The 71,552-nt window shown below is 41.2% G+C and overlaps 6 protein-coding genes across 6 annotated transcripts in view; all 6 read right to left on the bottom strand.

The window, feature by feature from the left end:
- Window positions 1-1,760, bottom strand: part of LOC311503715 (sialic acid-binding Ig-like lectin 13) — a gene marked incomplete at its 5' end in the record, with an annotated part of 13,323 nt that extends 11,563 nt beyond the window's left edge. The window contains 3 exons of the mRNA XM_084566586.1: window positions 1-58; window positions 308-694; window positions 1,523-1,760. The exon at window positions 1-58 is cut by the window's left edge and continues 248 nt beyond it. Of these exons, the coding sequence (XP_084422712.1) occupies window positions 1-58; window positions 308-694; window positions 1,523-1,760 (683 nt within the window). The remainder of the gene's footprint in view (window positions 59-307; window positions 695-1,522) is intronic.
- Window positions 1,761-12,546: 10,786 nt separating this feature from the next.
- LOC311503714 (cell adhesion molecule 3-like) lies at window positions 12,547-17,140 on the bottom strand (the record flags this gene model as incomplete). Its single annotated transcript, XM_084566585.1, has 7 exons — window positions 12,547-12,792; window positions 12,972-13,011; window positions 13,178-13,253; window positions 13,602-13,862; window positions 13,968-14,273; window positions 14,539-14,895; window positions 17,053-17,140. The coding sequence occupies 7 exons, from the start codon at window positions 17,138-17,140 to the stop codon at window positions 12,547-12,549; spliced, it is 1,374 nt and encodes a 457-aa protein (XP_084422711.1).
- An 8,848-nt stretch (window positions 17,141-25,988) lies between these two features.
- On the bottom strand, window positions 25,989-30,452 carry LOC311503713 (myeloid cell surface antigen CD33-like; the record flags this gene model as incomplete). Its single annotated transcript, XM_084566584.1, has 4 exons — window positions 25,989-26,604; window positions 26,710-27,015; window positions 27,180-27,563; window positions 30,365-30,452. The coding sequence occupies 4 exons, from the start codon at window positions 30,450-30,452 to the stop codon at window positions 26,237-26,239; spliced, it is 1,146 nt and encodes a 381-aa protein (XP_084422710.1). The 3' UTR covers window positions 25,989-26,236.
- Window positions 30,453-36,799: 6,347 nt separating this feature from the next.
- On the bottom strand, window positions 36,800-49,873 carry LOC311503712 (uncharacterized protein; the record flags this gene model as incomplete). Its single annotated transcript, XM_084566583.1, has 13 exons — window positions 49,503-49,873; window positions 49,019-49,333; window positions 48,653-48,913; window positions 47,888-47,963; window positions 47,682-47,721; window positions 47,351-47,502; window positions 45,875-46,055; window positions 38,565-38,961; window positions 38,133-38,438; window positions 37,767-38,027; window positions 37,431-37,506; window positions 37,225-37,264; window positions 36,800-37,045 (listed from the first exon to the last, which is right to left on the bottom strand). The coding sequence occupies exons 1-13, from the start codon at window positions 49,828-49,830 to the stop codon at window positions 36,800-36,802; spliced, it is 2,679 nt and encodes an 892-aa protein (XP_084422709.1). The 5' UTR covers window positions 49,831-49,873.
- A 9,687-nt stretch (window positions 49,874-59,560) lies between these two features.
- On the bottom strand, window positions 59,561-60,831 carry LOC311503867 (sialic acid-binding Ig-like lectin 7). Its single transcript, XM_084566765.1, has 3 exons — window positions 60,799-60,831; window positions 60,221-60,604; window positions 59,561-60,093 (listed from the first exon to the last, which is right to left on the bottom strand). The coding sequence occupies exons 1-3, from the start codon at window positions 60,824-60,826 to the stop codon at window positions 59,630-59,632; spliced, it is 876 nt and encodes a 291-aa protein (XP_084422891.1). The 5' UTR covers window positions 60,827-60,831; the 3' UTR covers window positions 59,561-59,629.
- Window positions 60,832-66,470: 5,639 nt separating this feature from the next.
- LOC311503866 (sialic acid-binding Ig-like lectin 7) lies at window positions 66,471-69,680 on the bottom strand. Its single transcript, XM_084566764.1, has 4 exons — window positions 69,038-69,680; window positions 68,460-68,843; window positions 67,965-68,270; window positions 66,471-67,859 (listed from the first exon to the last, which is right to left on the bottom strand). The coding sequence occupies exons 1-4, from the start codon at window positions 69,099-69,101 to the stop codon at window positions 67,582-67,584; spliced, it is 1,032 nt and encodes a 343-aa protein (XP_084422890.1). The 5' UTR covers window positions 69,102-69,680; the 3' UTR covers window positions 66,471-67,581.
- Window positions 69,681-71,552: the final 1,872 nt, after the last annotated feature.

Below are 71,552 nucleotides of genomic sequence, written 5' to 3'. Positions count from 1 at the left end.
ACAGACTCCTTCTCCTTCACATCACCTGAGATATTAATTCTTGGTCTCCAAGGAGAATCTGTGGTTTCACATCAAACACACATTATTTGATTGAATTATTGTTGTGACAAAAATTACTATTGTTAGTACAGCTCTGCTTTTTACAGTTTTATTGAATCTTTCCACTTTTATGTGATGTAGATAACATGTTTTTCAGAGAAGGTTACTGTTGGAGAGTTGGTTTACTGAATCTGAAACGAACTTCACATTTAAATAATCTGAAAAAAATTAAATGAATAAAAATAACAAATAATAAAACCTGTCTTACCTTTAACTGTTATTTGAAGAGGATCACAAGAAGCTGTTGCCATCAACGGCCAGTTCTCAATTCTGAAGTAGTATGTGTCTGAATGACTTGTATTTAAATCAGAAAACAAAGTGGTGCAGTTTTTCTGACTCAGGTCTCCATTAATATTCATTGGATAGATGTTAACTGACTTACTACTGTTGAAGACTACATTATTTGGATTTGGGCCAAATTCTGGGTTAGTTTTAATCCACACTCCAAAGGTTTCTCTGCTGCTGTCAAACCTGTCTCCTGGTTCCTCTCTATAGTTACATTTGATTTTCAAACAAGATCCACTCAGTGCTTCCATCTTCTTTGGAGGTGTAGTAATGAAGAGGGCTGGTGTCTTATCACAATCAGCCCAAACACCTGTAAAACCAGACTAATGATGAACATCATGTGGATGAAAATCTGCCTGAAGAGAAAGTTGATGAGACACAAACTCCAGTTCATCTGCAGCATGTTACATGTAGACCCTTTGAACAATGTCAGTAGAAAATATTTCAGACTAGAAATGATTCAAGTAATGTCTCCAAATAAAAGAGACTGAACAAACAGCTGACCTGAAAGAAAGAAGACACTCAGTAACATGTTGACTGTCACCACGTTCACACAGAGGGCTGCCATGCCACTCATCTCCTCGACTGGAAACAAAGACAAAAACTAACATATGTTGCTTTTACATATTTGAATCAAAACAGCCTTTTTAATAATGCATACTTTTTTAAAGCGCCACTTGCGGTAGGGCTGGAGCCTATCCCAGCTCTCATCGGGCGAGAGGCAGGGGTACACCCCGGACAGGTCTCCACTATATCACAGGGCAAACACAGAGAGACAGACAACCATTCACACTCACACCTACGGCCAATTTAGAATCACCAATTAACCCAATGAGCATGTCTTTGGATGGAGGGAGGAGGCTGGAGTACCCTTAGAGAATCCACGCAGACACTGGGAGAACATGCAAGCTCCACAAAGAAAGGCCCATAGATTTGAACCTGGAACCTTCTTGCTGTGAGGCAGTAGTGCTAACCACCACATCACTTTGAAAACATGTTAAAGATAAAATCTAAATAATCCAACAAGACTTCATGTTCAAAATGTTGCTGAAGCAACTTCTCATTTCTTTGTGACTGATTTCATCAAAACCAACTAATAAAACATGTCATGTGTTTTCTCTGAGGTTAAAAAGTTAACCCCCCCTGCTGGGGGCTGTGGGGGCCTGCGGTTGGGCCCCCCTGTTGGCTGTGGCGGGCACGCTGCTGGTGGGGCCGTGATCGGGACGGTCATCGGCCTTGACTGGGGGGCCGGGCTGACCTGGGCGGGGCGGGGGGGGGGCCTTGGGCCCCGTGGTTCGGGGGTGGCTCCCCTTCCCTCCCTGGGCGGGGGGCTTGGCCGGCGCTTGGGGGGCGGGGCTGGCCCGGACGTGCGGCATCCGGGGTGGGCCGGCGCACGCCCGTGTGTCCGGTCGCTGCCCCGGGGCCCAGACCGCACCCAGAAGGGTGGGGATTAGAGAAGGGGGGGGTTGGGGGGAGGAAGGCGGGTGGGGGGGGGGGGGGGGGGGGGTACATGGGGATTGGTGTGCGAGAGTTGTGTGTACGGGTGTGTGTATGTGTGTGTGTTTGGGGGGGGCGGGGGGTGTATGAGGTGCATGCGGATTGGTGTGCGAGAGCTATGTGTGCGTGTGGGTGCGTGTGTGTTTGGGGGGGCTGTATGAGGTGTATGCGGATAGGTGGGCGAGAGCAAGGTTGTGTGGGCGGGTGTGTGGGTGTGTTTGGGTGGGGGCTGTGTGAGGCGCAGGTGGGTTGGTGTGCATGGGGGGAGCGTGTGTTTAGGGAGGTATGGTGTGTGTGCTTCGGGGGGGGGGGGCGCTGCCCTGTCCCGCTGGTGCCGGTCGGGTGGGCGACGGGGGCTCCTCTGGTCCTAGCTGGGCCCCGTGCCCCGATCCTCCTCCGGGTTGGGTCTCTCGGCCGATGTGCTGCTGCTATGGGGCTGACGGGGGCAGAGGCCCACTGGGGCGGTTCAGGGCCCTCTAGCTGCAGTCGGTGTGGGCTCTGGCCGTGGGGGTGGCCGCTCCTGTCCCGTGCCGGCCTCCGGGAACGGGGGAACCCTAATGCTGGTAGCGGCTCGTCTTCGGGGGGAGGTTCATCTGACCCCAGACACACATTCCCGGGACCCCTCCCATCCTCCAGCCTAACTCACTCACACATGTAGGGCTTTGGGGGCATGCACACCATGGGGGGCGCAGCGAGGGGGGGCATCTAAGTGCCCTCGTTTGCTGCACCCTGGGATGACATGCTTCTCAGTTTTAATCACACTTAGTCATTAAACGTATGGAACACTGACAGCACACAATCACCCATGGGGGGTGGGCTATGCAGTGTCTGGTGGGCGGGGCCGTTCAGGAGGATAGGACCGCTTGTGTGGCCTCGCCTCCAGCGCAGTGTGGTCACTACCTCCCAATTTTAATCGCAAACAACTCACATCTCACAAATACCCATAGGTGGGGGTGGGGGGGTGACTGGGTCGTCTTGTTCCCCTGTTCCCTGGGTGCGCCGGGGTGGCGGTGGGGGGGCTGGCAGCCCTCCATGGGCCTGCGGTACCTGCCGGCTGTATCGCTGGGGATCTGCCTGATCCGGTGGGGACCTCGTTCTGGCAGGGTGGTGGTCCTGGTGTGGTGGCAGCGTGCCGTGGTTGGGGGGACTGCTTGGGGGGGGAGTACGGTGGGGTGGGGCCCTGTCGGGATGGGGGGGTCCCTGGGTGCTTGTCTGGCCGTTGCCGGCGGGGGGGTGTAGGGCCCTGGAGATCTGGGGGATGGGTGTGGCTGCCGACTGGCGGTCACGGTTTGTTTGTGGTTTGTGTTGTTTGTGTTCGACTGGGTGAGTCACAGGGGGAGAGCGTGTTAGAATGAGGGAGGGGGGAGGTGAGTAAGGTGAGTGCACGGAATGAGTGGGAGAACCTGGTGGAGGGTGTGAATGAGTGAGGAAATGAGAGGAGGGCTGAGTGGGATGGATGGAAGTGTATGAGTGAGTGGGTGTGCAAGTAGGTGGCAGGGGAGGGTTGGGTGGGTGGGAGGAAGGGAGGGGGGGCGGGGGTGGGTGCTGCCGGGGTCCCTGGGCGCGTGGCTTGGGCGTGGGGGCGGGTGCTGGCCCGTCCCGGGCGGCCGTCTGGGGCGGCCTGGTCCTTGTGGGCGTCGGCTGGGCCGCGTGTCTGGTGGGGGTGGGGGGTGCTGCCCTCGGGCTCGTGGGGCCGTGGACCCTGCTCCGTGCCTGTCCCGGGTGGCTGGTTGCCTGGCGAGGTTGGTGGCTGCCTATCTTGGGCCGCCGGGGCCTGCTCGCCGCAGCTGGGGGGGGGGCTCTGGCCGGGGGCCTCCTATGCCACCAGCTGGATGGAGGCATGTCCCTCTGTGGTGTGGTGGTGGGGACACGCACCCTGGGGTTGCTGCTGGTGGTTGGGATCCTGGGACTTCCTGTCCATTGTCTGCTCTCCTTGGGGGAACGGTTGCACCATCACAGCCATCTTTAAACACTCTTCATCCTCATTCTGCATGGTGACACAGTCACTGCATCCTCTGGTGAACATTTAAACCGTGTATACAAACCGTGAACATTAAGGACTACTGTGGTTTAGTTATCTGCTGTGTTATACAAACATGTATGTGTAGACTTAAACACGAGTGTATAAAACTTTTGTGCCATGGTTGTTGTCTACCCCAGTGTAATCTTTCTCTTTTGTGTGCCTTTTAGGATTGTCAGCTTGCTCTCCGGCCGAGACCGGGTGATGTTCTTTGTTGTGTTTCTCAACAGGTGTAGCAGTTGCTGCTTGGTGTATCCCTCTTTTTCTCTCCATCCCCCCCCCCCCCCCTTTTCTCTCAACTCCTGTCCACTCTATCTTTCTTTCTCTTTCTCTCTCCGTGTCAGGTTCAGCAATATTATGTAAAGGTCCATCCACCAACATGTATAAAAAATAAAATAAAGTTTAACTGAGATTATCAAGAGGAGCCTTATCATTCATAAAGCTCCCCTTGGCAAATCAAAATCTGCTCAGCACAATATGAAGAACAGATCATTATTCTGCTTGCTTCGATGCTGGACAGGACAAAAAAAAAAAAAGTTAACCCTTGTGTACCCTTAGAAAACACTACCCTTTCATAGCGTTGGTGGCTGAAAACAGCCACTAACTTTTAACTGCTGTAAAAATATATCAGATAAATATTTTTTTCTGCATAAATCTGTTAATCAACCTCAGTCCTCATCAAAACTGCAAAATCTGAAAAAAAATCGATCAGGATTTTAACCCTTTAAGTGCCAATTTAAAAAATAAAGTCACTGATTTTGGGTGGGGAAAAACACAAAATTACATATTTCCAATATAAAAAATGATTGGAGATGGAAGATTTTTTACCTGTTATGACAGTCTTGGATATGTCAAAGGTTAGTAACATCATCTACTTTGAAGCATATTTAGTTTTTGTGCAGCATCAGATTTTCAGTAAAACTTCCTTTCATAGCGTTGGTGGCTGAAAATAGCCACTAACTTTGACTGCTGTAAAAATATATCAGATAAATATTTTTTTAAACTTTTTTTGCTTAAATCTGTTAATCAACTTCAGTCCTTATTCATTCATTCATTCATCTTCTATACCCGTTTAGTCCTGTTAAGGGTCACGGGGGTCTGCTGGAGCCTATCCCAGCTGTCATCGGGCACCCTGGACAGGTCGCCAGTCCATCGCAGGGCCACACACAGAGACAGACAACCATTCACACTCACATGCACACCTATGGCCAATTTAGAATCACCAATTAACCTAATGAGCATGTCTTTGGATGGTGGGAGGAAGCCGGAGTACCCAGAGAGAACCCACTCAGACACAGGGAGAACATGCAAACTCCACACAGAAAGGCCAGCCCATGGATTCGAACCGGTGACTTTCTTGCTGTGAGGTATCAATGCTCACCACCTCGCCACTGTGCCGCCTTCAGTCCTTATCAAAACTATTAAATATTAAAAAAATATATATATCAAAATTTTAACCCTTTAAATGCCAATTAAAAAAAAAAGTCACTGATATGGGAGAAAAATATACACATAATGACCTATATTCAATTAAAAAAATGATCGGAGACAGGAAATTTTTTACCTGTTATTGCAGTCTTGGATATGTCAAAGATTAGTAACATCATTGATGTTTATGCATATTTAGTTTTTGTGCAGCATCAGATTTTCAATATAACTTCCTTTCATAGCGTTAGTAAATGGTAAATGGCCTTTTATATAGCACTTTTCTACCTATTGGTACTCAAAGCGCTTTACAGTCATAGACACATCTACCCATTCGCTCACACAAGCACTCACACATTCACACACCAGTGCCATGCACTGGGAGCAACTGGGGGTTCGTTGTCTTGCTCAAGGACGCTTCGGCATGTGGCACATTCTGGGGATCGAACCGCTAACCCTCTGGTTCGTGGACAACCCGCTCTACCTACTGAGCCACAGCCGCCCCCTAGTGGCTGTTTTTGCCCCATTGACTCCCATTATAACCACATTATTTGAATGCACAGACATAACACTATATAACAATGCATTTTACAATCCTGGTGATTCCCCCTGTTCAGAAGGGCTCAGATTTGGCAATTTTACTGTTGACCACCAAATCGCACCATTTACTCATTACATAGGCATGCTGTACAAAAAGCTTAGTTTCTGTATTTGATATATGGAGTTTATGAGAATATTAGTGTGTGTGTGGGTGTGTGTGCGTGTGTGTGTGGGGGTGTATGGGTGTGTGGGTGGGTGTGTGGGTGTATGTGTTTGTGGTGGTGGTGGTGGTGGGGAGGGGGGGGGGTTGGAGAGGACAGGGTTAAAGTAGTTACATTATTACATAGGCCTTTGGTATAAAAAGATTAGTTTCTGGATAAAAAAAAAGAACGAAAGGAAACTGACACTGAACGAGTGTGTGTGTGTGTGTGTGGGTGGGGTTGTGTGTGTTCATTCTTTAAAGCAAGACTTGCAGTATGTCACCTGGTGCACTTTGCATGCGTGTTCTCCAAAACAGATGCAAGTGGCGACTGTTCTCCTTTTCAGTCATTTGCACAACGTGCAGGTTCCCCTCTTACCTCCTGAGCTGCTGGTGGCTGCTGCAGGTTCTGGCTCTGGCTCTGGCAGTTGCAGCTGCCCGCATCTCATCTCTCTCACCAGTGCAGCAGCAACTGGTGCACGAGGAAGGCGCTTTCTCCTTAGAATTGCTGGAGACACCAGCCTCATGCCTCGTGCTAAGCAGGATGACATTCCTTCCGTTTCGGAATATAGCTCACAGCCGTGGTGTGCCAGGTGAAGGAAAATATGGAAGAGAGGGCAGCTCGGCCTTTATCCTGCACAAGGTTTGGTGGCAGGCAGCCCCGGCTTGTTCTTTCCGACTGTTCCAACCAAGGCGACTTTCCTCTTCAGGAGCTCCTGAGCAAATGGGTAGGTGGTAAAAAAATTGTCACACGTGACAGTGATGCCCTGGAGTCCCTCTGTCATCTCCAGGACAACACACTGGCCTGGATCAGACTCTCCTGAGGTGGTGAAGTCGGAAGAGGATTATTTCGAGAGCTTCTCTGACGCTGAAGTGCCTCTTCATGTTTTCTCTTGCTCTTCTCATGAGCAAATGGCCACCGGGACCTTATACAGTCTTACTTAGTTTGTGTTTACTCTATGTAGACCCTCTGTAGTTCAGAGTGCCAAGGCTACTCTTCTCAAGATCAAAAGGCCAGCAGGCCAGCAGGTGCATAAAAACACTTACACTTTGTTTTTGTTTACTTTATGTAGACTCTGTGTAGTTCTGGGAGCTGTTTTCATTCATTCATTCATCTTCTGTAACCGCTTGTTACTGTGAAGGGTCGCGGGGGTCTGCTGGAGCCTATCCCAGCTGTCACTCGGCGAGAGGCGGAGTAAACCCTGGACAGGCCCTGAGAGCTGTTTTTTTGGCTATACCATGTCAGTGCCAGTGCCATCGAGAGAGAGAGTTGCGACACTCCCATAGACCTCCGTTGTAAAAAATGGCGGCGCTTTTAACCGCCTACTTCCGGGATTTGAAAATCGGATTAGTTCCAAACACTGTCATTTGGGCGTTGGACCTCATTCACTTACATTGCTGCGCATTGAGTTGTTCCAGAGCTAAGTTGCTGAAATATCGACCTCTTTTGAGCGCGACTTCCCCTGCTGTGAAGGTAGTTCGGTGATGAATCGCTACCACCTTTATAGCAACTTTTATTTAATTGAATTTTGGGATATACTAACTTTTCATTATGTGACGTGTTGGCTGTACTTAATTTGTTGTACTGTTCCTGTTCCATGTTCACTTGGCTAGTGTGCAATTTGCCCAGCGCTACTTGCTGATGCTTGATGAGATGAGATGCTGATAGATTGCTATCCCGTATGTCAAGGCATTGTCGTGACTCGTGATTTGAGAGAGGGTTATTTAATTAGGAATGACGGGAATTTTAGGACTGGCGAGTTTGCCGTTGTGGTCCTGGGGGTGGCCACTCATCAGAAGAAGTGAGCTAGCTTCTAGGCGAATTCTGAACGGACCGCCATGGCAGACCTCTTTGCGTTATCACGAAGGTAGGCTAATAGCTGAATCGGAATTTATAAGCAAAATCACGGGAATCAATAGCCTAATACAGCCCAGTTGTGCTCAAATGAATATCGTGAGACGTCTACCATCAGATGAATGATATGGAAAAGTTAAGTTAGAGCCTCTAAAGCCAGTGCTACTACCCATGCGAACATGAACACTAAGCTTTTCCTTCCAAAAATGTAGCCTAAAACTTATCTAAGTAATAGAAGTTTTTCGTTGTCACCCTGCCTCTCCAAATGCAAAACTGACATTAACAAAAATGCAATAATGTAATAACAGCTGAAAAAGTACTTGGGTGTGTGTTTTATTTTATATTTACCGTTCAATAATGCAATCGCTGCTGTCTGTCCCATAGAAGAACATGACAGCCAGCGCATGTTTTGGAACTAATTGGGTTTACATGAACCACGTGACAGCCATAGCGGCGACATCAAAGAGTGTCGCAACTCTCTCTCTCTATGGCACTGGTCGGTGCACAACGGTCACACACATAATTTGAACTCACACTTCTGAGGTCAGCCCTGCAGTCACTACCTTAACCCTGTCCTCTCCACCCCACCCCCCCCATCCCCCACCACCACCACCACCACACGCAAGCACACACGCACACCCACACCCACACCCCCCCACACACTAATATTCTCATAAACTCCATATATCAAATACAGAAACTAAGCTTTTTATACAACAGGCCTATGTAATGAGTAAATGGTGCGATTTGGTGGTCAACAGTAACATTGCGAAATTTGAGCCCTTCTGAACAGGGGGAATCACCAGGATTGTAAAGTGCATTGTTATATAGTGTTATGTCTGTGCATTCAAATAATGTGGTTATAATGGGAGTCAATGGGGCAAAAACAGCCACTAACGCTATGAAAGGAAGTTTTATTGAAAATCTGATGCTGAACAAAAACTAAATATGCATAAACATCAGTGATGTTACTAATCTTTGACATATCCAAGACTGCAATAACAGGTAAAAAAATTTCCTGTCTCCGATCATTTTTTATATTGAATATAGGTCATTATGTGTATATTTTTCCCCATATCAGTGACTTTTTTTTTTTTTTTTTTTTTTTTAAAGGCATTTAAAGGGTTACATTTTTTTTTAAATATTTAGTAGTTTTGATCAGGACTGAAGTTGATTAACAGATTTAAGCAAAAAAAGTTAAAAAAATTTTTATCTGATATATTTTTGCAGCAGTCAAAGTTAGTGGCTGTTTTCAGCCACCAATGCTACGAAAGGGTAGTAAATTTGCCCACAGTGTATTATTGACCTATTGAAATTTTTGAGATCATATTTTCAAAATTGGTGTAAAATTAAGGTTCCTCAGCAAAAATCATTCCATTTGCTGCAATAGAGTGATAGTTATGGTCAAATTTAGAGCAAAAAGTGACTCCAAGTGGCTGTTTTCATCCCCAATGCTACACAAGGGTTAAAATGAAAAAATATACAAAAGAACAAACATTGATCTTACCAAATGAATCTGCAACAGAGAAAAAATATAGTTTTAAAATCCAGTAATTTGTGAATTTCTGTTGATCATCAGCAGATCAAATAACCGTCTGTTCAGTAACTGTTTTAAAAAGACTTCATCCTTCCTGCTTTGACCTGAGAAAGAGGAATAAAGTCTTAGCAGCTTGACCTCATGAGGACGTGACTCTGTTGAACAGCAGTTTGAATATTTACACGTTTAATAAGTCGAGAATATTTTAAAAGAGTGGTTGTGTGAGAACTTTTGTTCGCGCCTATTCTGAACTTCTCAATAAATGTCAGTCATCAAACATATAACAGACTTTCACATAAATAAAATAAATAGACACAACATGGACAATCATCACAGTTTATGTGGAGCTACAGTCGTCAAACTATTCAACTTCCTCTATTTACTTAAAGTTCTCAGTCTATTCTCAGCACATCTGTTGACATCACACCACTACTCTCTGTTACACTCACTCTTCTCCATCAGACACAAACATATATTAAAATTAAAATGATATTAAAATTACTGATAGGGCAAAGTGGACATTATTAATTATGTTAACGGTGCTTGTCCAAGGTTGGGATGGTACGTTCTTTAATCAGAAGTGAGCAAGTCCCACCTCTGATCTGCTGCCAGTATCTTGGTGCTTGGTGAAAAATTGAGGATGAATGTTTGCAGCAAATGTTGAAACAACACATGCTGCGAAACAGCGTTAGTGTTAATAATGGTTAAGTTGTATGCAGAGGTTTTTATTACACTGCCACATCTTCAAATATGGAAAAGAAATGACTGATACAAAATGTACGAAGTGAGAAAACTATAAACTACCACTAAATCAAACTCAGATTCAATATAATCTTAGTACTACGCTGGTAATGTGGATGTAGATTTGTTTAATTTAAACTATAGTTCTCTGTTTATAGCGTTGGGGTCTTTATTTACTGTACATTGTTATATGCAGATAATATACCACACCTAAAAAGATAGTAGCAGAGCTGAGAAAACTATGAGAGCTGCAGGCAGTTTCCTGTCATTAAACACCACATACAGTATTTTTGTCCAGGCCTCTGTGTCTTGTAACATGAACTTTCATGTTGTATGAGCACACAGTGAAGGTGTGAACTCATTGTTTCTTCACTTGAGTGTACTGTCAGCAGTCTGTGTGAAGCTGTTTTCTGGCTAAGACTCTTTGACCTGTGCCTAAACCATTTCTCTCTGCTGTCTGCAATGACACTATCAGGACTTTTAGACAACGTTACTCCTCAATAGTAACAATTGAAGTCAGACATATCAACTGCAGTTAGTTAGGGATTGTAGAAATTCAACTTTCAACAATCTCTCTTCTAATATGAGTCCACTTTTTAATACCTTGGTGGTAATCCCTACTGGGGAAATCAGACCACAATCTGACCCTGCTACAACTTCACGACAAGCCATTGGTTGCAAGGAAACCCACCACAAAATGCTCCTTCAGGTAATGGTTGCCTGAGGCAGAGGCAGCTCTGAAGGGGATCACTGGATGCACCACTGACTACATCAGTTTCTGTATGGATGTTGTTGTTCCCACCAGAACTGTGTGCTGCTTCCCCAACAATAAGCCATGTCTGGTGAGTCTAACTCTGAGGCCTATTTTATGTCTTGGAACCAACCAGTCAATGAATTAAAATGTCATGATTCATCCATTTATTTTCAATAAGTATGAACTGAAAATCACAAATGGATGCAGATTTGTGGCCTTTATGATTTCCTCTCAGCAGTGTGTGATATGTAGATAACTTTTGACACAGCAAATAACCCATGAAGAGGAACTATGATATTATAAGTGACAAAGCCAACACCCCCCCCCCCCCACACACACACACAAAGAAAGATTAGTATATTCCCACCTCTGTATATCGCGCAGTTTAATAGTTTGATGTTTCGTCTTAAAACATCTGAAAGACTTTAGAGAACTGTTAAAGGTTAAAGTAATAAAACAAACTTTGAGTGATGTGCATAAGAAAAAAAAATCTGTAACAGAGATGTCCAGGCAGAAGAGAACGATGACAATGATCACTGCAGTACCTGAAGTCTGCTAAGAGCTCTCTGTTCATAGAAAATAAAATCAAGTGGCACTAAGGTAGACAGAGACCATCAGAAACGAAATGAAAGAAAAAAGACAAGAGGAGACTCAGTTCGCTTCTGCATTTACCTAACATTCAGATGACATCAAATTTGTAGAAAAATCAAAGAAATAAAAAGAAGACATGTGAGGTAAACCCCTCTGAGGAACATAAATACATGACTGTAGGATGTTTGAGCAGCACCTTAGCACTGTCTGTCTGTGCTGCACCTTCTCTCACCACAAGGGGGAGCTCACCGTCCTGAAATATACATCACACTATTTACATGTACAGTATGGTGTTCCTTCCTCACTTTAACCAATCACAACCTCTGTCTGTGGGCCTCCTCGTTCTTCACTCCTCCTCCACTACTACCAGGGTCTACACTCTGTCAGGGGTCTACACTCTGTCAGTTAAGTTTATGTTTCTGTACAGCTTGTTGAATGAACTTTAACAACATCAGTTGATCTTAGCTCTGTTCCTGCTCCATGTTTTATTATTTATTATGGTTTAGGTTAGTTGGTTAGTCAGAGCTCTCACACAGGAAGTAGATGCATTCACACAGAAATGAGCCAGACATAATCTCAGCACTATTTTAATGAATGCAGACATGCTGGTTAACACAGTAAGAGGCTGTATTCATCTGTATATGCAGAAATGGACAACAGAGGAATTGTAGTTCAACTTACAAATATTTTTTTTACTGCAGGTACACACACTTTGAACTTTCCAAGATGTTACCTCTATTATGAAAAAAACTCAAACAACAAAATATGTCCATGAAGATGAGCCAAATTCATCACAGAATAAAACTGAGCAATAAGAAGAAAAGATGAATCTTAACATGTTATCAGAAACAGGAGTGAATTAAAGCGAGAAGCTGGAAATATATGAACAACAATCAGGAAGGCAAAAGACATTTTCCTGTCTTTTTTTCTTTGTTAAATGAGTTGCATGAATAAAACTTGCAGCACATTAAATATGAGTCTCTACACAAACAAAACACACTTCTCATTTCTTCTTGACTTCAGCATAGAGATAATCTGTGTCGTTAGCAGTCTGTGTTAATCTCTTTGCTGGTTTCTTGATGTTGACCTGTGCGTACACCGTGTCCTGCTGCTGTCCACTGTCCTGCACTGAGACAGAGGACCTGTCACGTCTCTGCTTGGAGAAGTTGATCTCTCCATAATGGATGTTTTCTTCTTCTTCTGTTTCACCTGCAGGTTCTTCAACAACCAGATCTTCACCTCTTTGACTCTATAAGAAATGAACCACATGTGATGTTTAGTGAGGAAGATCTTCACCTGAATCCTTCCTTATTAAATCATTGCTTTTTCTTTTTGAATACTTTGAGTAGACTGCTCTGATAGAGGTAATATATAAAGTAACTAAACACTGAGTCAGGTAGACTACAGAGAAGTTTAGTCATTACAAACCTGAGTCTGTTGTTGACTTTGATGCCTTGACTTTAACCACCTGGAAAACATCAGAGGCTGTTAGATGAACTATACTGTGTTTTAGGGTCAATATATTTGACAGTAAAATGTTCAGACTGATGGGAAACAGATGTTTTTGGATGTGCAGCTAAAATGTCAGCAACAGTAACTGAGTCATGTTTGCTGCTTTGATATGTGATACTTACCAAACAAAGATGATCAAGCAGATGAGTACGATGATCCCAATGATTCCTCCAAGAACTGGTTCCCAGTGTGAGGAGCCTAAAACAAGACATGATTTAATGTGGACGTATTGATATAATGAAATCAGACATAACTCTTACTGTGTCTGAGTGGATTCAGAAAAATAAATACTGAATGATATTTACATTCAACATTTGGAGAAATCCCAGAAATCCCACAGAAGTGTGAGAGCTCTCTGTTCATAGAAAATAAAACCAAGTAAAACTAAAGGAGATAAGGAATATTCCTGCTGTGCTTTGGGCCATTGCACTGAAATTTCGTTTTGATGAAAATCTAAATGACAAATAAAGTTGGTCTAAGTCTAACATCAGAATAGAAAAAAGAGAAAAAAAAATGAGAGCTGACTGAATTCACTTCTGCATTTACCTTCAACATTCAGATGAATCTCTGGTGACGTCTGGTTACCAAGTTGATTTGAGGCCACACAGTAATAACTTCCTCCATCAGTCACACTGAAGTTGTAGAAGTGTCCTTCAGATACATTCATGGGTCCATCTGTGCTGTGCTTGAACCAGGTGAAGCTACTGACGGGAGGCTTGGCTCTGCTGGAGCAGGTCAGTTTCACCCAGCTACCTGCTGACACCAAACCTGATGGACTGATGGATGCTGAGGTGTCTTTAGGAGCATCTGAGGAAAATGTGACAGAGATTGACTTTATTCATCACAAACAGCTGACATCCCATGAATCATCATGTGCTGACAGGATCCAACAACAAACTCTGGTTGTCTTACATGAAACACTGAGAGTCTCTTGTGTCTCTGCTGTCTTGACGTCTTTTCCTTCATTCACAGGATATCTGACAGAACAGTTGATGTTGTATCCATCATGTGTGTCTGACAGAGTGATGGTCTCCTGGATTTTAGTTGTAAAGGTCCCATCTGTGTTTTCCTCTATTTTGTTGTGAGGGTCTTGTTGGAGATTCCAGGTGAGTTGAGGAGGGGAGTGTGGACAGGGAGTGAAAGCTGAGCAGGTTATAGTGACAGACTCCTTCTCCTTCACATCACCTGAGATATTAATTCTGGGTCTCCAAGGAGAATCTGTGGTTTCACATCAAACACGTATTATTGTATTGAACTATTTATTAATTTGAGTTGTACCAGTATTTTCCCTAAATTTCATTATTTTATTTTGAGTTGTGAAAAAATGTATTTTATTGTTAGTAAAGCTCAGCTTTTAAATTTTTTTAATCATTCCACTTATTTTTACTGTTGATATCGAAGGGTTACAGAGTGTATTGACTGAAGAGGAAACATATTTCACATTATGTTAAAAATCAATTGTAATTAATAAAACCTGCCTTACCTTTAACTGTTATTTGAAGAGGATCACAAACAGCTGTTGCTCTGAACGGCCAGTTCTCAATTCTGAAGTAGTATGTGTCTGAATGACTTGTGTTTATATTAGGAAACAGAGTGGTGCAGTTTTTATGACTCAGGTCTCCAGTAATATTCATCGGAGAGATGTTAACTGACCCACTACTGTTGAAGACTACATTATGTGGATAACTCCAAAAATTTGAGTTATGTTTAATCCACACTCCGAAGGTTTCTCTCCTGCTGTTAAATTCCTCTTTTCCTGGTTTCTCACTAAAGTTACATGGGATTTTCAAACAAGATCCACTCAGTGCTTCCATCTTCTTTGGTGCAGTAATGAAGAGGGCTGAATCACAATCAGCCCAAACACCTGTAAAACCAGACTAATGATGAACATCATGTGGATCAAAATGTGCCTGAACAGAAAGTTGATGAGACACAAACTCCAGTTCATCTGCAGCATGTTACATGTAGACCCTTTGAACAATGTCAGTAGAAAATATTTCAAACTAGAAATGATTCAAGTAATGTCTCCTAATAAAAGAGACTGAACAAACAGCTGACCTGAAAGAAAGAAGACACTCAGTAACATGTTGACTGTCACCACGTTCACACACAGGGCTGCCATGACACTCATCTCCTAGACCTGAAACAAAGACAAAAATTAAAAAATATCATTTGTTTTCTCTCAGGTTAAAAAAATTACATTTAAAAGAATAGTAATAGTTTTCTTACCAAATAAATCTTCAGTTAAAAAGAAACAAACAATATGGTTTTAATATCCAGTTATTTGTGAATTTCAGTTGATCAGCAGCAGATCAAATAACCAACTTCTCTGTTTAGTTGCCGTGGTGTAAAAGGAAACATCCAGACTTGACTTATTTTTTTTTATTATTATTACTTCTGCTAGTTATCACTGAATAAATGCAAAAATACAAGAAGTCTTCATCCTTCCTGCTTCATCTCTGTGAACGAGAAATTCACCAATAGGACCCCAGGAAGAATACCTGCAGTTCTGCTGCAGCTAATGGGGATCCAAATAAACAATAAACAATTCATGGTCATTTTGAGCTGATCAGGGTGTGAATGGTTTATTAATTTCCAGATACGTTCACTGTCTCACAACTGTCACTTACTGTCGATCACAGCTTTTCAATATTTATATCTACTGTAGATGCAATGATATACTTATAAGGCAGAACACAAAGAGGAACTTTGATAACATCATGGCTGAGAAAAAACATATGAGCTGCAGGCTGTGGAGAATTAAGTTTCCTGTTTTGAACTGTGATCAGTAAATGCAACATATTCTCGTCCAGGCCTCTGTGTCTTTTAACATGAACTAACGTCTTGTATGAGCTCACAGTGAAGGTGTGAACTCAGTGTTTCTTTACTTGAGTGTAGAGATCCTCTGGACCGTCAACAGTCTGTGTGAAGCTGTTTTCTGTCCTGCACTGAGACAGAGGAAGGTTCAGATCTCTGATGAGAGAAGTGGACGTCTTCCTCTGGTATTTGAAGTTCTCTTCACCTGTTTGACTCTGTGAACAGACCTGTAGTTATTTATAGTTTGTTGAAATTGCACAATTCATGAACAACAAAAATTATGGCAAGTTACACTGTTGTTTGTTATATTGATATATGTTGAGGCTAGGGTCCTCTGTGGATCATCCCACAGATACTTGATCAGTTTGGGATCTAGTGAATTTGGAGGCCAGGTCGACAGCTTGTGCTGTTCTTCATGTTTTTTTTTTTTTAGTTGTTCCTAAAGCGTTTTTGTGTGTGTGCCTGTGTCAGGCTGCATCCTGCTGGGGATGGCTGCTGCCATCAAGGAGTGTCATTGCTATGGGCTTGGGGTGCCTGGTCTGGTCTAGGTGGGTGCTACATGTCTAAGTAACATCCACACTTTTGAATACCAAGTCCAAATGTTTCCCAGCAGAACATTCCATTCTCACAAGATCCACACATTTGAATACCTGTCATAATATTTTGGCTGATCGGTACATGTTCTATTATTTTAATTTTTATTTGTATTAACTGTGATCCTTATGCTTTTACAAAGCATTATATCTATTTGCCAGTCCATCATAACATTTTAGTTTCCTGTATATTTAGCTGAAGTCATGTTGGAACAGAAGCGACTGAGGGCAGCTATATGTGGAGATGTAAACTGTGTTCAACTTCCTTTCAGTCAGTGTCGTCACACACGGAGACATTTTCTGTAAATAATTTTTGGATTTCCTCTTTTGACTGGCAGCCTTTCACCACCACAGTCTCCCTTTCACTGGCAGACACACATGTGGAGATTATTATTGTCTTATTAAGAGTTTATGGACACAGGAGTTCCCTCATGAAGGTATGCTTTAACACTGACCTTATTTTAAACATGATGAGGAGGATTTTAAAGATATTTATTGGATTGTAACTAACAGATTGTTCAGGAAACATGACTTGCACTATTTATTGTAAAGAACTTGTGCAAACTGTTCACCACAGGGTGGCTTACAGATGGCTAGCTTCTTCTTCCTGCAGCTGTTGATGGTCAGAAAGTGTTCTGCAGAGGAGAGATTGAGCAGCATCAAGCTCCTAACCATTTTAATTAAATCTCTCACTCATAGATGTTTATTAATTTAGTGACTTTTTCTGTTTTCTTTGCAGTGCCAGCCGAGACTTAAAGATGACACTTGCGCCTAAATACAACAAAATACTTTTCTTATCTGTGTTTTCAGAGGTGATTCTGGAGTTAATTGGTTCATTTCTCCTCTAGACTTGATCAACAGACAACAGAGCTGGGCTCACTGCTCTGCTAGCAAACATAAATTAATGTGATTCTAGTGGAAGTTACTTTAGTTAATAGTTGTAGGAGACCCCACAGGGGACCCCCACCTGTCACTGAAAACATATCAAAGCAAATCCAACATATCTATGACTATCCTCTTGTTGACTTTGTCAGCCTCAGACTAAATGTGTGTGTACATGTATCTCTATAGGGAACAGAGGTTTAAAAGGCTAAAATGGATAAAGAAGCTTTTTTTATTTTTACATTTTCCATAAAGGCATCATTTAGAGCTTTCATTTAAGTTGAAAGGATGTTTAATATTGTTTTAAAAGAACAAAGAGGTTCCTTAAATTCACATGTTCAACTCTTCATGAACAACCAGACTGTCCTACATCATTAATAGTATCTGACAACATCAGTAGAGTTGAATTTAAATATGAAATTGACATAAAAAGTGATGATTTACACTATATTCTAAATAAAGCGTTGGCTTACGCAATCCGAACCAACCACAACACGCGTTTCCAAGAGTTGCAGAAAAGCAGTAAAATAACAAACTTGTAGGTTAAAACATTAAAATATAAAAAGTAGTGACATGTTTCTTACCAGATGAGTCTGCAGGTGAAACAAAGACTGTGGAACGTTTTGATATCAGTGGTTTTGAACTTGAGCAGATCAGAAAGAGACCAAGTAACAACTTCCCTGTTAAACCTACTTTGAAAGAAGGCGGACGTTATACATTAAGACTGTGAGCACAGTTGGTTTGGTTGTACAGCCACAACATATCACATGACTTCCTGCTTATCTTGTGTTATTCAGGACATATTAATTTGTGGACACTTAAGTTCATCAGGCGTTAATGACTAATTCAAACTTTTGGACCTGGCATTCATTCATGTGGATGTTACTTAGACATGTAGCACCCACCTAGACCAGACCAGGCACCCCCACCCCATAGCAATGACACTCCTTGATGGCAGCAGCCATCCCCAGCAGGATGCAGCCTGACACACACACACACACAAAAACAGTTTAGGAACAACTAAAAAATCATGAAGAACAGCACAAGGTGTTGACCTGGCCTCCAAATTCACAAGATCCCAAACTGATCAAGTATCTGTGGGATGATCCACAGAGGACCCTCCCCTCAAACGCCCCCACTAACAATATTCTGTTGCCAGACACCACAGGACACCCTCAGAAGGCCCATGTTTCATGTTTTGCACATATTATGTTTTATTTTTGTCCACCTCAATTATTAAAAGTAACGAGACAGTGAAGGATGATTTGAGATCATCCTGACACCAGACTGACTCAAACTAACTGAAAACATAAAGGAAGTCTGTCACTTGTTTGACGTCCTTCCCTCTTTCTCTGTTGTTTGAACAAAGTTTACTTCATTTTCTCCGTTCACCTCACACCACTGCTCTCTGGAAACTTCACTGTGGTTTTTCTGCCACACTCATGTTGAGTAGTTGTTTATAACTGATCAATTATTATTATTAAGCTTCCTGGAAACATCTAATTCAAATTGATTCAGTGTGTAGAGACTGAAATCCCTTCTTTTCTGAATCAGTGTGATTTGTAGAAAAGCAAAGAAATAAAAAGAAGACATGTGAGGTAAAACCCTCTGAGGAACATAAATACATGACTGTAGGATGTTTGAGCAGCACCTTAGCACTGTCTGTCTGTGCTGCACCTTCTCTCACCACAAGGGGGAGCTCACCGTCCTGAAATATACATCACACTATTTACATGTACAGTATGGTGTTCCTTCCTCACTTTAACCAATCACAACCTCTGTCTGTGGGCCAATCATTTTGTCTGGTGTCATTTTAAAAACTCCTCCTTTCTCTGCTGCTCTCAGTTTTCATTTCACTGTCAGATCCATTCAGCCCTCCTCCACCTCACTGATGTCTCAGCATCCACACCTCCTCGTTCTTCGCTCCTCCTCCACTACTACCAGGGTCTACACTCTATCAGTTAAGTTTATGTTTCTGTACAGCTTGTTGAATGAACTTTAACTACATCATCTGATCTAAGCTCTGTTCCTGCTCCATGTTTTATTATTTATTATGGTTTAGGTCCAACCATCTGCAGCTGAACACCTCCAAGACCAAGGAGATGGTGGTGGACTTCAGAAGGAAGAAATCACATCTCCAACCTGTGTCCATCAACGGGGTCGATGTGGAGGTGGTCCGGACTTACAAATATCTGGGGCTGCAGCTGGACGACAGGCTGGACTGGACAACAAACATGGACACACTCCACAGGAAAGGACAGAGCCGTCTGTACTTCCTGAGAAGGCTGGGGTCCTTCAACGTCTGCAAAAAACTGCTGCAGATGTTTTACCAGTATGTGGTGGCCAGCGTCCTCTTCTATGCTGTGGTTTGCTGGGGAGGACGCAGCAAGAAGAGGGACGCTGCTCGACTGGACAGACTGGTGAGGAGGGCTGGCTCAGTGGTGGGCACAGAGCTGGACTCTCTGGTGACAGTGGCAGAGAGAAGGACCCTGGACAAACTGCTGTCCATACTGGACAACGCCCACCACCCTCTGCACAACACCTTCATCAGGCAGAGGAGTGTGTTCAGTGGCAGGCTGCTGTCTCAATCCTGCTCCACCAACAGACTGAAGAACTCTTTCGTCCCCCTGGCCATCAGGCTGTACAACAGCTCTCAGTGATGGCAGGAGACACAATAGACAATGGACAAATCTTTTGCACCTACTTACTGGACACTCTGTCATTTACCATGTCTGTCTACCTCTGCTACATCTGGTGACTGTGATTTTCATTCATTTTTTCCCATTTGTAGCTCTCATATTTATAAAAAAAAAAAAAAAAACCTTCTACTTCTACTGGTCACTTTATATTTCTAACAGGTCACTTTATATTTCTATTTTCTAACAGGTCACTTTATATTTTTAACATAGTTTATAGTTGTATAAACATTTTATTTCTAGTCACTTTCTATTTTTTATATAGCTTTTGTATTTTATGTTCAATGTTTGTAACTGCTACTGGATGCTTGAATTTCCCTCGGGATTAATAAAGTATCTATCTATCTATCTATCTCTATCTAGTTGGTTAGTCAGAGCTCTCACACAGGAAGTAGATGCATTCACACAGAAATGAACCAGACATAGTCTCAACACTATTTTAATGAATGCAGACATGCTGGTTAACACAGTAAGAGGCTGTATTCATCTGTATGTGCAGAAATGGAGTACAGAGGACTTGTAGTTCAACTTGGAAATACCTCATCTTCCCCCTTTTTTTTACTGCAGGTTCACACACTTTGGAGGTTACCTCTATTATAAAAAAAACTCAAACAACAAAATATGTCCATGAAGATTAGAGTGAAAGTCATCACAGAATAAAACTGAGCAATAAGAAGAAAAGATGAATCTTAACATGTAATCAGAAACAGGAGTGAATTAAAGCGAGAAGCTGGAAATATATGAACAACAATCAGGAAGGCAAAAGACATTGTCCTGTCTTTTTTTCTTTGTTAAATGAGTTGCATGAATAAAACTTGCAGCACATTAAATATGAGTCTCTACACAAACAAAACACACTTCTCATTTTTTCTTGACTTCAGCATAGAGATAATCTATGTCGTTAGCAGTCTGTGTTAATCTCTTTGCTGGTTTGTTGATGTTGACCTGTGCGTACACCGTGTCCTGCTGCTGTCCACTGTCCTGCACTGAGACAGAGGACGGGTCACGTCTCTGCTTGGAGAAGTTGATCTCTCCATAATGGATGTTTTCTCCTTCTTGTGTTTCACCTGCAGGTTCTTCAACAACCAGATCTTCACCTCTTTGACTCTATAAGAAATGAACCACATGTGATGTTTAGTGAGGAAGATCTTCACCTGAATCCTTCCTTATTAAATCATTACTTTTACTTTTTGAATACGTTGAGTAGACTGCTCTGATAGAGGTAATATATGTATTGTTCCTCTATACTCTGTATTCAAGGACACAACGATCAGGATGCTGCTTAATAACTTTCTTTTATTATTTCTTTTTCTCCTCTTTACAGGTTATGACCTCCTAACTAGTGCGCCACCTCCTGGCTATAACCCACCATTACATCTCCCCCTTTTAGATAAAAGTTAATCTGTTTAGCAGAACCTTTTATGAAAATGAAGTGCATTAAACAGTATAGCTACTTCTGAATTTCGTTCCATTATCCATAACATCACTTAATGACTTTCCTAGAATCATTTCAATGGAAGTATAATCACAGGAACTAACAAAATACATTTTACAGCTAACTAACCCTTTTATAGCTTTTAATCTCAGCTGACAAAGTAAGAATGTAACTCTTCACTAGAACATTTTACTTTTAAACATACAACATCGTTTTCAATTGTCCTTCTTTTCTTAACACTCTTATAACATTTCACTTATGCCCCATGGTGTGAACTGTGTGTGTGTCAAATGTTCATAAGTCCAGTCTATCAGGAGCCTTGGACAGTCTCCCTGACCTAGTTATTGTTCCATCGTGAATCACCCTGTCCTGTGGTGTTGAGGGCACTGGTACTTCCCTGAGGTGGGACCGGTTGCGTCGCAGCCGTCCTCCATCTTGAGTCTCCACCTCGTAGGAGCGTGGTGTTGTTGCAGGACCCACAACTGTCCCAGTAGTGTGTGCGGGTCTGATCCACACCTGTTGACCAGGCTGAAGAGGTGGCAGGGTTCGAGTGCGGTGTCTCTGGTTGAATGTCTGTTGTTGTTGCACTTTTAATGCTGTGTCTTTTTCCTTGAATCTTTCCAGATCCGGCCACTGTGGTTGAAGTTGCTCTGGAGACACTGGGACTGGTGTTCTAATTCTCCTCCCCATCAGAAGTTGAGCTGGGGAGCTCCCATGTGCCAGTGGAGTGGCCCTATAGGCCAACAGGGCTTTGTTGAAGTCTCCTTCTTTCATTAATAAAGACTTGACTGTTCTGACGGCCCGTTCCGCCTCCCCGTTGCTGCGTGGGTAACGGGGGCTGCTTGTCACGTGTGTGAAGTCGTACTCTCGGGCAAACTGTGCAAATTCGTGACAGAAGAACTGTGGGCCGTTATCTGTGACAAGCACCTCTGGGCAACCAAACCTAGCAAATACAGCTTTAAACCTTGTAATAGTCTGTTTTGCTGAGGTGTTTCCCTGTAGGCTGCACACTTCGATGTAGCGTGAGAAATAGTCTATTATGACTAAGTAGTGTCCATTCTGCCACTGGAAAAGGTCTGCCGCGACCCTCTGCCACGGCCTGCTTGGCAGATCTGTTGTGAGCAGAGGTTCCACCGGTGCCTGGGTTTCACGTGCACAGACTCCACATCTTTCAACCATTTGCTTCACTGCAGATGTGATGCCTGGCCACCAGACTGACTCACTTGCTCTGGCAAGACATTTGTTAACACCCTGATGTCCTTGGTGTAGTTTGTGCAGGATGTCGGGTCTCATGCTGTCAGGGATTATAAGCCTCTCACCTTTCATGAGCAGTCCTCCCCCATCATGCAGGACTGACCTTTCAGGCCAGTAAGGTAGCAGCAGCTCATGCACATCTCGTCTGTGTTCAGGCCAGCCTTTTGCAATGTAACGACCGAGACGTTTGCATACATTGTCTGAGGTTTGTGCTGTCTTAATCTGTTCAAGCTTCGTTGGTGTGGCTGGCAGGCTTCCTACGATGCTGTCCAGGTAAGCTTTGCACTCCTTTTCCAGGTCTTGCTCGGCCTCTGTGGCTGTAGCTGGAAGCGGCGCTCTGGACAGAGCATCAGCTGTTATCAGGTTTTTACCTGGGACATGGATAATGTTGAAACTGAACCTGAGCAGCCGGAGTCTGAATCTGATGATCCTCGGCGGGAGGTCATCCAGTGATCTGGACTTCAGGAGTGTTATGAGTGGTTTGTGATCAGTTCTTATGGTAAAGTCCAGGCCACTTAGGTATCCTCTCAGGCGCTCGCAGGCCCAGGTCACGGCCAAAGCCTCCTTCTCTATTTGTGCATATCTTGATTCGGCTTTAGTCAGGCTTCTGGAAATGAAAACAACAGGTTTCCACTCACCATCCTGTTGTTTTTGTGTCAACACACCTCCCAGCCCATATGAAGAGGCATCAGCGGAAACCACAGTTTCATGTTCTGGACTGTACTGGGCTAACACTGTCTCTGACGCCAGTTCTTTTTTTGTTTCCAGGAACGCTTTCTGTTGAGGAGCTCCCCATATCCAGCTGTTCTCTGTCTTCAACAGGTCACGAATGGGCTTTGTTAGATCGGGCAGGCGTGGTGAGAATTTTCCCACAAAGTTCACCATGCCCATGAAGCGTCGAACATCGGCCACATCCTGCGGCTCAGGCATGTCAAGGATCGCTTTTATTTTATCTGGGTCTGCTCTAATACCTTGGCAGTTTATGACATGGCCCAGGAACCGGACCTCTGTCAGGGCAAACTGGCATTTTTCGTTCAGGGTGAGCCCAGCCTCACTGAATTTTTGCAGGACTCTGTGCAGCCTGTCGTCATGCTCTGCTCGGTCCTTCCCTGTGACCAGGACATCATCAGCATGACACAAGACCCCATCAATGCCATCAATCAGCTGAGAAATCCTCTTTTGGAAATGTTCGGGGGCTGATGATATACCAAAGGGTAGGCGTTTGAAGTAGTATCTGCCCTCTGGTGTGATGAACGTGGTCAACAGCATCGAGTCTTTATGGAGAGGTACTTGCCAGAAGCCTGATGTAGCGTCCAGCTTTGTGAAAACTCTGGCACCTTCCAGCTTGGCTAGTGTTTCATCCACCGCCGGTAAGATGTGTCTCTCTCTGATGACGCTCTCGTTCAGATGGGTCAAGTCCACACAGATCCGTATTTTCCCTGACGGTTTCTCAATGGGGACCATGCCTGCGCACCATTCTGTTGGTTCCTCGACCCGGGCTATGACCCCCATCTTCTCCATGCGGTCTAATTCCTCTTTGACTTTGGTGCGAAGGGGAATAGCTACTCGTCTGGGGGCAGAGAGGGCGTAGGGGGCTGCCTCTTCTTTCAGTTTAATTTTATATTCCCCTTTTAGTTTACCTAGCCCTCTAAAAACGTCTGGGTAGGTTGAACGGAATAGTGCCTCTGTGTCGTCTATGCTGTGAAGCTGGGGGATCATGTGCAGTCTGCGAATGGCAGGGAGGCCCAATAAAGGTGTGGTCAGATCCTTCACGATGAACACCTCCTCCTCAATCTTTCTATCCCCTCTCTGAATGACAGCATGCACTTGCCCTTTAACATCCAGCGGTTGGTTGGCCGGGCCCAGCAGTGGCCTGCGTGTAGCTGTGTGACTGCCATACCTGTCCATTGTGTACACTGATTCTGGAATAGCAGTCACTGATGCACCAGTGTCCACTTTAAAACGCAGCTGACCACCATTTATGGTAAGTATTTCAGTCCATGTAGACGACTGTGGATGGTGAACTACTCCCAGGTAAGCTGCCGCCTCATCCTCTTCAATTGATTCTAATTTTTGAGCTGATCTGCATACAGCCGCAAAGTGTCCTTTCTTTTGACATTTTCTGCATTCAACATCTTTTGCTGGGCACTCAGTCCATGGATGTTTTGGGGTTTTGCCACACTTCCCACACTGTTTTGACTTGGTTGATGTAGACTGTGATTGAAAGTGACTTACACGTTGAGTAGACTTCTTCCTATAAGCTGGTCTCTTACTGTTGTGGGACACTGCCTCCAAGTTCCCCGGTGTACTGGCTGACCGCAGGACGGCTTGTTGCTTTTCTCACCTCCTCATGCTGCCTCACTTGAAGTATGGCTGTAGCTAAATCCAGATTTGGATTGAGCTGTAGTCTTTCAGACAGTTTCGCATCACGTATGCCGACCACAATCCTATCTCGGATCATCTCCTCACGTAGAACGCCATAGTTGCAATGTTCGGCTAACTTGTGTACTGAGGTGATGAAATTCTCTGCAGATTCGCCGACTTCCTGGCATCTTTTATTAAACTTGGCTCGTTCAAAAATTACGTTGTGCACTCCCACGAAGTGTTGATCAAAAGCCCGTTTCACTTCATCATAGTTATTTTGTTTATCTTCTGCCAACCGCAGTGACGAGAGGATGTCATCAGCCCTATCCCCCATTGTGTAGATGAGAGAGTTCACCTGGTACGCTCCATCTTTGTCTTTTAATCCAGATGCGAGTCGGAAGCGTTCAAACCTTTTTATCCATGCTGGCCACGAACTCGGCTCGAAGTCGAACGGTCCCGGTGGTGTGATGGTGAATATGTGGTCCATGTTGAATGTTTTTAGCTTGCCGCTAGCCCGTTAGCCTTCGCCGACTCGCTCATTCCTCTTCTCCATATGTCACTCGTCCTCACTCTCCTCACCGGTAAGCAGCTCCGACTAGTTGTCTGTGCCACTAGACTCTGTCTGTCGTGGATTCTCGACTACTGACACCATGTATTGTTCCTCTATACTCTGTATTCAAGGACACAACGATCAGGATGCTGCTTAATAACTTTCTTTTATTATTTCTTTTTCTCCTCTTTACAGGTTATGACCTCCTAACTAGTGCGCCACCTCCTGGCTATAACCCACCATTACAATATATAAAGTAACTAAACACTGAGTCACGTAGACTACAGAGAAGTTTAGTCTTTACAAACCTGAGTCTGTTGTTGACTTTGATGCCTTGACTTTAACCACCTGGAAAACATCAGAGGCTGTTAGATGAACTATACTGTGTTTTAGGGTCAATATATTTGACAGTAAAATGTTAAGACTGATGGGAAACAGATGTTTTTGGATGTGCAGCTAAAATGTCAGCGACAGTAACTGAGTCATGTTTGCTGCTTTGATATGTGATACTTACCAAACAAAGATGATCAAGCAGATGAGTACGATGATCCCAATGATTCCTCCAAGAACTGGTTCCCAGTGTGAGGAGCCTAAAACAAGACATGATGTAATGTGGACGTATTGATATAATGAAACCAGATATAACTCTTACTGTCTTTGAGTGGATTCAGAAAAATAAATACTGAATGATATTTACCTTTAACATTCAGATCAATCCATGGTGATGTCTGGTTACCAAGTTGATTTGAGGCCACACAGTAATAAACTCCTCCATCAGTCACATTGAAGCTGTAGAAGTGTCCTTCAGATACGTTCATGGGTCCATCTGTGCTCTTCTTGAACCAGGTGAAGTGTCTGATGGGAGGCTTGGCTCTGCTGGAGCAGGTCAGTTTCACCCAGCTACCTGCTGACACCAAACCTGATGGACTGATGGATGCTGAGGTGTCTTTAGGAGCATCTGAGGAAAATGTGACAGAGATTCACTTTATTCATCACAAACAGCTGACATCCCATGAATCATCATGTGCTGACAGGATCCAACAACAAACTCTGGTTGTCTTACATGAAACATTGAGAGTCTCTTGTGTCTCTGCTGTCTTGACGTCTTTTCCTTCATTCACAGGATATCTGACAGAACAGATGATGTTGTATCCGTCATGTGTGTCTGACAGAGTGATGGTCTCCTGGATTTTAGTTGTAAAGGTCCCATCTGTGTTTTCCTCTGTTTTGTTGTGAGGGTCTTGTTGGAGATTCCAGGTGAGTTGAGGAGGGGAGTGTGGACAGGGAGTGAAAACTGAGCAGGTTATAGTGACAGACTCCTTCTCCTTCAGATCACCTGAGATATTAATTGTGGGTCTCCAAGGAAAATCTGTTGTTTTGTGCAAAATTTCAGTTTTAGTTGTTTTCATTCTTCCTCCTACATACTGAGCATAACAAATTTACTGAGAAGGTTTAACGTTAGAGTTTGTGGACCAAGGTAGAACTGCTTTCACATTTTATTCAAGTAAAGTGAAATTATAAAACCTGTCTTACCTTTAACTGTTATTTGAAGAGGATCACAATCAGCTGTCGCCTTGAATGACCAGTTCTCAATTCTGAAGTAGTATGTGTCTGAATGACTTGTCTTTAAATTATAAAACAGAGTGGTGCAGTTTTTCTGACTCAGGTCTCCAATAATATTCATTGGATAGATGTTAACTGACTTACTACTGTTGAAGACTACATTATCTGGATAATGTCCAAATCTCGAGTCATTTTTAATCCACACTCCGAAGGTTTCTCTGCTGCTGTTAAACCCTTTTCCTGGTTCCTCTCTATAGTTACATGGGATTTTCAAACAAGATCCACTCAGTGCTTCCATCTTCTTTGGTGCACTAATGAAGAGGGCTGAATCCTTATCACAATGAGCCCAAACACCTGTAAAACCAGACTAATGATGAACATCATGTGGATCAAAATCTGCCTGAATTGAAAGTTGATGAGACACAAACTCCAGTTCATCTGCAGCATGTTACATGTCGACCCTTTGAACAATGTCAGTAGAAAATATTTCAGACTAGAAATGATTCAAGTAATGTCTCCAAATAAAAGAGACTGAACAAACAGCTCACCTGAAAGAAAGAAGACACTCAGTAACATGTTGACTGTCACCACGTTCACACACAGGGCTGCCATGACACTCATCTCCTAGACTGGAAATAAAGACAAAAATTAAAAAATACCATGTGATTCCTCTCAGGTTAAAATATTTAAATTTAAAAAATAGTAATAGTTTTCTTACCAAATAAATCTGCCGTTAAAATGAAATATTGTTTTAATATCCAGTAATTTCAGTTGATCAGCAGCAGATCAAATAACCAACTTCTCTGTTTAGTTGTAGTGGTGTAAAAGGAAACACCCAGACTTCACTTATTGTTTTGTACTTCTGCTAGTTATCACTGAATAAATGCAAAAATACAAGAAGTCTTCATCCTTTCTTCTTCATCTCTGTGAACGACGAAGTCACCTTTTATGGTCATTTTGAGCTGATCAGGGTGTGATTGGTTTATTAATTTCCAATTACATTCACTGTCTCACAACTGCCACTTACTGTCGATCACAGCTTTTCAATATTTATATCTACTGTAGATGCGAATGTAGCAGTATAGAGATCTGTGGACTTTAATTGACATCAATACAGCCAACTACTGGGGAGCGCACAGACCTATAAAAGGGGCGACCCCCCCGCCGCCAGTTCTCTCTCTGCTCCACGACTGGGTACGTAATTTCCAGGTCGGAACTTCTGCCTCAGGCAGAGCGTCTGATTGGGTGCTTCCTGTACTCCTGTGTGTGTGCTACCTGAATGGCCTTCGGTGGTGAGCGTCTCCCTCTCTCTGCACAGTTGATTGCTGCTAGTTAGCGGCAGTTAATTATCATATGATCACAGGTAGATGCCGGTAGGTGTGCAGCACGCTTATCCTCTCCCTGCGGTGTCGTGTGTTATGACGAACCAACCCTGCTAACTGGTATGTAGCCCCTTGACCTTTCCCACTTTGGTACACCCATGCTCGATATCATTAACCGATTTATTGGGTCCCCAGATTCCCGCGGTCAACGGTGCGCGGGTGACGTCAGCATCAGCTGACTGGGCCGTGTGACGCTAATCACGCTACACATCTCTACAAGCTACGGGGGACCGCTGCTGTTTTGCTTTGCTGCTTTTCTATTATTAGCTTTATGCTGTGCTTTATGCGTTGCATTATTTTCGCTGCTTTTATATTGTCCCCCCCTCCCCCCCACCACCACACACCTCGCCACACAATGATATACTTATGAGGCAGAACACAAAGAGGAACTTTGATAACATCATGACTGAGAAAAAAAACATATGAGTTGAAGGCTGTGAAGAATTAAGTTTCCTGTCATTGAACTGTGGTAAGTAAACACGGCATATTCTCGTCCAGGCGTCTGTATCTTTTAACGGGAACTAACATCTTGTATGAGCTCAGAGTGAAGGTGTGAACTCAGTGTTTCTTTACTTGAGTGTAGAGATCCTCTGGACCATCAACAGTCTGTGTGAAGCTGTTTTCTGTCCTGCACTGAGACGGAGGAAGGTTCAGGTTTCTGCTGAGAGAAGTGGACGTCGTAATGCCGGATGTCGTTCTCTGGTATTTGAAGATCTCTTCATCTGTTTGATTCCGTGAACAGACTTGTAGTTATTTATATAGTTTGTGGAATTGCACAATTCACCAACTACAACAGTAACCACTCAACCAACGAGATTTTTACATCACTAACATTAAAGGGACCATATCCCACACCCACAAAAGACACAACCTAAAAAACTGTGTCAGTAATAAACTAAATCACACATCATGGCAAGTTACACTGTTGTTTGTGAAATTGATATGTGTTGAGGGGAGGGGCTTCTGTGGATCATCCCAGATACTTGATCAGTTTGAGATCTCGTGGATTTGGAGGTCAGGTCAACACCTTGTGCTGATCTTCATGTTTTTTGAGTTGTTCCTAAAGCGTTTTTGTGTGTGTGTCTGTCAGGCTGCATCCAGCTGGGGATGACTACTGTCATCCAGGAGTCAATGCTATGGGGTGGGGGTGCCTGGTCTGGTCTAGGTGGGTGCTACATGTCTAAGTAACATCCACATGAATGCCAGGTCCAACACTTTCCCAGCAGAACTTTGAATTGTCACAAGATGGTCAATGTTATTTACTTCTCCTATGATATTCATAATATTTTGGTTGATCGGTGTATGTTCTCCTATTATTTTAATTTTTATTTATATTATCTCTGATGCTTTTATAAAGCACTAAACCTATATTTAGCTGAAGTCGTGTTGGAACAGAAGCGACTGAGGGCAGCTATATGTGGAACTGGGTTCAACTTCCCTTCAGTCAGTGTCGGCGCACACAGAGACATTTTCTGTTAATTATTTTTGGATTTCCTCTTTTGATAGGCAACCTTTCAGCCTTGTAATGCCACCACCACAGCCTCCCTCTCACTGGCAGACACACATGTGGAGATTATTATTGTCTTATTAGGAGTTTATGGACACAGGAGTTCCCTCATGAAGGTATGCTTTAACGCTGACCTTATTTTAAACATGATGAGGAGGATTTTAAAGACATTTATTGGATTGTAACAAAAAGATTGTTCAGAAAACATCACGTACACCATTTATTGTGAAGAACTTGTGCAAACTGTTCACCACAGGGTGGCTTACAGATGGGTGGCTCCCCCTTCATGCAGCTGTTGATGGTCAGAAAGTGTTCTGCAGAGGAGAGATTGAGCAGCACCAAGCTCCTAACCATTTTAGATGAAGCTCTCACTCAAAGATGTTTATTAATTTAGTGACTTTTTTCTATTTTTCTTTTATCTATTCTCCTCTTGCTCTTTCTTTTTCTTTCCATCAATGTCAGATGAATAACTTATTTTCATTTTGAACTGAGCACTGTTGTCATAATGAACTGTTTTAAAGAGTCATGCTCATGATATATAACAGGACTGAATGTTTTCAGAGTTGGTGGGGGTCCCCTGGGGGGGTCTCCTACTGTCACTGAAAACATATCAAAGCAAAGCCAACATATCTATGACTGTCCTCTTGTCGACTTTGTCAGCCTCCGACTAAATGTGTGTGTACATGTATCTCTATAGGGGACAGAGGTTTGAAAGGCTAAAATGGATAAAGAAGCTTTTTTTTTTTTTTTTACATTTTCCATTAAGGCATCATTTAGAGCTTTCATTTAAGTTGAAAGGATGCTTAATGTTGTTTTAAAAGAACAAAGTTGTTCCTTAAATTCACATGTTCAACTCTTCATGAACAACCAGACTGTCCTACATCATAAATAGTATCTGACAACATGAACCAACAACAACACATTTTTCCAAGAGTTGCAGAAAAGCAGTAAAATAACAAACATGTTGGTTAAAACATTAAAATATAAAAAGCAGTGACATGTTTCTTACCAGATGAGTCTGCAGGTGAAACAAAGACTGTAGAACGTTTTGATAGTGGTTTTGAACTTGAGAAGATCGGAAAGAGACCAAGTAACAACTTCCCTCTTAAACCTACTTTGAAAGAAGGCGGACGTTATATATTAAGACTGTGAGCACAGTTGGTTTGGTTGTACAGCCACAACATATCACATGACTTCCTGCTTAACTTGTGTTAATCAGGACATATGAATTTGTGGTTTCTTAAGCTCATCAGGTGTCTATGACTAATTTAAACTGTTGGACCTGGTATTCATTAATGTGGATGTTACTTAAACATGTAGCACCCCCCGAGACCAGACCAGGCACCCCAACCCCATAGCAATGACACTCCTTGATGGCAGCAGGATGCAGCCTGACACAGACACACACACAAAAACGCTTGAGGAAATAAAATAAAAGTGATTGATTTCTGCAACCCTTCACAGGACAAGCAGTGACAGAAGATAAATGAATGAATGAATGATTTCACAGGAATCATTCTGTGGAGGAAGCTGTGCAGCAGTCTGTTGGTTCTGATGTTTCTGTACCTTTTCTGTGAAGGAAGAGGTACAAACAGTCCATGGCCCAAATCTGGGAGAGGACCCCTACAATCCCCTGTGCAGTTCTTAACACCCAATCTAAGTCCCTCCTGTCCTGTGCTGTGCAGCTCCCATACCACACTGTCACACCGAGACAGAGGATGTGTTCTATTGTGGTCCTGTACAAGTTTGTCAGTCGCGACAGGAGAATCCAGCCCTCTTCAGCTTTCTGAAGAAGAAAAGCCTCTGTTGGGCCTTCTTCACCATGTGTGGAGTGTTCACAGACGAGGTCAGGTCAGGTCAGATGTGATGTGATTGCCCAGGAATTTGATGTCACCTCCCCTTATATGAGGAGAGGAGCGTGCTCTGTCCTTGACCACCTGTAGTCCACAGTGACCTCCTTGGTCTTGCTGGTGTTCAGAACAAGGTTGTTGTCTGAGCTGGGATGGATGGCAGAACAGTCAAGTGTGAAGAGTGTGAAATGAGCTGGGTGAGCACACAGCCCTGCGGCGTTCCTGTGTTCAGGACCAGTGTGGATAATGTGCAGTCCCCAGTTCTCACCACCGAGTAGAGATTGTTGGTTTAGAGGAAGTTTTCTGTTCTATAAAACACAGTCTGTCAAATGTAAATGTTCACATATGAATCTGTCAGTACATGTAGACGCGGCTCCTCTGAGGTCAACAGCATCTAAAGCTCATCAGGTGTTGAAGTCGATGTCTAAACACGGTCTGTTAAATATATGAGTGACCCATGTATTTAAAGTGGAGCAGCTGGAGGACACGAAGATCTACATTATGGACTTCTGCAAGATTTTTATATTTCAGCCTGGAGACGATAGTTGATCCTGATATCAGACTGAGCGGTCAGGTGATGATGTTGTGTAGATGCACTTTATGTCACTGAAATCGTCTTCAGATGACGTGATGCCTGAGGTCAACAGGTCAAATGTTTTAAAGCAACACTAAAGAGTTTTTAGTACCTTAAAATAACGTTTCAAAAATAGTTTCAGTGATTTATCACCTCAAAACCGGGTGAAAGCCAATTCTGTATTCGCTTTGCGGCCCTCTATTGGCTGTAACCGCACTATGTAACTTTGCTTCGTCGGGTAGCGTTTTTGTAGTTCTAAAAAGACTACAAATTTGACCTGCTTTACGGCAACGCGGCTACAAAAGCCGGTAGGTTGAGGCTCAAATCAGTGAGAGAGTGAATCAGATCAGTGAGAGAACACTCAGCAGGTGTGTGGAAGATACCAGCTTCATGACAGAGCCTGCAAAGAAAAGGAGGAGTGTACTGTCCGATGAGGCGAAGAAAAGAAAACGAGAGCATGATGAAGAAAGAGCTAAAACGAGAGTGAATATCGGACCGGCTCATACTCGTTGGCGAGAGCTGAAGGAGCTGAAGGAGGCAACAAAATGCAAGACGGATGGTGACTTGGCTTTGCTGCTGCTGGACTTGTAAGTAATACCGGTAATCTTTTTTTCAAACAGTGTGCATCGGTGTTCAATACATTGTCAATTATTTTATCGGCTCATCTTAGCTAAGGCGTTAGCTATTGTGCTAATATATATGTAACTATCGCTATGGCTCATGTTAGCTAAGGTGTTCGCTATTGTATGTAACTATCGCTAAGCTAAATATCGCTGTAACTATCACTGCAAGCTAAGACAATAACTGCCAAAATAACCCCAAATGTTTGATCGTTCCCAAAGTTGTTGATTCTTAGTTCACAACGGTCTCTGAAACTTTTTTCAACAACATTCACAAGATTTTCACAGACAATGCAAATGGCTATTACATGCTAAACTGTTAGGCAATACGTTTCTTTATTTTTCATCCTTATGTAAACCTATCTGGCTATTGCTAATCTGCCGTTTCAAATTTACAGTTTCACACAGAAATAAAAATAGCAAGCAATGTCATTATTTTGTTTTACTTCATTCTAATGTTGCAATACGTCATACTTTCGTAAAATCATGCAACATACTCTACCTTGTCACTGGACATCCTTCAAATCGTTGATTGTTTCCAAAGCCGGTTCTGCATAAACAAATAACGTGCCTGCGACAGTAGGATGCAGTCGGCTTACTTATTTACGACGGAAGTAATGGACAATTACACTTCCAACCAGTAGGGGGACCGAAGAGGAAAACTTCTTTAGTGCTGCTTTAAGGACATAAACCTGAGGAAAAAGCAAAATATTTTTTGTGAAATAATGTGAAATAATATTGTTTCTGCAGGTTGTGTGTTGTTTGGACTGCACAGAAGGTTACATACCTGAAATAGCTGGTTATTTTTACGTGATCAGGTTTTGTCTGTTTTAGGATAGGTGTATGTGCAAGGGTTTAATGTCAGATCCTCAGATTAAACCAAACATGCAGTCATTTCTGAATATCAGTTGATCAGCAGCAGATCAAATAACCAACTTCTCTCTGTTTAGTCGTTCTCTTAAGAAGTCTTCATCCTTCTTGCTTTAATCCTGAGAAAGAGAAAGAAAATCTTTTATGGCACCTTGACCTCATCAGGGTGTGAATGACTCATTTGTTCAAGCGAATCAATCCCATGCACCACTCAAAGACACCTGCACTGTCACTGCAAGACCAGTGGGGGTGGATCTGTTCTCTGTATGCAGTGCATGACACCAATGTATGCAATTATTTAAATTTTTTGCCAAATGTTTCCCATAAATTAGATAAGTAAACAGACACAATTGATTATTCCCTTCATTCTGGTTCAGGTTGATCTGATCACCTCAAATTACAACTGAGAATCTCCACTTTAAGCCTGTACTCATTATCCAACTGTACTGTGAATATGTTTTGATAAAATGCTAAAATAAAGACTTTATGATGAACATATGAGCACCAGAAGTGGAAGCAAATATGATCAAGCATCCGTTCAATCCATGGAAGAACCCTCCATACAACTTCTCAGGATCTGCTGCCAACGTCTTGGGGCCTGATTTCACAGGTCACCTTCAGATGAGTTCATTTCACATGTCTGATGTATAAATAAATATAAATAACAATCACCATGACAGACACCATGTGAGGTCAGTGCATAAATATGAACATGCTGAAAACTGTGTGATATCTCGATTTGTTTTGCTGTTTCCTCCAAAGACAAGGTCAAAACTTGTCACCACAGTGTCACACACACTGTGGGAACGCCCCCGTTACAGGCCTCGGTTTTCCCCTCTGCTGGTCAAGGGCCGTAAAGACTGGTTAAATGTGATGTCTTGTGTTCTCTCCCTTAGGTGAAGCTGATCTGCGGTAATCGGAAGGATCTGATCAGTAGGGGGAGGAACCATGTCTCTCTTTCTTTCTCACACCTTCTTCTTCCATATGCTTATACCAGAAGCTGACTTTAGACCTCAGTTTAGCCCCGACTTCAACAACAGTGTCACCATCTTTGATTCATTTCCTCCTCTGAGTGTTGAGCATTGCACTGCAACTTTCTATGTGGCAAAGATTCACTTGAAGCCTTTGACACAGAGATCCTCAATCATGTCTTCTTCTGTTAATTTAACACACAGTCATGGCATTTGGCATATGTCATAGAACTTGTACCAACATCTAGCATGGAAAAAAGGTACTGTCTGGTGAGTCTAACTCTGAGGTCTATTTTATGTCTTGGAACCAAGTCAATGAATTAAAATGTCATGATTCATCCATTTATTTTCAACAAGTATCCCAAACTAATAAAACAGCAGTGGGACTTTATATTTCATTTGAAATAGGTGACAGAAAATGAGCAGAGCAATGTGATTGAGAGAGGTGAAATATGAAGGAAAGCAGAGATTATCCATCAGTAACTCTTATCTGAGCTGCAGGTGGATTCAAGATGGAGTCTAAAGGAGTTATGTCGCCCTCTGGTGGTGGTTTACATTCAAAGCCCATTGAGAGAATGAGTGCAGATGTCCACAGAGAAGTTTAATGTTACTGTTTCAGTGTTTATAATACTTTGAGTGAATCAATCTGAATATGAATCGATATGATTCCAGGTGATATTTACACACAATATGTGAAATGTCGGACACAGTGTAATATAAATATAAATTCACAAACAAGGATTCTTTCATTTTTCACAGTAACTTGTAATAAAATAATGGACAAACAGTAGAACAGTAGCAAATGGAAAGAAGCAAATGAACTGAAAATCACAAATTGGTGCAGATTTGTGGCCTTTATAATTAGCAGTGTGTGATATGTAGATAACTTATGACACAACAAAGAACACATGAAGAGGAACTACCCGTCTCTCGCCCGATGACAGCTCGGACAGGCTGCAGCAGACCCCGCGACCCTTCATAGGAACAAGCAGTTACAGAAGATCAATGAATGAATAAATTCAGATGACGTCAAATTTGTAGAATAATCAAAGAAATAAAATGAAGACATGTGAGGTAAAACCCTCTGAGGAACATAAATACATGACTGTAGGATGTTTGAGCAGCACCTTAGCACTGTCTGTCTGTGCTGCACCTTCTCTCACCACAAGGGGGAGCTCACCGTCCTGAAATATACATCACACTATTTACATGTACAGTATGGTGTTCCTTCCTCACTTTAACCAATCACAACCTCTGTCTGTGGGACAATCATTTTGTCTGCTGTCATTTTAAAAACTCCTCCTTTCTCTGCTGCTCTCAGTTCTCATTTCACTGTCAGATCCATTCAGCCCTCCTCCACCTCACTGATGTCTCAGCATCCACACCTCCTCGTTCTTCACTCCTCCTCCACTACTACCAGGGTCACACAATTTGCACTTTGCAGGACATTACCTCTATTAAGAAAAAAACTCAAACAGCAAAATATGTCCATGAAGATTAGAGCGAAATGCATCACTGAATAAAACTGAGCAATGAATCCTAACATGTTATCAGAAACAGGAGTGAATTAAAGCGAGAAGCTGGAAATATATGAACAACAATCGGAAAGGAAAAATAAAATAAGACTCAATGTTTCATGTTACAAATCACACAACATCTGCTGTATATGAGGTCAGCACATAGATATGGACGTGATGATAATTGAAATAGAAATGAATAATGACATCATCCTGTCTTTTTTTCTTCTTAAATGAGTTGCATGAATAAAACTTGCAGCACATTAAATCTGAGTCTCCACACAAACAAAACACACTTCTCATTTCTTCTTGACTTCAGCATAGAGATAATCTGTGTCGTTAGCAGTCTGTGTTAATCTCCTTGCTGGTTTCTTGATGTTGACCTGTGCGTACACCGTGTCCTGCTGCTGTCCACTGTCCTGCACTGAGACAGAGGACGGGTCACGTCTCTGCTTGGAGAAACTGATCTCTCCATAATGGATGTTTTTTCCTTCTTGTGTTTCACCTGCAGCTTCTTCAACAACCAGATCTTCACCTCTTTGACTCTATAAGAAATTAACCACATGTGACGTTTAGTGAGGAAGATCTTCACCTGAATCCTTCCTTATTAAATCATTACTTTTACTTTTTGAATACATTGAGTAGACTGCTCTGATAGAGGTAATATATAAAGTAACTAAACACTGAGTCAGGTAGACTACAGAGAAGTTTAGTCATTGCAAACCTGAGTCTGTTGTTGAGTTTGATGCCTTGACTTTAACCACCTGGAAAACATCAGAGGCTGTTAGATGAACTATACTGTGTTTTAGGGTCAATATATTTGACAGTAAAATGTTAAGACTGATGGGAAACAGATATTTTTGGATGTGCAGCTAAAATGTCAGCGACAGTAACTGAGTCATGTTTGCTGCTTTGATATGTGATACTTACCAAACAAAGATGATCAAGCAGATGAGTACGATGATCCCAATGATTCCTCCAAGAACTGGTTTCCAGTGTGAGGAGCCTAAAACAAGACATGATTTAATGTGGACGTATTGATATAATGAAACCAGAAATAACTCTTACTGTGTTTGAGTGGATTCAGAAAAATAAATACTGAATGATATTTACCTTCAACAGTCAGATTAATCCCAGTAACTGAAGTCTGCGAGCTCTCTGTTCATAGAAAATAAAACCAAGTGAAACTAAAGTAGACATAGAACATCAGAAAAGAAACAAGAGGGAAAAAAGACGACAGCAGACTGACTTCATTTCTTCATTTACCTTCAACATTCAGATGAATCCATGGTGACGTCTGGTTACCAAGTTGATTTGAGGCCACACAGTAATAACCTCCTCCATCAGTCACATTGAAGCTGTAGAAGTGTCCTTCAGATACATTCATGGGTCCATCTTTGCTGTTCTTGAACCAGGTGAAGCGTCTGACGGGAGGCTTGGCTCTGCTGGAGCAGGTCAGGTTCACCCAGGTACCTGCTGACACCAAACCTGATGGACTGATGGATGCTGAGGTGTCTTTAGGAGCATCTGAGGAAAATGTGACAGAGATTGACTTTATTCATCACAAACAGCTGACATCTCATGAATCATCATGTGCTGACAGGATCCAACAACAAACTCTTGTTGTCTTACATGAAACACTGAGAGTCTCTTGTGTCTCTGCTGTCTTGACGTCTTTTCCTTCATTCACAGGATATCTGACAGAACAGATGATGTTGTTTCCATCATGTGTGTCTGACAGAGTGATGGTCTCCTGGATTTTAGTTGTAAAGGTCCCATCTGTGTTTTCCTCTATTTTGTTGTGAGGGTCTTGTTGGAGATTCCAGGTGAGTTGAGGAGGGGAGTGTGGACAGGGAGTGAAAGCTGAGCAGGTTATAGTGACAGACTCCTTCTCCTTCACATCATCTGGAATTTTAATTGTGGGTCTCCAAGGAGAATCTGTGGTTTTGTGCAAAATTTAAGACTGAGCAAAACAAATTTACCGATGCATTACAGAGTTTATGAACTAAGCTACAACTGCTCCACATTTTAACAAATAAAGTGAAATTATAAAACCTGTCTTACCTTTAACTGTTATTTGAAGAGGATCACAATCAGCTGTCGCCAGGAACGGCCCGTTCTCAATTCTGAAGTAGTATGTGTCTGAATGACTTGTGTTTAAATTAAAAAACAGAGTGGTGCAGTTTTTCTGTCTCAGGTCTCCAGTAATATTCATTGGATAGATGTTAACTGACTTTCTACTGTTGAAGATTACATTATTTGGATTTAGGCCAAATCTCGAGTCCTTTTTAATCCATACTCCGAAGGTTTCTCTGCTGCTGTTAAACCCTTTATCTGGTTTCTCACTATAGTTACATGGGATTTTCAAACAAGATCCACTCAGTGCTTCCATCTTCTTTGGTGCAGTAATGAAGAGGGCTGAATTTTCACGACAATCAGCCCAAACACCTGTAAAACCAGACTAATGATGAACATCATGTGGATGAAAATCTGCCTGAAGAGAAAGTTGACGAGACACAAACTCCAGTTCATCTGAAGCATGTTACATGTAGACCCTTTGAACAATGTCAGTAGAAAATATTTCAGACTAGAAATGATTCAAGTAATGTCTCCAAATAAAAGAGACTGAACAAACAGCTGACCTGAAAGAAAGAAGACACTCAGTAACATGTTGACTGTCACCACGTTCACACACAGGGCTGCCATGGCACTCATCTCCTAGACTGGAAACAAAGACAAAAAACAAAATATATCATGTGATTCCTCTCATGTTAAAATATTTAAATTTAAAAAACAGTAAAAAAAAATTTTTTACCAAATAAATCTGCAGTTAAAAGAAAGAAACAATATGGTTTTAATATTCAGTAATTTGTGAATTTCAGTTGATCAGCAGCAGATCAAATAACCAACTTCTCTGTTTAGTTGTCGTGGTGTAAAAGGAAACATCCAGACTTGACTTATTTTTTTCATTACTTCTGCTAGTTATCACTGAATAAATGCAAAAATACAAGAAGTCTTCATCCTTCCTGCTTCATCACTGTGAATGAGGAAGTCACCTTTTATGGTCATTTTGAGCTGATGAGGGTGTGAATGGTTTATTAATTTCCGATTACGTTCACTGTCTCACAACTGTCACTTACTGTCGATCACAGCTTTTCAATATTTATATCTACTGTAGAAGCAATGATATACTTATAAGGCAGAACACAAAGAAGAACTTTGATAACATCATGGCTGAGAAAAAACATATGAGCTGCAGGATGTGGAGAATTAAGTTTCCTGTCATTGAACTGTGATCAGTAAATGCAACATATTCTCGTCCAGGCCTCTGTGTCTTTTAACATGAACTAACATCTTGTGTGAGCTCACAGTAAAGGTGTGAAAAGTGTTTCTTTACTTGAGTGTAGGACCATCAACAGTCTGTGTGAAGCTGTTTTCTGTCCTGCACTGAGACAGGGGAAGGTTCAGGTCTCTGTTGAGAGAGGACGTCTTCATGCAGGACGTCTTCCTCTGATAATTTAAGATCTCTTCACCTGTTTGACTCTGTGAACAGACCTGTCGTTATTTATAGTTTCTTGAAATTGCACAATACATTAACAACAGCAATTATGGCAAGTTACACTGTTGTTTGTTATATTGATATATGTTGAGGGGAGGGACCTCTGTGGATCATCCCACAGATACTTGATCAGTTTGGGATCTAGTGAATTTGGAAGCCAGGTCGACATCTTGTGCTGTTCTTCATATTTTTTTTTTAGTTGTTCCTAAACTGTTTTTGTGTGTGTGTCTGTGTCAGGCTGCATCCTGCTGGGGATGGCTGCTGCCATCAAGGAGTGTCATTGCTATGGGGTGGGGGTGCCTGGTCTGGTCTTGGTGGGTGCTACATGTCTAAGTAACATCCACATGAATGAATAGCAGGTCCAAAAGTTTCCCAGCAGAACTCTGAATTGTCACAAGATGGTCAATGTAATTTACTTCTCCTATCAGTGGTCATGATATTTTGGCTGATCTGTGTATGTTCTCCTATTATTTTAGTTTTTTTTTGTTATATTATCTCTGATCCTTTAACAAAGAAGTAAATCTATTTGCCAGTCCATCATAACATTTTCGTTTGCCGTATATTTAGCTGAAGTCATGAAGCGACTGAGGGCAGCTATATGTGGAGATGTAAACTGGGTTCAATTTCCCTTCAGTCAGTGTCGGCGCGCACAGAGACATTTTTTGTTAATTATTTTTGGATTTCCTCTTTTGATAGGCAACCTTTCAGCCTTGTAATGCCACCACCACAGCCTCCCTCTCACTGGCAGACACACATGTGGAGATTATTATTGTCTTATTAAGAGTTTATGGACACAGGAGTTCCCTCGTGAAGGTACGCTTTAACGCTGACCTTATTTTAAACATGATGAGGAGGATTTTTAAAGACATGTATTGGATTGTAACAAAAAGATTGTTCAGAAAACATCACATCCACCATTTATTGTGAAGAACTTGTGCAAACTGTTCACCACAGGGTGGCTTACAGATGGGTGGCTCCCCCTTCATGCAGCTGTTGATGGTCAGAAAGTGTTCTGCAGAGGAGAGATTGAGCAGCACCAAGCTCCTAAACATTTTAGATGAATCTCTCACTCAAAGATGTTTATTAATTTGGTGACTTTTTTCTATTTTTCTGCTTTTATCTTTTCTCCTCTTCCGCTTTGATTTTCTTTCCATCAATGTCAGATGAATAACTTGTTTTCATTTTGAATTGAGCACCGTTGTCATAATGAACTATTTTAAAGAGTCATGCTCATGATATATAACAGGACTGAGTGTTTTCAGAGTTGGTGGGGGTCCCCTGGGGGGGTCTCCTACTGTCAATGAAAACATATCAAAGCAAATCCAACATATCTATGACTATCCTCTTGTCGACTTTCTCAGCCTCAGACTAAATGTGTGTGTACATGTATCTCTATAGGACAGAGGTTTGAAAGGCTAAAATGGATAAAGAAGCTTTTTTTAAATAATTTTTTACATTTTCCATAAAGGCATCATTTAGAACTTTCATTTAAGTTGAAAGAATGTTTAATGTTGTTTTAAAAGAACAAAGTTGTTCCTTAAATTCACATGTTCAACTCTTCATGAACAACCAGACTGTCCTACATCATAAATAGTATCTGACAACATGAACCAACCACAACACACATTTCCAAGACTTCCAGAAAAGCAATAAAATAACAAACCTGTAGGTTAAAACACTAAAATATAAAAAGTCGTGACATGTTTCTTACCAGATGAGTCTGCAGGTGAAACAAAGACTGTAGAACGTTTTGATATCAGTGGTTTTGAACTTGAGCAGATCAGAAAGAGACCAAGTAACAACTTCCCTGTTAAACCTACTTTGAAAGAAGGCGGACGTTATATATTAAGACTGTGACCACAGTTGGTTTGGTTGTACAGCCACAACATATCACATGACTTCCTGCTTAACTTGTGTTAATCAGGACATACAAATTTGTGGTTTCTTAAGCTCATCAGGTGTCAATGACTAATTTAAACTGTTGGACCTGGTATTCATTAATGTGGATGTTACTTAAACATGTAGCACCCACCTAGATCAGACCAGGCACCCCAACCCCATAGCAATGACACTCCTTGATGGCAGCAGCCATCCCCAGCAAGATGCAGCCTGACACAGACACACACACAAAAACGCTTGAGGAAATAAAATAAAAGTGATTGATTTCTGCAACCCTTCACAGGACAAGCAGTGACAGAAGATAAATGAATGAATGAATGATTTCACAGGAATCATTCTGTGGAGGAAGCTGTGCAGCAGTCTGTTGGTTCTGATGTTTCTGTACCTTTTCTGTGAAGGAAGAGGTACAAACAGTCCATGGCCCAAATCTGGGAGAGGACCCCTACAATCCCCTGTGCAGTTCTTAACACCCAGTCTAGGTCCCTCCTGTCCTGTGCTGTGCAGCTCCCATACCACACTGTCACACCGAGACAGAGGATGGGTTCTATTGTGGTCCTGTAGAAGTTTGTCAGTAGTTTACAGGAGAGTCCAGCCCTCTTCAGCTTTCTGAGGAATAAAAGCCTCTGTTGGGCCTTCTTCACCATGTGTGGAGTGTTCACAGACCAGGTCAGGTCAGGTCAGATGTGATGTGATTGCCCAGGAATTTGATGTCATTGACCCGCTCGACCACCTCCCCTTATATGAGGAGAGGAGCGTGCTCTGTCTTCCTTGACCACCTGTAGTCCACAGTGACCTCCTTGGTCTTGCTGGTGTTCAGAACAAGGTTGTTTTCTGAGCTGGGATGGATGGCAGAACAGTCATGTGTGAAGAGTGTGAAGAGAGCTGGGTGAACACACAGCCCTGCGGCGTTCCTGTGTTCAGGACCACTGTGGATGATGTGCAGTCCCCAATTCACACCACCGAGTAGAGATTGTTGCTTTAGAGGAAGTTTTCTGTTCTATAAAACACAGTCTGTCAAATGTAAATGTTCACATATGAATCTGTCAGTACAGATGCAGCTCCTCTGAGGTCAACAGCACCTAAAGCTCATCAGGTGTTGAAATCGATGTCTAAACACGGTCTGTTAAATATATGAGTGACCCATGTATTTAAGGCGGAGCAGCTGGAGGACATGAAGATCTACATTATGGACTTCTACAAGGTTTTCATATTTCAGCCTGGAGACAATAGTTGATCCTGACATCAGACTGAACGGTCAGGTGATGATGTTGTGCAGATGCACTTTATGTCACTGAAATCGTCTTCAGATGACGTGATGCCTGAGGTCAACAGGTGAAACGTTTTAAGGACATAAACCTGAGGAAAAAGCAAAAGATTTTTAGTGAAATAATGTGAAATAATATGTGTTCTTTGGACTGCACAGAAGGTTACATACCTGAAATACCTGGTTATTTTTTACATGATCAGGTTTTGTCTGATTTAGAATAGGTGTGTGTGCAAGGGTTTAATGTTAGATCCTCAGATTAAACCAAAAATGCAGTCATTTCTGAATATCAGTTGATCAGCAGCAGATCAAATAACCAACTTCTCTCTGTTTAGTCGTTCTCTTAAGAAGTCTTCATCCTTCCTGCTTTAATCCTGAGAAAGAGAAAGAAAATCTTTTGTGGGACCTTGACCTCATCAGGGTGTGAATGACTCATTTGTTCAAGCGAATCAATCCCATGCACCACTCAAAGACACCTGCACTGTCACTGCATGACCAGTGGGGGTGCATCTATTCTCTGTATGCAGTGCATGACACCAATGTATGCAATTATTAAAAAATTTTGCCAAATGTTTCCTATAAATTAGATAAGTAAACAGACACAATTGATTATTCCCTTCATTCTGGTTCAGGTTGATCTGATCACCTCAAATTAAAACTGAGAATCTCCACTTTAAGCCTGTACTCATTATCCAACTGTACTGTGAATATGTTTTGATAAAATGCTAAAATAACGACTTTATGATGAACATATGAGCACCAGAAGTGGAAGCAAATATGATCAAGCATCCGTTCAGTCCATGGAAGAACCCTCCATACAACTTCTCAGGATCTGCTGCCAACGTCTTGGGGCCTATAATTTCACAGGACACGTTCAGATGAGTTCATTTCACACGTCTGATATATAAATAACAGCGAAACTACAAACACGAGGTTAGCACATAAATGAAAACATGCTGATGACCTGGCAACCCAGAGTATCTCTGTATCTCTGTTCTGCAGCAAAGATTTATTGTGTTTGTGTAAATGCTCCGATTACATATGTAAGATTCACAATAAATATTGTAACAAGAACTTGGATAGAAAAATATCACTTCACTTCAATATCACTATCTTATACTTTTACATCTTAGAGTTCAGCGAAGAAAAACTCAAAGGCTCCTCCTGCAACTTTAATATTTCAGTTGTTACCACTAGAAACATCTCAGTATCTGCTGCCAACGTCTTGGGGCATAATTTCACAGGACAACTTCAGATGAGTTCATTTCACACATCTGAACAATCACCATGACATCATGACAGACACCATGTGAGGTCAGTGCATAAATATGAACATGCTGAAAACTGTGTGATATCTCGATTTGTTTTGCTGTTTCCTCCAAAGACAAGGTCAAAACTTGTTCCCACAGCATCACACACACTGTGGGAACGCCCCGTTACAGGCCTCGGTTTTCCCCTCTGCTGGTCAAGGGCCGTAAAGACTGGTTAAATGTGATGTCTTGTGTTCTCTCCCTTAGGTGAAGCTGATCTGCGGTAATCGGAAGGATCTGATCAGTAGGGGGAGGAACCATGTCTCTCTTTCTTTCTCACACCTTCTTCTTCCATATGCTTATACCAGAAGCTGACTTTAGACCTCAGTTTAGCCCCGACTTCAACAACAGTGTCACCATCTTTGATTCATTTCCTCCTCTGAGTGTTGAGCATTGCACTGCAACTTTCTATGTGGCAAAGATTCACTTGAAGCCTTTGACACAGATCCTCAACCATGTCTTCTTCTGTTAATTTAACACACAGTCATGGCATTTGGCATATGTCATAGAACTTGTACCAACATCTAACATGGAAAAAAGGTACTGTCTGGTGAGTCTAACTCTGAGGCCTATTTTATGTCTTGGAACCAAGTCAATGAATTAACATGTCATGATTCATCTATTTATTTTCAACAAGTATCCCAAACTAATAAAACAGCAGTGGGACTTTATATTTCATTTGAAATAGGTGACAGAAAATGAGCAGAGCAATGTGATTGAGAGAGGTGAAATATGAAGGAAAGCAGAGATTATCCATCAGTAACTCTTATCTGAGCTGCAGGTGGATTCAAGATGGAGTCTAAAGGAGTTATGTCGCACTCTGGTGGTGGTTTACATTCAAAGCCCAGTGAGAGAATGAGTGAAGATGTCCACAGTGAAGTTTAATGTTACTGTTTCAGTGTTTATAATACTTTGAGTGAATCAATCTGAATATGAATCGATATGATTCCATGTGATGTTTACACACAATATGTGAAATGTCGGACACAGTGTAATATAAATATAAATCCACAAACTGGGATTCTTTCATTTTTCGCAGTAACTTGTAAGAAAATAATGGACACACAGTAGAACAGTAGCAAATGGAAAGACACAAATGAACTAAAAATCACAGATGGGTGCAGAGAAGTGGCCTTTATAATTAGCAGTGTGTGATATGGAGACAACTTTTGACATAACAAAGAACACATGAAGAGGAACTATGATAAGTGACAAAATCAATTTCCGGTCTTGAACTGTTGTCAGTAAACAACATATTCTCGTCCAGGCTTCTGTGTCTTTTAGCATGAACTAACACCTTGAATGAGCTCACAGAGAAGGTGTGAACTCAGTGTTTTTTTACTTGAGTGTAGAGATCCTCTGGACCATCAGCAGTCTGTATGAAGCTGTTTTCTGTCTGAAACACTTTGACCTGTGTGTACACCGTGTCCTGCTGCTGTCCACTGTCCTGCACTGAGATAGAGGAAGGTTCAGGTCTCTGCTGGGCGAAGTGGACATCTTCATAATGGATGTCAAGCTCTTCACTGGTTTGAAAAGAAATGAGAGAAAAAAGACAAGACCAGACTCACTTCTGCATTTACCTTCAACATTCAGATGACGTCAGATTTGTAGAATAATCAAAGAAATAAAAGGAAGACATGTGAGGTAAAACCCTCTGAGGAACATAAATACATGACTGTAGGATGTTTGAGCAGCACCTTAGCACTGTCTGTCTGTGCCGCACCTTCTCTCACCACAAGGGGGAGCTCATCGTCCTGAAATATACATCACACTATTTACATGTACAGTATGGCGTTTCTTCTCGCTTTAACCAATCACAACCTCTGTCTGTGGGCCAATCATTCTGTCTGCTATCATTTAAAAAACTCCTCCTTTCTCTGATGCTCTCAGTTCTCATTTCACTGTCAGATCCATTAAGCCCTCCTCCACCTCACTGATGTCTCAGCATCCACACCTCCTCGTTCTTCACTCCTCCTCCACTACTACCAGGGTCTACACTCTATCAATTAAGTTTATGTTTCTGTACAGCTTGTTGAATGAACTTTATCTACATCATCTGATCTAATCTCTGTTCCTGCTCCATGTTTTATTATTTATTATGGTTTAGGTTAGTTGGTTAGTCAGAGCTCTCACACAGGAAGTAGATGCATTCACACAGAAATGAACCAGACATAATCTCAACACTATTTTAATGAATGCAGACATGCTGGTTAACACAGTAAGAGGCTGTATTCATCTGTATGTGCAGAAATGGAGTACAGAGGACTTGTAGTTAAACTTAGAAATACCACAACTTCCTTTTTTTTTTTTTTCTGCTGGTTCACACACTTTGTACTTTGCAGGACGTTACCTATTGTGAAAAAAAAAAGTACAAAATATGTCCATGAAGATTAGAGTGAAATGCATCACAGAATAAAACTGCAATAGGAAGAAAAGATGAATCCTAACATGTTATCAGAAACAGGAGTGAATTAAAGCAAGAAGCTGGAAATATATGAACAACAATCAGGAAGGCAAAAGAAAATAAGACATAATGTTTTATGTTATAAATCACACAACAACATCTGCTGTATGTGAGGTCAGCACATAGATATGGACATGGTGATAAATGAAACACAAATGAATAATGACATCATCCAGTCTGTTTTTTTCTTTGTTAAATGAGTTGCATGAATAAAAACTTGCACATTAAATCTGAGTCTCTGCACAAACAAAACACACTTCTCATTTTTTCTTGACTTCAGCATAGAGATAATCTGCGTCATTAGCAGTCTGTGTTAATCTCTTTGCTGGTTTGTTGATGTTGACCTGTGCGTACATTGTGTCCTGCTGCTGTCCACTGTCCTGCACTGAGACAGAGGACGGGTCACGTCTCTGCTTGGAGAAGTTGATCTCTCCATAATGGATGTTTTCTCCTTCTTGTGTTTCACCTGCAGGTTCTTCAACAACCAGATCTTCACCTCTTTGACTCTATAAGAAATGAACCACATGTGATGTTTAGTGAGGAAGATCTTCAGCTGAATCCTTCCTGATTAAATCATTACTTTTACTTTTTGAATAAGTTGAGTAGACTGCTCTGATAGAGGTAATATATAAAGTAACTAAACACTGAGTCAGGTAGACTACAGAGAAGTTTAGTCATTACAAACCTGAGTCTGTTGTTGAGTTTGATGCCTTGACTTTAACCACCTGGAAAACATCAGAGGCTGTTAGATGAACTATACTGTGTTTTAGGGTCAATATATTTGACAGTAAAATGTTAAGACTGATGGGAAAGCGATGTTTTTGGATGTGCAGCTAAAATGTCAGCGACAGTAACTGAGTCATGTTTGCTGCTTTGATATGTGATACTTACCAAACAAAGATGATCAAGCAGATGAGTACGGTGATCCCAATGATTCCTCCAAGAACTGGTTCCCAGTGTGAGGAGCCTAAAACAAGACATGATTGAATGTGGACGTACTGATATAATGAAACCAGATATAACTCTTACTGTGTGTTACGGCCCTAGTGCCTCTATGGTTGTTTTGGTGTGTTTGTGCCTCTCTCTCTCCCACTCTCCTCCTCCTCCAGGTGATCGCCCCTCCTCCGACCAGCAGCAGTTTCCACTCAGGTAATCAGCTGATCCTGGTTAAAGAGTGGAGGAGAGGTGCGGCCCGGAGAGAGAGAGAGATGGTGGACCACAGTGGTGGAAGCGTGAGGTTGACTTTGCTTGTTGGAACTCTGAATGGTGAAGTACTGACTAATCTTTTCTGTGGAAAAGACAGTAATCTTTCTTGGTCTTTTGCCTGTGTTCTTTTTTCCCCCCAGGTGTGGTGGCGCTTTTGGTTCGTTTTGTCTTTTTTCCCCCCCAGGTGTGGTGGCGCCTTTAGTTTGTTTGTGGCTGTCAGTTCTGGTCTGTTGTGTTTAGTTTCGTGACCAGCTTTCTTAGTTATCATTGGTATTTTGTTTTTGAATAAAGAACCATTCTTTTACACACAGTTATCGGTCTCTGTGTCGCTTTCCTTTTACCCGGAAACAATTTTCTTTTGTTTTCCTCCCTTCATCCCCCGGCTACATACTCGGGAGGTAACACTGTGTTTGAGTGGATTCAGAAAAATAAATACTGAATGATATTTACCTTCAACATTCAGATGAATCCATGGTGACGTCTGGTTACCAAGTTGATTTGAGGCCACACAGTAATAACCTCCTCCATCAGTCACGTTGAAGCTGTAGAAGTGTCCTTCAGATACGTTCATGGGTCCATCTGTGCTGTTCTTGAACCAGGTGAAGTGTCTGATGGGAGGCTTGGCTCTGCTGGAGCAGGTCAGGTTCACCCAGCTACCTGCTGACACCAAACCTGATGGACTGATGGATGCTGAGGTGTCTTTAGGAGCATCTGAGGAAAATGTGACAGAGATTGACTTTATTCATCACAAACAGCTGACATCCCATGAATCATCATGTGCTGACAGGATCCAACAACAAACTCTGGTTGTCTCACATGAAACATTGAGAGTCTCTAGTGTCTCTGCTGTCTTGACGTCTTTTCCTTCATTCACAGGATATCTGACAGAACAGGTGATGTTGTTTCCATCATGTGTGTCTGACAGAGTGATGGTCTCCTGGATTTTAGTTGTAAAGGTCCCATCTGTGTTTTCCTCTATTTTGTTGTGAGGGTCTTGTTGGAGATTCCAGGTGAGTTGAGGAGGGGAGTGTGGACAGGGAGTGAAAGCTGAGCAGGTTATAGTGACAGACTCCTTCTCCTTCAGATCACCTGAGATATTAATATTGGGTCCTGGAGGTCTCCAAGGAGAATCTGTGGTTTTGTGCAAAATTTCACATCAGTTTTAGTTGTTTTCGTTTTTCCTCCTACATACTGAGCATAACAAATTTACTGAGAATGTTTAGCATTAGAGTTTAAGGAACAAGGTAGAACTGCTTTCACATTTCATTCAAGGAAAGTGAAATTATAAAACCTGTCTTACCTTTAACTGTTATTTGAAGAGGATCACAATCAGCTGTTGCCTTGAACGGTCCGTTCTCAATTCTGAAGTAGTATGTGTCTGAATGACTTGTGTTTAAATTAAAAAACAGAGTGGTGCAGTTTTTCTGTCTCAGGTCTCCAGTAATATTCATTGGATAGATGTTAACTGACCCACTACTGTTGAAGATTACATTATTTGGATTTAGGCCAAATCTCGAGTCATTTTTAATCCACACTCCGAAGGTTTCTCTGCTGCTGTTAAACCCTTTATCTGCTTTCTCACTATAGTTACATGGGATTTTCAAACAAGATCCACTCAGTGCTTCCATCTTCTTTGGTGCAGTAATGAAGAGGGCTGAATTTTCACGACAATCAGCCCAAACACCTGTAAAACCAGACTAATGATGAACATCATGTGGATGAAAATCTGCCTGAAGAGAAAGTTGACGAGACACAAACTCCAGTTCATCTGCAGCATGTTACATGTAGACCCTTTGAACAATGTCAGTAGAAAATATTTCAGACTAGAAATGATTCAAGTAATGTCTCCAAATAAAAGAGACTGAACAAACAGCTGACCTGAAAGAAAGAAGACACTCAGTAACATGTTGACTGTCACCATGTTCACACACAGGGCTGCCATGACACTCATCTCCTAGACTGGAAACAAAGACAAAAACCAAAATATATCATGTGATTCCTCTCATGTTAAAATATTTAAATTTAAAAAACAGTAACATTTTTTTTTTTTTACCAAATAAATCTGCAGTTAAAAGAAAGAAACAATATGGTTTTAATATTCAGTAATTTGTGAATTTCAGTTGATCAGCAGCAGATCAAATAACCAACTTCTCTGTTTAGTTGTCGTGGTGTAAAAGGAAACACCCAGACTTGACTTATTTTTTTCATTACCTCTGCTAGTTATCACTGAATAAATGCAAAAATACAAGAAGTCTTCATCCTTCCTGCTTCATCACTGTGAATGAGGAAGTCACCTTTTATGGTCATTTTGAGCTGATGAGGGTGTGAATGGTTTATTAATTTCCGATTACGTTCACTGTCTCATAACTGTCACTTACTGTCGATCACAGCTTTTCAATATTTATATCTACTGTAGAAGCAATGATATACTGATAAGGCAGAACACAAAGAAGAACTTTGATAACATCATGGCTGAGAAAAAACATATGAGCTGCAGGATGTGGAGAATTAAGTTTCCTGTCATTGAACTGTGATCAGTAAAAGCAACATATTCTCGTCCAGGCCTCTGTGTCTTTTAACATGAACTAACATCTTGTATGAGCTCACAGTAAAGGTGTGAAAAGTGTTTCTTTACTTGAGTGTAGGACCATCAACAGTCTGTGTGAAGCTGTTTTCTGTCCTGCACTGAGACAGGGCAAGGTTCAGGTCTCTGTTGAGAGAAGTGGACGTCTTCATGCAGGACGTCTTCGTCTGATAATTCAAGATCTCTTCACCTGTTTGACTCTGTGAACAGACCTGTAGTTATTTGTAGTTTCTTGAAATTGCACAATACATTAACAACAGCAATTATGGCAAGTTACACTGTTGTTTGTTTTATTGATATATGTTGAGGGGAGGGACCTCTGTGGATCATCCCAGATACTTGATCAGTATGGAATCTAGTGAATTTGGAGGCCAGGTCGACATCTTGTGTTGTTCTTCGTATTTTTTTTTTTTTTAGTTGTTCCTAAACTGTTTTTGTGTGTGTGTCTGTGTCAGGCTGCATCCTGCTGGGGATGGCTGCTGCCATCAAGGAGTGTCATTGCTATGGGGTTGGGGTGCCTGGTCTGGTCTAGGTGGGTGCTACATGTCTAAGTAACATCCACACATTTGAATACCAAGTCCAAATGTTTCCCAGCAGAATATTCCATTCTCACAACATCCACACATTTGAATACCTGTCATAATATTTTGGCTGATCGGTACATGTTCTATTATTTTAATTTTTATTTGTATTATCCTTATGCTTTTACAAAGCATTATATCTATTTGCCAGTCCATCATAACATTTTAGTTTCCTGTATATTTAGCTGAAGTCATGTTGGAACAGCAGCGACTGAGGGCAGCTATATGTGGAGAAGTAAACTGTGTTCAACTTCCCTTCAGTCAGTGTCGTCACACACGGAGACATTTTCTGTAAATTATTCTTGGATTTCCTCTTTTGATTGGCGCCTTTCAGTCTCATCCTGCCACCACCACAGTCTCCCTTTCACTGGCAGACACACATGTGGAGATTATTATTGTCTTAGTCAGAGTTTATGGACACAGGAGTTCCCTCATGAAGGTATGCTTTAACACTGACCTTATTTTAAACATGATGATGAGGATTTTAAAGATATTTATTGGGTTGTAAGAAACAGAATGTTCAGGAAACATGACTTGCACTATTTATTGTAAGGAACTTGTGCAAACTGTTCACCACAGGGTGGCTTACAGATGGGTAGGTTCTTCTTCCTGCAGCTGTTGATGGTCAGAAAGTGTTCTGCAGAGGAGATAATGAGCAGCACCAAGCTCCTAACCATTTTAATTAAATCTCTCACTCATAGATGTTTATTAATTTAGTGACTTTTTCTGTTTTCTTTGCAGTGCCAGCCGAGACTTAAAGATGACACTTGCGCCTAAATACAACAAAATACTTTTCTTATCTGTGTTTTCAGAGGTGATTCTGGAGTTAATTGGTTCATTTCTCCTCCAGACTTGATCAACGGACAACAGAGCTGGGCTCACTGCTCTGCTAGCAAACATAAACTAATGTGATTCTACTGGAAGTTATTTTACGTAATAGTTGTAGGAGACCCCCCAGGGGACCCCCACCTGTCACTGAAAACATATCAAAGCAAAGCCAACATATATAAGACTATCCTCTTGTCAGCTTTGTCAGCCTCAGACTAAAAGTGTGTGTACATGTATCTCAATCAGGGACAAAAGGCTAAAATGGATAAAGACGCTTCCATAAAGGCATCATTTAGGGGCTTTCATTTAAGTTGAAAGGTTGTTTAATGTTGTTTAAAAAGAACAAAGAGGTTCCAGAAATTTGCATGTTCAACTCTTCATGAACAACCAGACTGTCCTACATCATTAATTGTATCTGACAACATCAGCAGAGTTGCAGTTAAATAGAAATTGACATAATTACGTGATGATTTACACTATATTTGAAATAAAATGTTGGCTTACGCAATCTGAACCAACCACAGCACACGTTTACAAGAGTTGCAGAAAAGCAGTAAAATAACAAACATGTTGGTTAAAACATTAAAATATAAAAAGTAGTGACATGTTTCTTACCAGATGAGTCTGCAGGTGAAACAAAGACTGTAGAACGTTTTGATATCAGTGGTTTTGAGCTTGAGCAGATCAGAAAGAGACCAAGTAACAACTTCCCTGTTAAACCTACTTTGAAAGAAGGCGGACGTTATATATTAAGACTGTGAGAACAGTTGGTTTGGTTGTACAGCGACAACATCTCACATGACTTCCTGCTTATCTTGTGTTAATCAGGACATGTGAATTTGTGGTTTCTTAAGCTCATGAGGTGTCAATGACTAATTCAAACTTTTAGACCTGGCATTCATTCGTGTGGATGTTACTTAGACATGTAGCACCCACCAAGACCAAACCAGGCACCCCCACCCCATAGCAATGACACTCCTTGATGGCAGCAGCCATCTCGAGCAGGATGCAGCCTGACACAGACACACACACAAAAACGCTTTAGGAAATAAAATAAAAATGATTGATTTCCGCGACCTTTCACAGGACAAGCGGCGACAGAAGATAAATGAATGAATGAATGATTTCACAACTCTGTGGAGGAAGCTGTCTCTCAGTCTGTTCTGATGTTTCTGTACCTTTTCCTTGAAGGAAGAGGTACAAACAGTCCATGGCCCAAATCTGGGAGAGGACCCCTACAATCCCCTGTGCAGTTCTTAACACCCAATCTAAGTCCCTCCTGTCCTGTGCTGTGCAGCTCCCATACCACACGGTCACACCGAGACAGAGGATGGGTTCTATTGTGGTCCTGTAGAAGTTTGTCAGTAGTCGACAGGAGAGTCCAGCCCTCTTCAGCTTCCTGGGGAAGAAAAGCCTCTGTTGGGCCTTCTTCACTATGTGTGGAGTGTTCACAGACCAGACCAGGTCAGGTATAGTCAAATGTGATGTGGATGCCCAGGAATTTGCTTCCACTTATATGAGGAGAGGAGCGTGCTCTGTCCTTGACCACCTGTAGTCCATAGTGACCTCCTTGGTCTTTCTGGTGTTCAGAACAAGGTTGTTGTCTGAGCTGGGATGGATGGCAGAACAGTCATGTGTGAAGAGTGTGAAGAGAGCTGGGCTGAGCACACAGCCTTGCAGCGTTCCTGTGTTCAGGACCAGTGTGGATGATGTGCAGTCTCCAATTCTCACCACCGAGTAGAGTTTGTTGCTTTAGAGGAAGTTTTCTGTTCTATAAAACACAGTGTGTCAAATGTAAATGTTCACATATGAATCTGTCAGTACATGCAGACCCAGCTCCTCTGAGGTCAACAGGATCTATAGCACATCAGGTGTTGATGTCGATGTCTAAACACGGTCTGTTAAATATATGAGTGACCCATGTATTTAAGGTGGAGCAGCTGGAGGACAGTTGATCCTGACATCAGACTGAGCAGTCAGGTGATGATGTTGTGTAGATGTACTTTACGTCACTGAAATCGTCTTGAGATGACGTGATGCCTGAGGTCAACAGGTGAAATGTTTTAAGGACATAAACCTGAGGAAAAAGCAAAAGATTTTAAGTGAAATAATGTGAAATAATATTGTTTCTGCAGGTTGTGTGTTCTTTGGACTGCACCGAAGGTTACATACCTGAAATAGCTGGTTATTTTTTACGTGATCAGGCTTTGTCTGATTTAGAATAGGTGTGTGTGCAAGGGTTTAATGTTAGATCCTCAGATTAAACCAAACATACAGCCATTTCTGAATATCAGTTGATCAGCAGCAGATCAAATAACCAACTTCTCTCTGTTTAGTCATTCTCTTAAGAAGTCTTCATCCTTCCTGCTTTAATCGTGAGGAAGAGAAAGAAAATCTTTCGTGGCACCTTGACCTCATCAGGGTGTGAATGACTCATTTGTTCAAGCGAATCAATCCTATGCACCACTCAAAGACACCTGCACTGTCACTGCAAGACCAGTGGGGGTGGATCTGTTCTCTGTATGCAGTGCATGACACCAATTTATGCAATTATTTCAATTTTTTGCCAAATGTTTCCCGTAAGTAAGATAAGTAAACAGACACACTTTAAGTCTGTATTCATTATCCAACTGTACTGTGAATATGTTTTGATAAAATGCTAAAATAAAGACTTTATGATGAACATATGAGCACCAGAAGTGGAACCAAATCTGATCAAGCATCTGTTCAATCCTTGGAAGAACCCTCCATACAACTTCTCAGGATCTGCTGCAAACCTCTTGGGGCCTATAATTTCACAGGTCACCTTCAGATGAGTTCATTTCACACGTCTGATATATAAATAACAGCGAAACTACAAACAGGAGGTTAGCACTTAAATGGAAACATCCTGATGACCCAGAGTATCTCTATTCTGCAGCAAAGATTTGTTGTGTTTGTTTGTGTAAAGGCTCCAATGACATGTGTGTAAGAGTCACAATAAATATTCTAACAAAAAAAAAGAAGCTTGGACAGGAAAATATCACTTCACTTCAATATCACTATCTTATACTTTTACATCTTAGAGTTCAGTGAAGAAAAACTCAAAGGCTCCTCCTGCAACTTTAATATTTCAGTTGTTACCACTAGAAACATCTCAGGATCTGCTGCCAACGTCTTGGGGCCTAATTTCACAGGACAAATTCAGTGCATAAATATGAACATGCTGAAAACTGTGTGATATATGGATTTGTTTTGCTGTTTCCTCCAAAGACAAGGTCAAAATTTGTTCCCACAGTGTCACACACACTGTGGGAACGCCCCCGTTACAGGCCTCGGTTTCCCCCTCTGCTGGCCAAGGGCCGTAAAGACTGGTTAAACGTGATGTCTTGTGCTCTCTCTTAGGTGAAGCTGATCTGCGGTAATCTGAAGGATCTGATCAATAGGGGGAGGAACCATGTCACTCTCTCCTTCTCACACCTTCTTCTTCCGTATGCTTATACCAGAAGCTGACTTTAGACCTCAGTTTAGGCCCGACTTCAACAACAGTGTCACCATCTTTGATTCATTTCCTCCTCTGAGTTTTGAGCATTGCGTTGTAGATTTCTATGTGGCAAAGATTCACTTGAAGCCTTTGACACAGAGATCCTCAACCATGTCTGCTTCTGATAATTTAAGACACAGTCATGGCATTTGGCATATGTCATAGCACTAGTAGCAACATCTAACATGGAAAAAAGGTGCTGTCTGGTGAGTCTAACTCTGAGGCCTATTTTATGTCTTGGAACCAAGTCAATGAATTAAAATGTCATGATTCATCCATTTATTTTCAACAAGTATCCCAAACTAATAAAACAGCAGTGGGACTTTATATTCCATTTGAAATAGGTGACAGAAAATGAGCAGAGCAATGTGACTGAGAGAGGTGAAATAAAAGTGAAATATGAAGGAAAGCAGAGATAATCCATCAGTAAGTCTTGTCTGAGCTGCAGGTGGATTCAAGATGGAGTCTAAAGGAGTTATGTCTCCCTCTGGTGGTGGTTTACATTCAAAGCCCAGTGAGAGAATGAGAGTAGATGTCCACAGTGACGTTTAGTCTTACTGTTTCAGTGTTTATAATACTTTGAGTGAATCAATCTGAATATGAATCGATATGATTTAAGGTGATGTTTACACACAATATGTGAAATGTCGGACACAGTGCATTATAAATATAAATATAAATATAAATATAAATATAAATATAAATCCACAAACAGGGATTCTTTCATTTTTCGCAGTTACTTACAATAAAATAATGGACACACAGTAGAACAGTAGCAAATGGAAAGAAGTAAATTAACTAAAAATCACAATGGATGCAGATTTGTGGCCTTTATAATTAGCAGTGTGTGATATGTAGATAACTTCTGACACAACAAAGAACACATGAAGGGGAAAAATAATAATATGAGTGACAAAACCATTTTCCTGTCATTGAACTGTTGTCAGTAAACACAACATATTCTCGTCCAGACCTCTGTGTCTTTTAACATCTTGTATGAGCTCACAGTGAAGTGTGAACTCAGTGTTTTTTTTACTTGAGTGTAGAGATCCTCTGGGCCGTCAACAGTCTGTGTGAAGCTTTTTTCTGTGTGAAACACTGACCTGTGTGTACACCGTGTCCTGCTGATGGCTGCTGTCCTGCACTGAGACAGAGGAAGGTTCAGGTCTCTGCTGGGAGAAGTGGACATCGTCATAATGGACATCAAGCGTTTCACTGGTTTGACTCTCTGGATAAATGTATTAGTCATATAACCAATGCTTCTCAACTTGTTATGAACAGCTGCTGCGTGTACACTTGTTCTTTAACGATCTGTACTTAGTTATAGATTAGATTTAAAGAACTTGTGTTTATAAACCAGGCAAAAGTCTAAAATGTGTGTTCTTCTACATTTAGGAATAGCTGGTAGCTATCAGGAAGATAGTGACTCTTCAACTTCAGGCACTTCAGATCTGAACTGAAAAAAATAAACTGTCTTGTTTTGTGTGGTTTGTAGTTTGTGTACTTTTTGCTACAGTGTGTTGCTAACAAGTGAGTTGGTAGAAAAGACACACACACACACACACAAATCTTTGCATAGATATCTTTGAGAGGATATTCATTGATGTAATGCATTCCCTAGCATTTTACCATAACGTTAACCATAATGTAATTGTAATCTTTACCCTATAACTAGGTTAAAGTAATAAAAAGTAATAAAACTAACTTTATTGGATGTGCATGAGAAAAAAAAACTTGCATAACAAGGACATCCAGGCAGAAGAGAACGATGACAATGATCACTGCGGTACCCGAAGTCCACAGATGAGAGTGACACTGAGGTAGACAGAGACCATCAGAAAAGAAATGAAAGAAAAAAGACAAGAGCAGACTCAGTTCACTTCCGCATTTACCTTCAACATTCAGATGACATCAAATTTGTAGAATAATAAAAGAAATAAAAGGAAGACATGTGAGGTAAAACCCTCTGAGGAACATAAATACATGACTGTAGGATGTTTGAGCAGCACCTTAGCACTGTCTGTCTGTGCTGCACCTTCTCTCACCACAAGGGGGAGCTCACCGTCCTGAAATATACATCACACTATTTACATGTACAGTATGGTCTTCCTTCCTCACTTTAACCAATCACAACCTCTGTCTGTGGGCCAATCATTTTGTCTGCTGTCATTTTAAAACTCCTCCTTTCTCTGCTGCTCTCAGTTCTCATTTCACTGTCAGATCCATTCAGCCCTCCTCCACCTCACTGATGTCTCAGCATCCACACCTCCTCGTTCTTCACTCCTCCTCCACTACTACCAGGGTCTACAGTCTATCAGTTAAGTTTATGTTTCTGTACAGCTTGTTGAATGAACTTTATCTACATCATCTGATCTAAGCTCTGTTCCTGCTCCATGTTTTATTATTTATTATGGTTTAGGTTAGTTAGTTAGTCAGAGCTCTCACAGAGGAAGTAGATGCATTCACACAGAAATGAACCAGACATAATCTCAACACTATTTTAATGAATGCAGACATGCTGGTTAACACAGTAAGAGGCTGTATTCATCTGTATGTGCAGAAATGGACTACAGAGGACTTGTAGTCAAACTTGGAAATACCTCACCTTCCTTTTTTTATTATTGACTGCAGGTTCACACACTTTGAACTTTGCAAGATGTTACCTCTATTATGAAAAAAAATCAAAACAACAAAATATGTCCATGAAGATTAGAGCCAAATGCATTAAAGAATAAAACTGAGCAATAAGAAGAAAAGATGAATCCTAACATGTTATCAGAAACAGGAGTGAATTAAAGCGAGAAGCTGGAAATATATGAACAACAATCAGGAAGGCAAAAGAAAATAAGACACAATGTTTTATGTTACAAATCACACAACAACATATGCTGTATATGAGGTCAGCACATAGATATGGACGTGGTGATAACTGGAATAGAAATGAATAATGACATCATCCTGTCTTATTTTCTTTGTTAAATGAGTTGCATGAATAAAACGTGCAGCACATTAAATCTGAGTCTCCACACAAACAAAACAAACTTCTCATTTCTTCTTGACTTCAGCATAGAGATAATCTGCGTTGTTAGCAGTCTGTGTTAATCTCTTAGCTGGTTTGTTGATGTTGACCTGTGCATACATCGTGTCCTGCTGCTGTCCACTGTCCTGCACTGAGACAGAGGATGGATCACGTCTCTGCTTGGAGAAGCTGATCTCTCCATAATGGATGTTTTCTCGTTCTTGTGTTTCACCTGCAGGTTCTTCAACAACCGGATCTTCACCTCTTTGACTCTATAAGAAATGAACCACATGTGATGTTTAGTGAGGAAGATCTTCACCTGAATCCTTCCTTATTAAATCATTACTTTTACTTTTTGAATACGTTGAGTAGACTGCTCTGATAGAGGTAATATATAAAGTAACTAAACACTGAGTCAGGTAGACTACAGAGAAGTTTAGTCATTACAAACCTGAGTCTGTTGTTGAGTTTGATGCCTTGACTTTAACCACCTGGAAAACATCAGAGGCTGTTAGATGAACTATACTGTGTTTTAGGGTCAATATATTTGACAGTAAAATGTTAAGACTGATGGGAAACAGATGTTTTTGGATGTGCAGCTAAAATGTCAGCGACAGTAACTGAGTCATGTTTGCTGCTTTGATATGTGATACTTACCAAACAAAGATGATCAAGCAGATGAGTACGATGATCCCAATGATTCCTCCAAGAACTGGTTCCCAGTGTGAGGAGACTAAAACAAGACATGATTTTATGTGAACGTATTGATATAATGAAACCAGATATAACTCTTACTGTGTTTGAGTGGATTCAGAAAAATGAATACTGAATGATATTTACATTCAACATTTGGAGAAATCCCAGAAATCCAGAAAGTGTGAGAGCTCTCTGTTCATACAAAATAAAACCAACTAAAACTAAAGTAGATAAGGAATATTCCTGCTATGGTTTGAGCCATTGCACTGAAATTTTGTTTTGATGAAAATCTAAATGACAAATAAAGTCTGTCTAAGTCTAACATCAGAAAAGAAACAAGAGTAAGAGTCTTACATGAAACACTGAGAGTCTCTTGTGTCTCTGCTGTCTTGACGTCTTTTCCTTCATTCACAGGATATCTGACAGAACAGCTGATGTTGTATCCATCATGTGTGTCTGACAGAGTGATGGTCTCCTGGATTTTAGTTGTAAAGGTCCCATCTGTGTTTTCCTCTATTTTGTTGTGAGGGTCTTGTTGGAGATTCCAGGTGAGTTGAGGAGGGGAGTGTGGACAGGGAGTGAAAGCTGAGCAGGTTATAGTGACAGACTCCTTCTCCTTCATATCACCTGAGACATTAATACTGGGTCTCCAAGGAGAATCTGTGGTTTTGTGCAAAAATTGAATACTGAGCAAAACAAATTTACCGAGGGATTACAGAGTTTATGAACTAAGCTACAACTGCTCCACATTTTAACAAGTAAAGTGAAATTATAAAACCTGTCTTACCTTTAACTGTTATTTGAAGAGGATCACAAGAAGCTGTTGCCTTGAACGGCCCGTTCTCAATTCTGAAGTAGTATTTGTCTGAATGACTTGTCTTTAAATTAGAAAACAGAGTGGTGCAGTTTTTCTGACTCAGGTCTCCAATAATATTCATTGGATAGATGTTAACTGACTTACTACTGTTGAAGACTACATTCTTTGGATATCGGCCAAATCTCCAGTCATTTTTAATCCACACTCCAAAGGTTTCTCTGCTGTTGTCAATCTTGTTTTCTGGTTTCTCTCTATAGTTACATGGGATTTTCAAACAAGATCCACTCAGTGCTTCCATCTTCTTTGGTGCAGTAATGGAGAGGACTGGTGTTAGATTACAATCAGCCCAAACACCTGTAAAACCAGACTAATGATGAACATCATGTGGCTCAAAATCTGCCTGAAGAAAAAGTTGATGAGACACAAACTCCAGTTCATCTGCAGCATGTTACATGTAGACCCTTTGAACAATGTCAGTAGAAAATATTTCAGACTAGAAATGATTCAAGTAATGTCTCCAAATAAAAGAGACTGAACAAACAGCTGACCTGAAAGAAAGAAGACACTCAGTAACATGTTGACTGTCACCACGTTCACACACAGGGCTGCCATGACACTCATCTCCTAGACCTGAAACAAAGACAAAAACATGAACAACCAGATTTCACATGCAGAGAATCACCCTTTCAAATAATCCAACATGATAACATGATGTTGTCTTTGGGCAAGAGGCGGGGTACACCCTGGACAGGTCGCCAGTCTATCGCAGGGCAAACAACTTCTCATTTCTTTTTGTATAATTCCTTTCAAACCAACTTTTAAAATATATCATGTGTTGTCTCTCAGGTTAAAAAGTTAAAGTATAAAAATCAGTAACATTGCTCTTACCTAATGAATCTGCAGTTAAAACAAAGAAACAATATTGTTTTTAAATCCAGGAATTTGTTCATTTCAGCTGATCAGGAGCAGATCAAATAACCAACTTCTCTGTTTAGTCTTCATCCTTCCTACTTTAACCCTGAGAAAAGAGGAACAAAGTTTTTTTTAGCATCTTGACGTCACCAGACAAAACCAAGACGTCAGCAGACCTCTCCAGAGGTGCTTTTTATCTACACTTTCAAAGGTTTGACTGGTGAAGTTTGTCAGTGTTAGTCAATCTCAAGGCACCTACTGCAAGGCCAGCGAGGGTGGGGAGGTGCGTAACATGGGAGAGTCTTTGGCAAGTAGACCCAATCGGGACATAATTATATTTGATGTGGAGATGGCGAGACCATGCTGAGGATAGGAAACTCCCCAGTTCTAGAAACTGGTGGTGGTAATGGCAAGAAGAGAAAATGCTGGTGATCTGGACGGGATGAGGAATGGACTCTGATCAGTCTGACCCAGTCCAAAATGGGAAGACTGAAAGTGAGGAGGGTCGTATTGAAATGCTGTTGCAGATTCCCCTGTCATTTCCCGATGAGTAATTAATTCATTCATTCCTCTTCTGTAATCGCTTATTCCTGTTAAGGGTCACGAGGGTCTGCTGGAGCCTATCCCAGCTGTCATCGGGCAAGAGGCGGGAGTACACCCTGGACAGGTCGCAGTCTATCGCAGGGCTAACACAGAGAGACAGAGAACCATTCACACTCAAGGCCAATTTAGAATCACCAATGAACCTAATGAGCATGTCTTTGGACGGTGGGAGGAAGCCGGAGTACCCGGAGAGAACCCATGCAGACACAAGGAGAACATGCAAACTCCACAAAGAAAGGCCCAGTCGGCCCATAGATTTGAACCCAGGACATTCTCGCTGTGACCAATGGGTAATATCACTCGCTTATTATGAAATAAGATCCTCATCTCCGAGACTGGAAGCAAAGACAAAAACTATGTGACAATAACATATTTGAATCAAAGCAGCTTTTGAACAAAGTGTCTTTGCTTTAAAGAAACCTCAGATTCACACATTCATACCAGGAACTCTTCATAAACAACCAGATTTCACTACATTATAAATAGTTTTTAATAACATCAGCAGTTAATCACTTGGAAAACACTTTCAAAATAAAAATCTTAATAATTCAACATGATCGCAAAATATGCCATGTATTAAATCCAGTAGCATTGCTCTTACCGAATGAATTTGCAGCTAAAACAAAGAACCAATATTAAAATCCAGTTATTTGTGAAAATTCCCGTTGGTCAGCAGCAGATCAAATAACCAATGTCTCTGCTTAGTAGCTGTTATATGAAGACTTAATCCTTCCTGCTTCGATCCAGAGAAAGAGGAAGAAAACTTGTTGAAGCAGCTTCACCTCATCAGGGTGTGAGTTTGTTTTGAAAGATTTTTTTATCTTTAAGCTGCCGTCTTTTGAACAGTAGAGTGAGTATCCTGCATAGAGAATCCTGATAAAGAGGAAGAAATTTTCGTCACAACTTAGTTGGTCGAGGTGTGAATAACACACGCCCTCTCAAAGATGATTTTCATCTAACAACCCACTGCCGCCTTTTATCATCCACTGTCTGTTTATTTAGACATTTAATACGGGGAAAATGTTTAGTAAAAAGACAAATGTTAGAGACGTTCACTTCTGCAGTGCTCCATGCTGGTATGTGATTATATTTAACTTAATTTCAGCCAACTTTATTTCCGTTTTAACGCCTCCCTATGTTGCACTCTGCCTCATTAAACACCTGAACACATAAACGTTGAAGCACACTGGCTCACTAAACACCTGAGGATTCTTGTCTGTTTACAGGAAATGCTGAAATATCTAACAGACATGTTTCTAATAGCTAATGTTGTCACTGCATGTTTACTTCCTGTGTCTGAGTTCAGCAGCTGAACTGTATAAAGGACGTCCCACACAGTATGTGAAACAAACGTGTCCGAAAACAGTATTTTGTCTCTTTTGTTGTTTTTTGTTGTCTTTTAAATGTAATTTCATCTTTAAACCTAAGTCAGATCTGTGAAAACATTTCACAGTCGCCGTAAACAGATGTTAAGTACTTGCATCACGGTGCAGATGAGTTAAGTTTCCTATTTCCTCACCTGACTTGGTTGTTGGATTTGTTAACTTTAGCACATTTCAACACAACTGAGACATGTGGCACAGGCTGCAAGAGATAAATCTGTATCTTTTTGCTTTCTGACGTAGGTGCACACGTTCTGAGAAGTGACAGAACTCATACTTATCTGTGGCCTGATCTTTGATGGCAGGACGTTCAGCTTATGTAGAGACAGAAACTGAGTCATCTCAGCTCTAAAGACAGACAACCAGACTAAAAAACAGTTATACAGATGGTTCAGCTGAGCTTTTATTTTTTAAAGAATAATGGTAATATATTCATTCATTCATTCATTCATCTTCTATACCCGCTTATTCCTGTTAAGGGTCGCGGGGGTCTGCTGGAGCCAATCCCAGCTGTCATCGGGCGAGAGGCAGGGGTACACCCTGGACAGGTCAATAATAATATATGAAAGAAGAAATTGTTGAATGTGGACATGTGGACACACTTCTGATGTCCCACTCTTTGTCATTTAGATGAAGCTACAGTGGTGTCTATTTAAAGAGAAGTACATTGGTGTTAGGGTGGTAAAGCATGTGGAGGCATTAGTGCATGACTGTATGATTGTTGAACTCTGAGCAGGACTGGTGTTAACATGTGACGTTTAGATTTGTTTTCAAATGCTTGTTTGTTTGTTTATTTAAGAAAGGGACAGTGCAATTTCACAGAACACATGATTACACATGGTTAAAAAAGCCAGAATTAGCCAGAAGGCTAGTTTTCATCTGTAGTCCCCTGGCCATGATGTAAAAAAGGCAATAAGAAGCATACAATATAATACAAAATACATATACAAACACTTACTGTACAACTAAGAAAAAATACAACATGACATTTTATCATAGCATAAAAACATCACAGCATCACAACAGGCTTATCTTTTAGTGTTGGCAGCTGTAGGTGTTGATAAGCCACATTTTCAATTTTTTTGTAAAGGCCTTGTATGTTGTGAGCTGTTTAACCTCCTCGGGTACCGAGTTCCACACACTTGCACTCCTTACTGACCAGGCCGACTTACTGAAAGTGCTCCTGCGCAAAGGAATATAACAGTCACCTCTGACAGAGCCTCGAGTGACACGCTCAAGGCTGTTTCTTTGGCTGATGAATTCTGCCAGAGGATCTGGAGCCAGTTTATGCAGTACTTTATATGTCAGTTTTAAGTCTGCAAATGTGTGAAGACTGTCCCAATTTAAAATACTATACTTTTTTAAAATTGCACAGTGATGGTAATGCCTAGGTTTTTTATCCATAACTTTAATTGCTTGTTTGTACAAGATTTCCAATGGTTTTTTTGAACTCTGACCAGCCTGGGACCAGCTGGTTAGGCAGTAGTTGAAGTGACTGAAGATCATCGAATGCAAGTACATTTTTGCGGCTTCAGTAGACATTTCATTTCGAATTGCACGAAAATTTGCGAGATTTAACTTGATTTTTTTACACAATTTGCCAATATGGGCTTTAAAGGAAAGCTCAGAATCTATTATTATCCCAAGATATTTATGTTGGCTGACAATTTGTATTTCTTCTCCATTAACATGTATGTCAGGGTCAAGTGATACTCTGTTTGTTTTAGTGAAATACATGCCTACAGTTTTAGAAACGTTTAGCTGTAGACAGCACTCCTGCAACCAAGTTGTGACACAGGACATTGTTTTAATGAGTTTAGCGGCAACAATGTCTTTGGTGTGACCATGAACAAAGAAAACCGTATCGTCTGCATACATTACGCATTCAGCTTCTGGACAAACAGTAGGCAAATCATTAATATAAAGACTAAATAAAAGGGGGCCCAATATTGACCCCTGAGGGACTCCAGAGGTTAGCCTAAGGGAGTCAGATCTGCAGTTGTTAACTGATACAGATTGTGTTCGATCATGCAGATATGATTCAATCCAGCTCACAGCGTTTTGAGAGAAGTTAAATTTTGAGAGTTTGGTAAGAAGAACAGAATGATTTACTGTATCAAATGCTTTCCTGAGGTCCAAAAATACTGCCCCTACAACTCCACCCTTATCGAGAAAAATTTTTATCTTCTCAATAAGGAAGCATGTAGCCATCTCAGTGGAATGCTTGGATCTGAAACCAAACTGCATGGCGTGGAGAGAGGGGGAGCTGCTGTTTAAATGATGGACAATCTGCTGTGTCACCCATTTTTCTGCGATTTTGGAAATGGCCGGAAGAATGCTTATTGGGCGGTAGTTATGCAGAGACGTTGAGTCACCGGATTTAAAGACAGGGGTAATCTGAATCTGTGAAAGCTTTGAGTAATGTCTCCAGGAAAAAACAAACTGAACTGAAAGAAACAAGACACACAACATGTTGACTGTCACCATATCTGTAGAGATGATATCCAACACTTGCATTTGCACACAGAATGCTGCAACATTTATTTTTTATTTCTTGTTAAAGGGGAACTACTGTTTTTTTCAACCTGGACCTTATTTCTAGTTAAAAATACGATTGTTTACTCACCCATATAACTTTGGTGTCATTTGCACTCCTTCAGGAAATAATTAGATCAGTGTATATATTTAGAGGCTGTGTCTCGGTGCCTGAGTCACTCCCGCTATATGGATATGCGCTGATCTAATCATCTCCTAAACGAGTGCGGATGACGCAAAAGTTATATGGGTGAGTAAACAATCGTAATTTTACCTAGAAATAAGGTTGAAAAAAAAAAAACAGTAGTTCCCCTTTAATCTGGTTAATCTGTGCGTCAGGTTGTTGCTCAAGTCGCATCATCCTTATCATTATCATCAGCTGGTCTTTATCAGTGGACTCATGGCAAAACCTCAGAGAATAAAATGTTCACTTAAAATGTTTTTATTTGTAGCTTTTACAACTTGATCCCTTCATACAACCAATAAATTATCACAGTGATTTAACAGTCATCTACATACAATATATGAACAGAATTGACACATGATAAAACAGTTTTTCCTCCTACACACGTTTTCTTAATCTTCACCACAAATATCTACTTTAAATCATCCTATTGTCTCTTTTAAAACCATGTTTTCACGTACAAATAATGAATGGAATAAAGATATTTACTATAAATTCATTTCATACAAATTTGATTGATTCTGAGTTTATTCTATAAAGGAAAGAGAACATCCATATGGAAACAACAAATTTATATAGAAAATATTATACATTCAAACCTTCATCTTCTACAAAGCAGTAATATTTCACATGTACAGACGTGGATGATGCTGTGATCCACCAAAATATCACATTTCACTAGATAAGTTACACATGTGCAGGTATAAACAAGGAATCAGAAATAATAAATCATTCCACTGACAATGAACTTGACATCTTCCTCCTCTCCTTGTGGCTCATGAAGCTTGAATCTCAATCACTCCGTTGACGTAGTCGTGTTCTCCTGTGTCCTGTGGAAATGGAACAACACAGAGAGAGGTCAGCTCAATACGTGATGATGATTTATGGCTTAACTTCACAGTTAGTACAGTTGTTTAGATAATAATTTATTTATTTATTCATTTATTTGATAGGGACAGTGCACATTAATGAACATGTATTCAGACAGCAATAGACGTAAATATGCCGGATTATAGCAACAATGCTAATTTGCATCCACAGTCCCTAGGCAGGTAACACAAAAACATGATAAGCCATAGGACAGGGCAATAGATCACAATAAGAGCACATCACGAGACAGTATATTATTAAGAAAATAAAAGTCAATGATTAAAAGACTGGTTTGCTTTCAACCACTGCTTGAGGTGAGTTTTGAAGGTTTGTAATGTGGGACACTCCCTTATAATAGCAGCAACTTTCTCAGCTATCTCACCTTCTCTGGTTTGTTGGAGCATCTTGATCTAAACCAGCTGAAAAAAAGAGAGAAGATGAATAAATATTAACAGATGTTAAACACTGATAATTTAAAAGAGACCAAATGATCTCCAGCTGCAAAGTATCAGATCAGAGAAAAGTTTGTCTCACCACTCAAAGATGATGATTGTGCTGTAGAGAATTATGATTCCCAGGATCTTCACTGTAACGTGGACATCAACCCCAAACCATTGATCCTCTGCAACAAGACAGCATGGTCACCTTCTACTTAGTGGAAGATTATGTGACTCTAAACCGTCATCAACTTTTATTCCAGCTCTTTGCAGACTTGTTAAATTTAAACGGACCTCCTGATGAAACTTGTATATTATGAACCACAATCTTAACCACTTCAGTAATTCTTCACAAACCAAAATGACACAAGGAGCATCAAGAGTAAAACTGACTCAGTTGAAATGTTTTCAGCAATGATATTTACCTTCAACATTCAGATGAATCCATGGTGACGTCTGGTAACCAAGTTGATTTGAGGCCACACAGTAATAAACTCCTCTATCAGTCACATTGAAGCTGTAGAAGTGTCCTTCAGATACGTTCATGGGTCCATCTGTGCTGTTCTTGAACCAGGTGAAGTGTCTGGCGGGAGGCTTGGCTCTGCTGGAGCAGGTCAGGTTCACCCAGCTACCTGCTGACACCAAACCTGATGGACTGATGGATGCTGAGGTGTCTTTAGGAGCATCTGAGGAAAATGTGACAGAGATTTACTTTATTCGTCACAAACAGCTGACATCCCATGAATCATCATGTGCTGACAGAATCCAACAACAAACTCTGGTTGTCTTACATGAAACACTGAGAGTCTCTTGTGTCTCTGCTGTCTTGACGTCTTTTCCTTCATTCACAGGATATCTGACAGAACAGATGATGTTGTATCCATCATGTGTGTCTGACAGAGTGATGGTCTCGTGGATTTTAGTTGTAAAGGTCCCATTTGTGTTTTCCTCTATTTTGTTGTGAGGGTCTTGTTTGAGATTCCAGGTGAGTTGAGGAGGGGAGTGTGGACAGGGAGTGAAAGCTGAGCAGGTTATATTGACAGACTCCTTCTCCTTCACATCACCTGAGATACTAATTCTGGGTCTCCAAGGAGAATCTGTGGTTTCACATCAAACACACATTTTACGCTTTCTGAAAGAATATCATACTCAGACATTTGCTGACATTTCTCCAGTGTTACTGATATTAATGCATTTTGTTGTTTTAGACCAAAATCCAGAATGATGTCACTTTTCATCCTCAACAATAATATTATAAATTCAAAAAAAAAATAAACTTGTCTTACCTTTAACTGTTATTTGAAGAGAATCACAAGAAGCTGTTGCCTTGAACGGCCAGTTCTCAATTCTGAAGTAGTATTTGTCTGAATGACTTGTCTTTAAATCAGAAAACAGAGTGGTGCAGTTTTTCTGACTCAGGTCTCCAATAATATTCATTGGATAGATGTTAACTGAGTTACTACTGTTGAAGACTACATTATTTGGATATGGGCCAAATCTGAAGTCACTTTTAATCCACACTCCAAAGGTTTCTCTGCTGCCGTTAAACCCTCTTCCTGGTTCCTCACTATAGTTACAGGGGATTTTCAAACAAGATCCACTCAGTGCTTCCATCTTCTTTGGTGCAGTAATGAAGAGGCCTGGTGCCTTATCACGTTGAGCCCAAACACCTGTAAAACCAGACTAATGATGAACATCATGTAGATCAAAATCTGCCTGAAGAGAAAGTTGATGAGACACAAACTCCAGTTCAACTGCAGCATGTTACATGTAGACCCTTTGAACAATGTCAGTAGAAAATATTTCAGTCTAGAAATGATTGAAGTAATGTCTCCAAATAAAAGAGACTGAACAAACAACTGACCTGAAAGAAAGAAGACACTCAGTAACATGTTGACTGTCACCACGTTCACACACAGGGCTGCCATGACACTCACCTCCTAGACTGGAAACAAAGACAAAAACATGAACAACGAGATTTCACTTGCAGAGAATCACCCTTTCAAATAATCCAACATGATAACATGATATTATAGTTCAAAATGTTGCTGAAGCAACTTCTCATTTCATTCGTTCATTCATTCATTTTCAGTTTGTGCTCTGGAGGGCCGGAGCCTATCCTAGTTATCACTGGGTGAGAGGCGGGGTACAACCTGGACAGTTCACCAGTCTATTGCAGGGTTAACAAATTTTAAAATATATCATGTGTTGTCTCTCAGGTTAAAAAGTTAAAGTATAAAAATCAGTAACATTGCTCTTACCTAATGAATCTGCAGCTAAAACAAAGAAACTATATTGTTTGTAAATCCAGGAATTTGTTCATTTCAGTTGATCAGGAGCAGATCAAATAACCAACTTCTCTGTTTAGTCTTCATCCTTCCTACTTTAACCCTGAAAAAAGAGGAACAAACGTTTTTTAGCATCTTGACGTCACCAGACAAAACCAAGACGTCAGCAGACCTCTCCAGAGGTGCTTTTTATCTACACTTTCAAAGGTTTGACTGGTGAAGTTTGTCAGTGTTAGTCAATCTCAAGGCACCTACTGCAAGGCCAGCGAGGGTGGGGAGGTGCGTAACATGGGAGAGTCTTTGGCAAGTAGACCCAATCGGGACATAATTATATTTGATGTGGAGATGGCGAGACCATGCTGAGCATAGGAAACTCCCCAGAACTAGAAACTGGTGGTTATAATGGCAAGAAGAGAAAATGCTGGTGATCTGGACGGGATGAGGAATGGACTCTGATCAGTCTGACCCAGTCCAAAATGGGAAGACTGAAAGTGATTAGAGTCGTATTGAAATGCTGTTGCAGATTCCCCTGTCACTTCTCAATGAGTAATATTACTTGCTTATTATGAAACAATTAAGTTACAACATCTGTCTTGTCTTGTAATGTATTTCAAAATTCTTACTCCCACTTAAATCCTGAGAAAGAGGAAGGAATTTTTTTGTGAAATCTTCAGTTGATTAGTGTGTGAATGACACAATCCACTGTCATGTCCTGTCTGTTGAATAGAAAATGAAAAGGTTTGACATTTTAAGACTTCGAGATTGTTAAAGAAATAATATTTGATATTGCAGAAAACTTTGAAACCACAGTCACTATGAGGACAGCTGGAACCTATCCCAGCTGTCATTGGGCGAGAGGCGGGGTACGCTCTGGACAGGATGCCAGTCTATCACGGGGCTAACACAGAGAGACAGACCTACGGCCAATTTAGAATCACCAAATAAGGTGGGAAGAAGTCGGAGCTGCTGCAGAAAACCCACGCAGACACAGGAAGAACTCTGCACAGACCTTCTTGCTGCCAGACGTCAGTCCTAACTACAGAGTGGCACAGCGGTGTAGCAGACGCGCAACACATATGGTGCAGGGGAAATAAACATTGTGCCAATATTAGGGCTGTCAAAGTTAATGCAGCATTCAAAGCAGCAGTAACGCTGTGGAAAGCAAGCAGAATCTGAAGTGCTAAATAAATAAAAACGTGAACTACTTTGCCCTGCCCAAAGAAACAACAGCCCTCCATTCAACATACTGTTGTCCTGTGTAAGAATGGCTGCAGAGAGTTTAGCAGACAGCTGAGACTTCACCTGTCTTTTAGCGAGGTCAAAGCTAAACCTGAGGTGTTAATTTGTCACATTGGAAGAGCTTCTCAAGAAGCATGTTAAGGTCCTGCAAAGGAATCTTTTAATGGTGTTAGCAATTAGTACCGTGCCACCTGTTTCCTTGGATAGCAAAAGTGTGACAGCTTTCCAGGCAGGTGGATTGTTGGATGAACAGACATTTGTTTATGAAAAGAGCAGTAAAGAGAAGTTAATAACATGCATCATGGCTCGGTGATTCGTCCAGGCTCAGTTTAGGCCTTGCTTAGGAGTGCATTGGTCCGACTGGCAGTGAGGCTGCTCCCCCAGCAAGCCACAGCACAGTTGACGACACTTACCACCACAGACTGGCAAATATAACATGCAAACATTAAAGGATCTGAGCTTCCTTAGAAAATAGAGTCAATAATAGTCTGTTGTTCAAGTGGACACCCAAGCAGTAGAGATTAGCAGTTCCATCCTCCTCAACCATGATGTTTATGGGGTTGATAACAGCTCTTGGCCTCTTAAAACGAACTTATGGTGCTGATGACATGCGATGAGGGACTGGGCAACTGTGTTCTGCTAAAAAAAAAATACTGTGTTTTGTCCTTTTAACAAAATATTACTCTCAGACTCTCAGAGGGTAAGTCATGATAGATAATGAATGGAATGAATGAATGTTGCTCAAAAAAATAACGCAAAATGAATTTTATCTCATCATCATAATCATTACTACGATAAATTATAAATAGCAGAAGATTTTTGTTGAAATATTAATAACATAACTTTATCCTG

The sequence above is a fragment of the Chelon labrosus genome (assembly GCF_963514085.1).
Source record: "Chelon labrosus genome assembly, chromosome: 18".
In the NCBI taxonomy this organism is placed as follows: Eukaryota; Metazoa; Chordata; class Actinopteri; order Mugiliformes; family Mugilidae; genus Chelon; species Chelon labrosus.
Note: the sequence above shows the minus strand (reverse complement) of the source record. Positions and strands in the feature narration are given on the sequence as shown.

Bases quoted from the DNA above. Each gene is read 5' to 3' on its own strand.
- LOC311503866 (XM_084566764.1), bottom strand. From the start codon at position 69,101: ATGGCAGCCCTGTGTGTGAACGTGGTGACAGTCAACATGTTACTGAGT. The intron at 68,844-69,037 runs GTCAGTTGTTTG...CTGGTTTTACAG, and splicing joins GAGTGTCTTCTTTCTTTCAG to GTGTTTGGGCTCAACGTGAT. The intron at 67,860-67,964 runs GTAAGACAACCA...CATTTTCCTCAG, and splicing joins AGAGACTCTCAGTGTTTCAT to ATGCTCCTAAAGACACCTCA.
- LOC311503867 (XM_084566765.1), bottom strand. From the start codon at position 60,826: ATGTTACTGAGTGTCTTCTTTCTTTCAG. The intron at 60,605-60,798 runs GTCAGCTGTTTG...CTGGTTTTACAG, and splicing joins GAGTGTCTTCTTTCTTTCAG to GTGTTTGGGCTGATTGTAAT. The intron at 60,094-60,220 runs GTAAGACAGGTT...ACAAAACCACAG, and splicing joins TCTTCAAATAACAGTTAAAG to ATTCTCCTTGGAGACCCAGT.